A 72089-nucleotide genomic window follows, 5' to 3' on the forward strand; every position below is an offset into this window, starting at 1 on the left:
ATAATCTCTTGTGAAGTGTCTCAAACGAGGCCTGCTGCTCGGGACCCCATGGAAAAGCAACACACTTCCGGGTCAGCCTGGTGAGAGGCACGACGATCTATGAGAAATCTCTGATAAACCTCCGATAGTAGCCGGCCAATCCCAGAAAACTCCTGATCTTAGTGGGAGATCTCGGAACCTCCCAACTCATAACCGCCTCAATCTTGGCCGGATCGACCAAAATCTCGTCCTGGTTGACGAGATGTCCCAAGAACTGGACCTCTCGCAACCAGAAATCACACTTGGAGAATTTGGCGTACAGCCTCTCCGATCTCAAAACCCCGAGAATCTCTCTTAGATGCTCCTCATGCTGCTCTCTAGATCTCGAATACACCAGTATATCGTCGATGAACATGATCACCGAACGATCCAACATCGGTCTGCACACCCTGTTCATGATATCCATGAACGTTGCCGGTGTATTGGTGAGCCCGAAAGGCATCACCATGAACTCGTAATGCCCATAACGAGTCCTGAACGCCGTCTTCTGGATGTCCTCATCACGCACTCTCATCTGATGGTATCCAGACCTCAGATCAATCTTGGAGAACCAAGACGCTCCCTGCAACTGATCGAACAAATCGTCGATCCTCGGTAATGGGTAACGGTTCTTGACCGTTAGCTTGTTCAACTCCCGGTAATCAATGCACATCCGGTGTGAACCATCCTTTTTCTTGACAAAAAGGATCGGCGCTCCCCAAGGGGAACTACTCGGTCTAATAAACCCCTTCCCCAGCAGCTCCTGAAGCTGCGAGGATAACTCCCGCATCTCGGGCGGCGCAAGCCGATAAGGCGCATTGGCGATAGGCGCTGCTCCCGGAATCTAATCGATGCAGAACTCCACCTGTCTTTCGGGAGGCACACCCGTCAACTCCTCGGGAAAAACATCCGGGAACTCGCGCACAATCGGAACATCATCAATCGAACTTGGCCTCCCAGCGACCACTCGTGTGTCCATCACATAGGCTACAAAGCTGTTGCAGCCCTGCTGTAAACTCTGTCTCGCTCTGGCAGCCGAACAGAACGCTGACCCACTTCGGGTACCCTCTCCGTACACCGTAAGTACTCCCCCACTGGGGTCTCGTATCGTCACCAAGTGTCGCTCACAGTCTATGACAGCCCCAAATCGGCTCAACCAATCCATGCCTACTATGACACATACGTCCCTCATCGCTATCGGGACCAGATCAATCGGAAACTCAACACCGAAGATTTCGAGTACACATCCCCGAATCACGTCCGTAGCATACACTGCTCGCTCGTCAGATATGGAAACTCGTAGAGGTCGACTCAACGCCTCCCGCGAGGCACTGATGTGCTGACTAAACGCTAGCGACACAAAAGACCGACCCGCACCCGAGTCAAATAACACCAAAGCAGGTACAGAACTCACAAGAAAAAGTACCTACGCATATCATAATATAAGCATAACATCTCAGGTTCAACATAAATAAATGAAAGAATACATACCAGCCATGACATCGGGCACTGCGCGGACCTCCTCCGCTATCAACTGGAATGCTCTCCCACGAGCCTTCGGTGCCTCGACCTTCGCTGGTCGACTCTCTATAGCTCGAACGGCAATAGGAGCAGATCCATGTGATGCTCCCTGGGCTAACCCTCGCAACTGCGGACACTCTGCCTTCTGGTGTCCGGTCTGGTTGTAGTGAAAACAGACTGCAAACCCCTTGGGGCAATCCTTGGCCATGTGCCCCTCCTTTCCACATTTGTAGCAAGAACCTGCTCTACAAACCCCCTCATGACCCTTGCCGCACTTGGCACAAGTGCGGCCCTTCTGGTTCCCTGATCTCGAATCGGCGGGCTTGGCCCGCTTGGCTGCCGGCTGCGATTGTGCCGGTCACCGATCCCTCCCTTGAGACTCCGCCTCCTCCCTGGCCTGAGTCTCGAGCTCAATCTCCCTCTTCCGGGCATTCGCCTGAAGCGCGGAAAATGTCCGGTACGACGAGTTCGCCACGAACTCACGGATGTCTCTCCTCAAAATATTCAAATACCGGCTCATGCGTGCCTGCTCGGAAGACACGTGCTCAGAGCAGAACATCGCCCTCTCATGAAACATCCTGGTGATCACTGTAACAGACTCGGTACCCTGCTTGAGGGTCAAGAACTCCTGGGCCAAACGTTCCCTTTCCACCGGGGGAACGTACTTATCACGAAACATAGCGGTGAACCTCTCCCAGGTCATCGCGGAAAACTCTGCAGGTGTGTAGTGCGCTGTCACAAACTTCCACCAGTCCTTCGCTCCCAAGCGAAGCTGGTTCAGCGCGAACCGAACTCTCAGATGCTCCAGACAAGAACATGTATAGAAGCATCCCTCAATGTCAGAAATCCATCTCATCGCAACGATCGGGTCCTATGTCCCATCAAACTTTGTTGGCTTCGTGTTGCTGAACTCTCGGTACAGCAACGAGTCACCCCCCTACGGCCTGGCAGCAGCAATGGCTGCGGTGGCCGCAGCAACAGCTGCATCAGTAAGAGCGGTGTACCGCTCATCAAAAGTCTCGATCAATGTGGTCTTGATAGACCCGAACATCTCTGGTATCTCAGCTCGAATGGCCGCAGCCACCTCCTCATGAATCAACCTACATATCTCCTCATCACTGGTACCACTGGTACCACTGCCTCCTGGGTGATGGCGCGTCCCAACCATGATGTCTCTGAAATACAACACAAAAGAAATCAGAGGCTCGCTCGAGTATACTCGCACTCGATGCCCAACCCTACTTGCTCTTTAGTACCCTAAGGATTCTTACTTGGACTGCTCACCGATCTGGTGGTTCCAGTAGTACGGGCCCTTATACTACCTTCCACCACGCATCGGTATTCACCCCAAGTCCTCCTCCTAGGATCCCAGATCACAAGTACTTTATATCTCTCTAAACTCAGGCTACTCTCCAGTAGACCGCTCATAAGCTCCTCGCTGCTACCTACTTACTCTCGAAGTATCTCATAGTAGCAATAACTCCTAGGCTAAGGCATCACAAATCAGGCCCACTCTAGTCCTAACCATGAAAACCTAGCTTACTCTAGCATGCATAACATATCACATAATATCTCATAACACATAATGTAAGGGTATTTTGGGAAATCACCGTTCGGGCGCTGGCTGATCGTACATACTGCTCTGCTCTGCTCTATTCAAAATCCTTTTACTCTTTTAGAAAAATTTTGTTTTAATTCGAAAAATTCCTCAAATCCTCAGTTTGAGTTCAAATGTGCCCGAAGGCGCATCCGAATCCCTCAAACCAAGGCTCTGATACCAACTTGTAACACCCAAATTTTTCAAACAATTTTTCACATTTTAAAAACATAATTTCATTCACAATATTATAAAAATCTCATTGTATCACATAACACTCAAGAAAACATATCCCAAGATCACAAGTAAAAAAAAACTCCTCATGTGTGTACTGATCATGTCGGCGCCTTCCCGCGATCCTCACTGGTACCTGAAACACATAACACAACACTGTAAGCATAAATGCTTAGTGAGTTCCCCAAAATACCACATGTAACACATATTAGCCACTCGAGGCTATAACTCTGTGGACCCTCCGGTCCTAATTCTATGGACCCTCTGGTCCTAACTCTGTGAACCTTCCGGTTCTAACTCTGTAACTCTGGAATACACACAACATATATCACATAGAAATAATGCAGTGCAACACATCACATACATAACATACAAGATACTCTATCACATAGCTCTATTACCACTCAAGGTAAAGTATAGTGAGAAGACTCACCTCGAGTGACTCGGTAAATCTCGAGCTCTGAATAACTGCGCTAGCCTTCGCCTAATCACATAAATAATTACTCTAATTAATACAACTTCTAAAGGCTAGGTCAACCCCTCTCTATAAGTTCTCTAAGAAGGGCAAAAGACCAATCTGCCCCTCTAATGGCTCATAAGTCCACCCACTGACTAAACCCTAAAAGTCAACGGTCAACATTGACCGGACTCGCCGAGTGCACTAGAGTGACTCGGCGAGTACATGCCTGTACTCTTCGTCCCTGGTCCTCCCTGGACTCGTTGGTCAACCCGGTGCTCCATGGGTCCTCACAGGTCGCGAGTCGCGGGGCAACCCGACTCAACTCGTCGAGTCCCTTATGGACTTGGCGAGTTCCTCCCATGAAAACCCTCAAAAGATCTCTTGAGGTCAAATCTGCTTCACCAAAGAGTAGATCCATCCTTTTAACACTCAAAAGTCACGTAAAGGTGCAACCTTTACGTGCATGCAACCCATATCAAGCCTCAAATGGAGAAATAACACTAGAAATGGCAACCTAGTCTCCAATCCTCCATGAATCAGCATAAAGCAGAGTGGGAAAGGTTCTCTAGACCTCTATGGGTCCAGATCTGATGTCATAATCCCAAAGTGGACCTCATACTCTCTAGATCTTCCATAAAATGAGGGTAAAACCCTAAAAGCAAGAAATCCATCAATATAACACGAAATGGGAAAGGTTTATACCTCCAAAGATGATACCACGAGATGATTAGCTCAGATCCAGTCCCCTTCACGTTCTAGATGTGTGCTCCTATCTTCCTTCAAGACAAACCACACAAAAAGATGAAGAAATAGCCTCCTTTTGCTCTCAACTCTCTTACTGCTCTCTCTAGGGTTCCTCTGGGTGCATTGGCCGCAAATGGAGGCCATAAAGGCCTTTAAATAGGGCTCAGGGCCCGAGGATTAGGGTTTCACTTTGCAGCGCGGACTCGCCGAGTCCACACATGGACTCACTGAGTCCATTCATTTAGTACAATCAACAATATCGCTCCTACTCGACGAGTTTAAGCGTCTACTCGCCGAGTCCCTCGCTAATACTCAATAAAAATACATAAAATAAGATACCTGGGAATCCGGATGTTACAAATTCACTCTTTGATTAATTGGAAAAACTAACTCAAAACCAATTTTTTTACAATTTGTTCTCATAATAATAAACTCAATTATAGATAGGTACATATAGCCTAACATACCAACTTGTATTAGACTAGGAAACTTATGACTAACTTGCCATAAACTAGATTGCTTGGTCTCCAAATCAAAATCGACTTAGGATTCCAACAATCACCCCCGAATCTCCAAGTGCTTCTAGAGAATTCTTCAACCCCGATCCGTATTTAAAATACGGGCTCGTCGTTGTCGTCATATTCCGAAAAATCACCTTCTTGTAATTTTTGGAGTCGTTGCGGACATTCAGAGGCAAAATGACCCGATTTGTCACACCGAAAACAAAGCACCTTAGATCGGTATTTTTCCCCATATTTCCAATTTTTGTCACAACAACATTTACATTTTTTGCAATTGGTGGAATTGGGTTGAGTTCTATCAGAATTAGACTTGTGGTGATTGGGCTTACCCCTTTGTGATACCCGATTACAAGATTTTGGCCCACCTGACCCGTCAGACCCATTAAGCCCATTCGCATTATTAGACTCGTTACGACCCTTCCCATGCGATCCCTTCTGATACTTCTGATTCGTACTTCCACCATGGTTAACGAACAGAACCTTCGTTTGATCCTTCTCGCCGATTTCCTCCTCCCTAATCCGCTCTTCGTACGCCTTCAATCGCCCAACCACATCCTCGAATTCAATAGTTTTTAATTCTAAAACATGTTCCAACGAAGGCACTATGTGAATGAACTTCGCACTCGGTAATGATTTTAGAAACTTCTTCACAAGCTTCGTCTCTTCAATTACTTATCCTAGGGCTGCCGATTTTGAGGCTAATCCATATAATTTTCCCGCAAAATCGCCAATCGATTCAGAGTCAGACATCTTCAATTGGTCGAATTCTTCCATCAAGGTTTGTAACCTAGCTTCCTTCACGTGGTCAGCACCCACGTGATTGGCTTTGATTGCGTCTCAGAGGAGTTTAGCTGATTCAACATCTCCAAGTTGCATAATTAACGATTTCGGTATTGCTTGGTACATCAATCCTATTGCAAGGTAATCTTTCTCTTCATTATTTTCTATTCCAGGATCAATTACAGTCCAGGCCTTATGAATTCTGAGAACTACGTTCATTCTTAGGGCCCAGACGGTATAGTTGGTTCATGATAGCATGGGACAAACAGCTGTGGTGGATCTGACTTCCTTCACTTTCACCGGAGGAGGCCCTGCACCATCTTCTACGTCTACGTCTGACATATTGACCTAGCTCGTCAATAGGTAAACAACTCGATCTCATAACTTCTTAAATCAAGCTTTGATACCAATTAAAGTTTAGAAAACAAGAATGCAAAAAAAAAAAAAAAACCAAAATTCACTCTTTGATTAAATGGAAAAACTAACTCAAAATCAATGTTTTACAATTTGTTCTCATAATCACAAACTCAATTATAGATAGGTATATATAGCCTAACATACCAACTTGTATTAGACTAGGTAACTTATGAGTTATGACCAACTTGCCATAAACTACATTGCTTGGTCTCCAAGTCCTCATCGACTTAGGATTCCAACATGCCACCTATATTTACTTAACTTGTAAAAATGGGAAAATCGAAAAAAAAAAATTCAAGTTTGCGGTATAAACGAACCTAAATTCCTATTTTGGGCAAACTGACATTTTCTGCAAAACTTGTTTTTTTATGACATTATCGCAAATTAAAAATAATTATTATCTATGTGGATTCCATGTGGAAAAGTCTATGACATATCCTTTTTTAGCCGGTAAACCGAGAGTTTAATGACTATATACGACCAAAAAATAAAAGTAACTTACGCGAACGGTCCATGTGTTTTAAGTTACCGAACGAAAGTTATTATATGTTAACCCGACTCATATACAGGAAATGTACATAAAATTAATCATAAAAACATAAAAAGAAAATACGTCTAAAGGTAGACAAACTGGAATATAATACGTTTTTTTAAGTTAACGAATGAAAGTTAGTATATGTGGCCCGAATCATATGTAGCAAACATACATAAAAATAAACACGAAAACGTAAAAAAATTACGTCGAAAACGTAGACAAACTCGAATTTAGACTGGCATATGCATTAAAAAAAATAACTTACAAACGTTCTAAATTCATGTCGAAACGTAGACCACCTTGAATTTATGCCAACACATATATAAAAATAAGCACATAAAAATTTAGTTTTTTTAGGTTAACGAACGAAAGTTATTAATGAAAATCGAATTATATATATATATATATATATATATATATATATATATATATATATATATATATATATACACACACACACTAAGGGGGATTAACATGAAAGTTTAGAGAATGGAGTGGTGAAAATAACATTTTACAAAGTTCAAAGTGATATTTTAAAAACTAAAATGGTAGAAAAGCTACAAACTCATTGACAAAAATATATATACAAAATTATATAAATGTTTCCAATGGTTTAACTATAGTCACAAACTTAGTCTCTGCTGTCTGAAAGGTCAAATTACCCTCATACTAACAACCAAAAAATAACGGTGTGAGCAAAAAGGACAATTTATGCAAATTTGGAAAACCAGAGAGACCATGTTCGTAAGAACACGAATTAACTAAAATTAAAACACTAAGGTCGTAGGGTATAGATGTCACGTGATTGGTTCTTCGCAGGGTGGTTGCGATCGTGCACACCATCGCCAGTGCCATGGGCGTTGTGTTTCGTGCTAATGAGCACGTACTACAATGACGAATCACAATTAAGAGAGAATTGAGGGGGGGGGGTGTTTCCCAAATTAACAAAAACTTTTTCATGACATTGTTATCTTTATTATGTAAACTAAATGATATACACATATTCCAACTTGAAGAATTGAATTTTTAAAGGAAAATAATGTAGTTAATTTGGTATACGTAAATCTTATTTATATATAAAAGATTCCTAATGATATTTTCACTAAACTGTAGAGAAAATAGTTATTAAGGAAATGTAAGTTGTGATTATATTTAGTACAAAATACCTATTCATCTTTATTAACAACTATAGTCGTTGTGATTATATTTTACAAGTTAAAAAATAATTGTGGAACCTTTGTTGAAGTTTTAAAATATAAAAGGTGAGATACAAATTAGTGAAACCATCTAAATCCTTAGAGGTAATAACGGATGATCTAAACCATACTAGATATGGTTTACTTTCTAATCGGTGGAAATTATCTTCCTTTATTCTTTTCAGATTGTGCCTTAATCACTATTACCTATATCTTTAATACAAACACCAATTAATGAGTGGATAAAACACTTTATAAGATTTAGTATGGAAATGCTTCATCCTTATCTTACTTAATTTTTGAGGATTTGAAGCCTATGTCAGACTAAAGCTTCTAAACCCAAAATCTATTCAATACATATTTGCAGAATATTCAAAAAGGTTTCTTTGATTATTAATAAAGACCCATTAAAAATAAGTTCTCTTATTCCTTTGAAAGTTGAGTTTTCAGAAAGCAAGATTCTATTGACTAAGCAAGCAAGGGGAATGTGGAACTTGAAATAGCTCAAGATTCATATCCTGATGTAGCAATGATTGACACTAGTTTCAATAAGGAATTATTGGACATGAATAATAGCTATTCATAAACACAAATGTTCACATATATAGTAGAGACCATATATAACATGAGAACTATGGAATCTCTTATTGATGAGTTATTCTTGATGATTTCTGGAAAATCCATCTACTACTAAAATGCTATATCAGATCATGAACTTGATTTGACTTAAATTCAAAAACACTGAGATGTAATCCATGTCTAATAATCAAGTATGTGCTCTATAGCAAGACTCGAAGGAGTAAGTAATTATTTTTGAAAGAATACAAACATGGAGATCTATACACATTTAGCAAGTTTTTATATAAAAGGTTTTAATCGTATTCATGTCAATGACTATGATCAAAATTTTTTCAAGTATATATGATTAGATCAACAAGGATATTGTTTACCATAACTACATATTGTGATTATTAGATATGACAAATGGATTTCAAGAAAAACCACTTTTTCTTAATATAAACCTACTTGGAGTTGTCTTTATAGCTTAGTATGGAGGTTTTCTTAATACAAGTTATGCTAACAAAAGATGTATGCCTTAAGATCCATTTGTGGATATAAAGAAAACATATCATGGTTAGAATCGTCATTTTAATATGAAAACACACAATATGCTTTTATATTGAAATGAAGATAACATATGTGTTTACTAAAGAACTAGTGGACGCATAAAGATATTCCTAATTTTGTATGAATGAGACATAGTTAATCATGTAAAACTAAATGTTGACTATGCAAGGCTATTTTGCCTTGTGTAACATTTATAATTTTCAGGTATTCGCTATTAACCCTTGGGTTGTGTTTTGTTTGCAAGAATAGTCCCCAATGGCATTTTTGTTATTTTCTGGATGCAGCTTACTAGGTTGGGCGTACACCTTGGTACGCTTAGCGTACTCGGTTCCATGCTAGTATGCTGGTACGCTTTTGGACCCTATTTAAGCACCTTAATAGCCTTATGCACCCTCTTATCTTCAGCCCCTTCCTCATTTCCAAACCATAAGGAGTGTGAGTGCTTTGTAAAGCTTGAACAGCCCATTTTGGTGTCATTTTGGTTTCATTTTGGAGCCTTGGTGTAGAAGTAAAGACCTTAAGGTTGTGGTGTTTCACTCGAGACTTTGGATCTAACATTTACTCTTCACTGTGCATCTTGTGGAGTTAAAAGGCTTCAATCTTGGTGCATGTTTCTTATGGATCTAGTTGTAGCTCAAAATTGTCACCTTTTTGTCCCAAACTTGGTCTTTGTGAGTAGGTGATACTCCAAGACGTTTTGAGTTGTCCTTTTAGAGGTTTTAGTGTTTGTTAAGTCATAAAAATGGGTTCTTGGTCATTAGTTTCTACCATGCAATAGCCAGTTTTTATTAATGGGTAATGAATTTAGGGTTTTTGGAGCTAAGGTCTTCATAGTCATGCTAGACCATAAAGTTGGAAACTTTATGGTTAAGGACATCTTTTTGAGCCTAGATCTAGATTTTGGATGTAAGTGCTTAAAGATTAAGCACCTAATAGCTTAAGAAGAGAGCAGTCGCGTACGCTGGGCATACCAAGGGGTATGATGTGCATACGTGGCCAGCTCCTGGACTCCGGTTAACCATACAGCACGCCCCACATACGTTAGGGGTACGCCCCACATACTCACTGAGTCAACTCGGTTGGCTTAGTTGACTTTGACTTAGACTTTTTATAGGGATTGACCTAGGGGTATTTTAGGTATTTTAACCTATATCTTGAGAATGTGTCCATGAATTTATTAAGATGATTGGTACATTTGATCTCGAAGTGGCGTGCTATTCAGTTTGCTTATCTATTTTTGAGGTGAGTTTTCTCACTATATCCATGAGTCAAAGGCACCAATGCCGACCCATTACTTATTATGTGGAATGCTAGTTGTCTTTGTGATGTTTGCATAATAGACCAGGATCTAGCCCCTGGCAATTGTATGAAAGACCAGGATCTAGCCCCTGACACTTGTATGTAAAACCGGGATCTGACCCTCGATATCGCACGAAAAGACCATGGGGATAACCATGGCTCTTATATGTAAGTGTTGGGTTTTGAGCATTCTAACACTCCTATGGTGTACATGCAACCCTAAATACCTTGGATCTATGTTTTCTCTATTATACATGCAAATATCAATTTTCCAAGGTACTGTTCTAACTAGCATAATATAAAGTACACATAATATAAATTCTAGTAGAATTACATACCTCTTGTTTGGTGTTTGATTCCATGTAGCTCGAGAGCCTAGTGCCCCAAATGTGACACCTCAAATGGTTCACACAACACCATGAACATTTGGAATAACTTGAGAGAATATGCACACTTCATAAAATCAGTTTTCCCTTACTTGTTCCTCTAGTGGCCGATTTTGCACAAAATAAGATGCTTATATAGTTGTTACAATTAGGGTAAACCCTAATTGTCATGGTTTTCCATTTCCTTGGATCCATGGGTTCAAATACACCATGGAGCATCCATGGAGCATCCTAATGGGTTTTAGCCCAACTTGATAATCCATGGAGCATTAGCCCACTATATAAGTATGGATGATTTACACAATCAACCCATATATTTAATTAGTCTTCTTTTGATCACTTAATTAATTCTAGATTAATTCTTGATCAATACTAATTAAATAATCTTTATTAATATATTAGAACTTATAATATATTAATAAGCCTTAAGTGTTATTTCTCTCATTTTAGTCTATCCAAATGCATGATGCCATGCAACCCAAATGGACCATGTCGGGTCGGGTAAAATATATACCAATTATAGTTATGGACTTAGACACTAATCCAACAGTCTCCCACTTGGATAAGTTGTCACACCCCAAAACTGGAACGGCGGAAACGTTCAGGGGTGGAGGACGTCATGTAAAGTATCATAACAATGCAAAGTAGTAAACAAGCAACAACATCATCCATTGCATTAAAAGTAAAGTTTTAATACATGAGTGTTCTTTCATAGTAATAAGACACCAAAATATGTAATCAAAATAAAAGACGAGTCTTGTCTGTGCTCCGTCTTCTCAAAACCTGGTCATCATACCTGTCTACTGGTGACCTGAGAATACAAGTTATTTTGAAAGTGTAGATCAGCATTAAGCTGGTGAATTCATAAGTATTATGGTGTCAATAATTAGGAAAACTGATATGAAAGGCATGCAATTGATGATGAAACATTTTATATAAGTGTGAAAACCCTAGAAAATCCCATATTTCCTACTAGTATAAAAGGTAGTCTTCTGGCAAGACCCGAATGATTTGAAGTTTGCATTTCTGTGTAAATGAAAGTTTTTCCCATGTGACTATTATTATAAATATATAGTCTACCTCATCGTTTATGTGAATGTGTCACAAAATATAAGTAAAAGGGAAATTATATAATCATTTAAGTATTATCCTTTGGTACTAGGATAAACACGACATGGAAGATGCCGAATAGTATTAACCGTAGACATCCGTCGATGTGCATTTTCCCTCTGTAGCTAACAGCTGGGTGTAGAATGGTTAGTCCCATACATATATAATAGTATCTACATATATAATATGTAAATGTATCTCATCATATAGTATCTATGTAAAAGTATCCATGTAATAGTATCTCTTCATATTGATGTATTAGTATCTCTTCATATTGATGTATTAGTATAGACTCATGAATGAACTGACTCTGGTGTAATTCCTTGTAGTAGGAATAATGTTTTGTATCCCCTAAACTATACCTATAATAGTTTACTGGAATGTAAGTTGAGTGTCCATGTAGGTTTATACACCCTTGCTACCCAAGAGTGTTGGAACTGAATGAAGAATGAAAGCTCTCATATCAATACATATATACTTGAAACATAAGTGTATAGATATGGTTTTAACAATAAGTTGAAAAAGGTTTTGTAAAACATTTAAGTGTTTTAAACAATAATAATGATGACTTGATGTCATCTTATAAAACATTTCAAAAGTAATTCATTTGATAACAAAGTATAATAGGACTGAAAACCATTGTGTTTATCATATTTTGAAGTATGTGAAATCAGTTGATTGAAAACACAGTTATAAATCACGTGTGATTGATTCTATAACATGCTGTTTTCTACTTGTATTTCCCCCCTATTAAATCATTTAAAATCATTTAAAAGGTTGATTAAGGGGTATGAACTCACATGTAGTGGGTGGTTTGGATGATCGGATGATGTAGGATGCTAAGTGTCAAGTGAAGACTTAAACACACACAATGATCCTAGTTAACATATAATAACACATATATGTATCCAATTAGTCATGAAACAACTAATTAATCATGTTTAAGACATCCTAAGACATGTAAAACACCTTATTTAAGTGCTATAAGTCATAAGGATTGCATCTAAGTGTTGTAGGACATTGCTACTGAGTTTAGGGTTCAAGGGAACCCTTCTTTGGAGTTTACGGTTTTGTGACCATAACTCATTGAGTTTATGGTCGTAAACCCATGAGTTAATGGCCGTAAACTCATGTTTCTTTGACCATTTGTTGTTTTGAAGCTCTACAAGCCCATAGAAGCATTTACACTTGAAGTATAAGCCTATGGAAGTGATTAGGGCACCATTTCACTCCTAAATGGAGTTTACGGTCCTTAGACCATTTCCCTTTGGGTTTACGGCCGTAAACCCCTATGGTTTTGGTCTTTTGATTGTTTTGAGTCCTAAGCACAATGAAGAAAGGATATATGCAAGTTTCCAAGGCTTAGAAGGGGCTAGGGCACACTTTGGCACCCTTTTTAGGGTTTACGGTCCAAGGTGTTCTTGGACCGTAAACACCTTTGATCCTTGTTTCTTTGGTGATTTATTGATGTTTAGAAGTGTACCAAGCCTTATACTACTCTAGGATAGAAGTACTTACTAGTTAGAAGCTTGAAAAGGTGCTAAAAGTCCAAGAACACTAGTGTGTGTTCTTGGTGTTCTTGGTGAAACTTGAAGATCTAACCTTTTGGAATGATTTCACGGATGGAAGTGTGTTAGATCACTAGATTAAGTAATATATCAACTTATTAAGGCTAGAAACACTTACAAGTTGAAGATCTAGAAGGAAAACTCGGATGCTACTTGAGAGGATTTGAGTTTTGTTCTTGAAAAGTGAAAAAGTGAATAAAATGGCTAAGTGCCATATATATACTCTTGGGGTTTACGGCCGTAAACACCAAGTTTAGGCCGTAAACTCCAAACTTTTGAAGTTTTGGGACTTTATTGTTGCACAATAAACCCTAATGCATCCTCTCTCATGTTATCTCCTGAAGTACTAATCTATAAACCCTCAAACTTATTCCTAAAAACTTAAAAGTTAGCAGAAACAGTTTTGACTTCTATTGAAGTGAATGGTTGTACATAATAGAAATTTCGGGTTGCACATCATCCCCCCCCCCCCTAGAAGGAATTTCGTCCCGAAATTAGAGTTTAAGAAAATAAGTAGTTACAAATAACTAATTGAAAAGAAGAGGATATTTCTGTTTCATCTGATCCTCTCGCTCCCAAGTGAATTCAGGTCCTCGCTTGGCGTTCCAGCGAACCTTCACTATCGGGATACGACTTTGCTTCGTTTGCTTGACCACCCGGTCCATGATCTCTACTGGTTCTTCCACGAAGTTGAGGCTCTCGTTGATCTCGATCTCGTCGAGTGGGATTACAAAAGTCTCGTCGGACAGACACTTTTTTAAGTTCGAGACGTGGAAAGTAGAATGTACGTTACTGAGCGCGCGCGTTAAGTTAAGTTTGTAAGCTACAGGGCCGATTCTTGCGAGAATCTCAAAAGGCCCTATGTACCTTGGATTTAGCTTTCCACGCTTTCCGAAGCATATCAAGCCCTTCCAGGGTGAGACCTTCAATAGAACACGGTCGCCCACCTGGAATTCCAACGGTTTCCTTCGTTTATCAGCGTAGCTTTTCTGTCGGTCTCTAGAAGCTTTCAATCATTCACGAATCTAAACGATCTTCTCTGTCGTTTCCTGAATGATCTCCGGACCCGTGAGAGTGCTTTCAGGAACTCGTCCTTTAGCTAACTGGGTATCACCCACCTCAGCCCAGCATAGAGGGGATCTGCACTTTCAGCCATAGAGGGCTTCAAATGGAGCAGCCTTTATGCTCGTGTGATAAATGTTGCTGTATGATAATTCGACAAGGGGTAAATGGGTATCCCATGCCTTCCCAAAGTCGATCACACAGGCTCTCAGCATATCTTCCAAGGTTTGGATAGTTCTCTCACTTTGTCCGTCGGTCTGTGGATGGTAGGCTGTACTCATGTCCAGCCTAGTTCCTAGGGAACTTTGTAGCGACTGCCAGAACCTCGAAGTGAATCTACTATCTATGTCTGAGATAATGGATATGGGAACACCGTGCAGTCGTAAAATCTCCCGAATGTAGGTTCTCGTAAGTTTCTCCATCTTGTCGGTTTCTTTGATAGGCAGGAAGTGTGCAGACTTGGTCAATCTGTCGACGATGACCCATATGGTATCAAGTCCACCCGTTGTCTTGGGCAACTTGGTTATGAAGTCCATAGTGATCCGCTCCCACTTCCATTCAGGAATCTCAGGCTGTTGCAGTAGACGTGAGGGTTTCTGGTATTCGACCTTGACCTTGGCGCAAGTAAGGCATTTACTTACGAAGGTAGCAATATCTGCTTTCATGTTAGGCCACCAGTATAGCTTTTTCAGATCCAGATACATCTTATCTGAACCTGGGTGGACGGAATAACGAGTGTTGTGTGCCTCGGTCATGACCAAGTCTCTGAAGCCACCGCGTTTCGGTGTCCAGATCCGATCCATGAGGTATAAGGCTCCGCCACCCTTGACTTCCAAATTCTTATCCATCCCTCTTAGGGTTTCACTCGCCACATTTTCAGGTTTTAAAGCGTCGAGTTGAGCCTCCTTAATTTGCGTGGACAAGTGTGAATGGATAGTTAGAGTCAAAGATTTGACTCTACGACCAGAATATTCTCTCCGACTTAGGGCGTCAGCTACTACGTTGGCTTTACCCGGATGATAACGAATTTCGCATTCGTAATCACTGAGTAGCTCGACCCACCGTCGTTGTCTCATGTTGAGCTCCTTCTGGTCGAATATATGTTGTAGGCTCTTGTGGTCTGTAAAGATCGTGCTTTTTGTACCATACAGGTAATGTCTCTAGATCTTCAGAGCAAACACGACTGCTCCTAGCTCAAGATCGTGTGTGGTGTAGTTAACCTCGTGTGTCTTCAGCTGTCTCGAGGCATAGGTGATGACCTTACCTCGTTGCATTAGAACACAGCCGAGTCCCTGATTTGAAGCATCGCAATAGACAACGAAGTCTTCTATCCCTTCGGGGAGGGATAGTATTGGTGCGGTGCACAAGGCTCGTTTGAGCGTTTGGAATGCTCTCTCCTGTTTCTCTTTCTAGTCAAAGGCCACGCCTTTATGGGTTAGTGTTGTAAGAGGTTTCGCAATGCGGGAGAAGTTCTGAATGAACCTGCGATAGTAGCCAACGAGACCTAGAAATTGACGAATTTCCGTAGGTGTCTTCGGTGCTGACCAGTTCTCAATGGCCTTGATTTTGGAAGGGTCCACATGTATTCCCTCTTCACTAACTACGTGGCCCAAGAATTCGACTCTCCGAATCCAAAATTCGCACTTAGAGAACTTCGCATAGAGCTTCTCCGATCGTAATATTTCTAAGACTCTTCGAAGGTGTTGACTATATTCCTCCTTACTTCGAGAGTAGATGAGTATGTCATCAATGAAGACGATGACGAACTGATCCAAATAAGGACGACACACCCTATTCATTAAATCCATGAATACTGCGGGCGCGTTAGTTAATCCAAACGGCATCACTACAAACTCGTAGTGTCCATAACGAGTTCGGAAGGCTGTCTTGGGAACATCCTCCTCTAACACTCGTAGTTGGTGGTATCCGGATCATAGATCTATCTTCGAGAAGTAGTTGGCTCCTTGAAGTTGATCAAATAAATCATCAATGCGGGGTAAGGGATAACGATTTTTAATGGTAAGCTTGTTGAGTTTTCTGTAGTCGATGTACATATGAAACGATCTGTCTTTCTTCTTGACGAACAAGACCGGTGCTCCCCATGGTGAGAAGCTTGGTCTAATGAATCCCTTCTTGAGAAGTTCGTTAAGCTGACTGGAAAGTTCCTGCATCTCCGCTGGTGCCAGACGATATGGGGATTTGGCTACTGGTGTAGCCCCTGCCACTAAGTCAATTCTGAACTCGACTTGGCGTTGTGGTGGTAATCCCGGTAGTTCTTCTGGAAAGATGTCGGGAAAGTCGCGTACTTCTGGGATGTTCTGATTGTCTTTCACTTTTTGACTCGTATCGACGATGTGTGTGAGGAATGCATGATATTCCTTTCGTAAGCATTTATGGGCTTGGATACACGAAATGATGCGAAGGCTCGTACTAGGTTTGTCGCCGTAGATAACTAGGGTTTCGCTGTTAGGGAGGTTAAGACGAACTGCTTTTTCAAAGCACATGATGTCGGTGCGAAGAAGACTCAACCAATCCATGCCGATAATAACGTCGAAACTTTTAATTGGGACTGGCATGAGGTCTATCTTGAAAGTATGGCCATCTAAAGTCAGAGTACGACCTACGTATATGCAGTTAGTACTTTCCGTTTTCCCGTTTGCCATTTCTACAGTGAATGATTTATCTAGTGCACGTGGTTTTTGTTTAAGCAGGTGTGCAAATTTCTGGCTTACGAAACTTTTCTCCGCTCCATTATCGAAAAGTATGCAAGCATATGAGTTATCGAGGAGAAATGTACCAGTAACTATTGTAGGATCAGCTACGGCTTCCTCCTGGCCTATGGCTAGAACTCTTCCTACTCCGCCAGCTATCCCCGCCTTAGGGCAGTTCCTCTTGTAGTGTCCTACCTCGCCACAACCGTAGCAAGCTTGGCCTACACCGGTGTTAGGGACTTGGGCGGTCGGCCTGGCTGGAGTCTTGCAGAAACGGGCAGTGTGCCCCTTTCTGTTGCAGTTATTGCACTGCATTTCCCGGCAAGGTCTGTTGTGATGGAAAGTGAATTTGTTGCACCTCGGAAGATTACCGGCATAAGGTTTCGCTGGCAAGGGATTGGCAGGGACAACAAGGGTTACCGTGGCAGCATTGATTGCCACTAGTTGTTGTCTCTTCGAGGATTCTTGCGAAGCCCCGCTTTTCCTCTTGTTCCACCCCTTTTTCTTGTTGTTGTTGTTTCCCTTTTGTTGCTCGGGTGTAGGAATCGTTGGGTTTTGGTGGTTTCCGTGATCTATGAGAGATTGTGCCAGCTCTTTAGCGCTGTCAAAAGTAAGAGGCCTGGATGCTAACACACTTGACTGGATCTGGGGCGACAGTCCCCAGATATATCTCTCTATTCTCTTGCTCTTAATAGCAACCATATCAGGGCAAAGAATTGCCAGATCACAGAATCTATGAGTATAGGTTGATATGTCGGAACCAACCATTTCAAGACCCCAGAGTTCCTGCTCGAGTTTTTGAATTTCCCCTCGAGGACAGTACTCTCCCATCAGCATGGCTTTCAAGTTTTCCCAGCTGATCGAATTTGCCACTATTAGAGTCAGAGACTTAACGTGGCCATTCCACCAAGTTAAAGCCCTGTCAGAAAAAGTACAAGTAGCAAACTTGACCTTGTTGCCCTCTGGGCAGGCGCATATTTCAAAGACTGCTTCTGTCTTTTCAATCCACTGCCTTAAGATCATAACCCCACCAGTTCCATTGAAATTTCGGGGTTTGGCATTCGTAAAATCCTTGTAGGTACATTCTCGGGGATGCGCATGGCTCTCGCCATGGTTGGAAGGAGGTGCACCTGTTCCCGATCCACTAGGGACAGGAGTATTGATGTGTGACATGGCAGCCGCTACGGCCACCGTGACAGCCGCTTGGAACATAGCAGCGTCAAACTGAGTAGGTGGTGGAGGTGGTGGTGGTATCGGTGTTTCATTAATATTGTTACGCCTTGTACTTTTGCGAGGCGGCATTTTTCAACTATAAGTTGAAAAGATAAAGGCAATGATAAGAATTTAATAGTATAAAAAATGAACGTGTCTCATGAACTAAATCGCCATAGTTCAACAACGGATGATAGTAATTGGATAATAACTCCCATTAGATTAGGTACCTGTCAATATTACTAGAATTACAGATGTAACAAGTTCAGGAAAGATGGCCAACAGAAGGTGGCCTTACATCAACCAAGATGGGAAAAATTTTGACAGGACTACGATCTAATCAAGACCTAACATGTCTAATATTTACAAAGAAAGGGAATTAGACAGTTTTACATAACTAGGTTATATCCAAAAGAGAAGTCGATGAGATTTTATCGGCGACGAGAACTACTAGAGTGAGTTCTCGATTCCGACAGAAGGCGTTCTATGTCCCTCACACGCCTGCCAGATCTTACTTGCTGAGCTCGAAGTTCCCTGACTTCATCTTGGGTTCCAGCAAGTTCTCTCTACAGAGCTGCATTGTGGACCAGAGTCCTTTCATGAGCAGACTCTAGTTGGCGAATGCGGACTGTGTTAACGCCAGAGTTGGTGTCAATCTCCACGACTTGGTCGATAGCAGCTCGACCCTGCTCAGTGTTCCGGGAAATCCTACGAACCATGATGGGTAGGACCGTGTCAGCTAAACCTCCCTCAGTGAGGTTGTAGAAGCTTCTGTCTCCATTGTAGGGGATGGGTTGACCCTGTTCCTGACTCCATCTATTCAAGTTTGTGGCCCACTGGGGTGTGGGTCCTTGAAATGCTGGACGAGGGTTCAAGTTTGGGTTTTGAGCAGGTTGGGGTAGGTTGTTGACTTCAGGCTCCGAGTCAGAACTATCAGAAAAGCCTTCAGCATGGTGATCATCCAAAGGGATTGGGTGATCATTTTCTGGATCTTCTTCGAGCCATCCAGCATTGCCGTGGTTAGGGTAGTACGGGTCGCCGTGGGGATGGAATCCAGCCATGATATCTACGCGAGAAAAGAGGTATAAGAAATATTTAATAGACGAACTAACTAAGATAATTATAAGATGATCTTTATCAGTTACTCCAGTACTTGTTTAGTGCATACTAGTTATATGTATTCAGGACAGGATAGATCTTCGAATAAGTGACCCTAACCCTAAGCCCCCAACCAAACAAGGACAGGACATAAAGCAAAGATTCACAGATTCTAAGTCTATCACATCCTAGATACATATAATTTTAGTGTATCCACTAAACAACTATTGGCATACAAATAAAGATCTATTTAGTTTTCAGATATGTAATTACAGTAACACCAAATACCCCTATGGTATTTCATTATGGTGATGTTGGTAAGTTTTTAGACTTGTTGCCATATCACAACCATTCTTGGGCATGTGCTAATCACTTCTCGGACCAGCATAGTTGATCAGGCTATGTCACTCCCAGGACTGACCATACATCCCCGCGCTTACTTGTGATATTCAACAATCGTAATACTTTTGTTCTTGTCATTGCGACATTGATTTTAGTATGAATGCAGACACGTATACTTAATTAAATATTTTATTATCTAAACGTATATACTCTTGGTCAGAGTATTTTAATCCCAATGTATTTATAGTTAGTATATCTTTTATGGGTTGATATACTCAATTCGCTATAAACAAAGCTCTGATACCAATCTGTCACACCCCAAAACCGGAACGACGGAAACGTTCAGGGGTGGAGGACGTCATGTAAAGTATCATAACAGTGCAAAGTAGTAAACAAGCAACAACATCATCCATTGCATTAAAAGTAAAGTTTTAATACATGAGTGTTCTTTCATAGTAATAAGACACCAAAATATGTAATTAAAATAAAAGACGAGTCTTGTCTGCGCTCCGTCTTCTCAAAACCTGGTCATCGTACCTGTCTACTGGTGACCTGAGAATACAAGTTATTTTGAAAGTGTAGATCAGCATAAAGCTGGTGATTTCATAAGTATTATGGTGTCATTAATTTGGAAAGCTGATATGAAAGGCATGCAATTGATGATGAAACATTTGATATAAGTGTGAAAACCCTAGAAAATCCTATATTTCCTACTAGTATAAAAGGTAGTCTTCTACCAAGACCCGAATGCTTTGAAGTTTGCATTTCTGTGTAAATGAAATTTTTTCCCATGTGACTATTATTATAAATATATAGTCTACCTCATCGTTTATGTGAATGTGTCACAAAATACAAGTAAAAGGGAAATTATATAATCATTTAAGTATTATCCTTTGGTACTAGGATAAACACGACATGGAAGATGCCGAATAGTATTAACCGTAGACATCCGTCGATGTGCATTTTCCCTCTGTAGCTAACAGCTTGGTGTAGAATGGTTAGTCCCATACATATATAATAGTATCTACATATATAATATGTAAATGTATCTCATCACATAGTATCTATGTAAAAGTATCCATGTAATAGTATCTCTTCATATTGATGTATTAGTATCTCTTCATATTGATGTATTAGTATCTCTTCATATTGATGTATTAGTATCTCTTCATATTGATGTATTAGTATCTCTTCATATTGATGTATTAGTATAGACTCATGAATGAACTGACTCTGGTGTAATTCCTTGTAGTAGGAATAATGTTTTGTATCCCCTAAACTATACCTATAATAGTTTACTGGAATGTAAGTTGAGTGTCCATGTAGGTTTATACACCCTTGCTACCCAAGAGTGTTGGAACTGAATGAAGAATGAAAGCTCTCATATCAATACATATATACTTGAAACATAAGTGTATAGATATGGTTTTAACAATAAGTTGAAAAAGGTTTTGTAAAACATTTAAGAGTTTTAAACAATAATAATGATGACCTGATGTCATCTTATAAAAAATTTCAAAAGTAATTCATTTGATAACAAAGTATAACAGGACTGAAAACCATTGTGTTTATCACATTTTGAAGTATGTGAAATCAGTTGATTGAAAACACAGTTATAAATCACGTGTGATTGATTCTATAACATGCTGTTTTCTACTTGTATTCCCCCCCTATTAAAGCATTTAAAATCATTTAAAAGGTTGATTAAGGGGTATGAACTCACCTGTAGTGGGTGGTTTGGATGATCGGATGATGTAGGATGCTAAGTGTCAAGTGAAGACTTGAACACACACAATGATCCTAGTTAACATATAATAACACATATATGTATCCAATTAGTCCTGAAACAACTAATTAATCATGTTTAAGACATCCTAAGACATGTAAAACACCTTATTTAAGTGCTATAAGTCATAAGGATTGCATCTAAGTGTTGTAGTACATTGCCACTGAGTTTAGGGTTCAAGGGAACCCTTCTTTGGAGTTTACGGTTTTGTGACACATATATGTATCGGTTGAAGAGGCGAAGAAAGAACCAGAGTGGGTCAAAGCCATGAATACAGAGATCAATTCAATCAACAAGAACAATACTTGGTCTCTCGTAAACAAACCTATGGGGGTGAAGCCCATTGGACTCAAATGGGTGTTTAAGCTGAAGAAAAATGCAGATGGCACCATAAACAAACACAAGGCGAGGTTGGTTGCTAAAGGGTACGTACAACAACCTGGTATTGACTTTCAAGAAGTGTTTGCTCCAGTAGCTCGCATCGAAACCATACGGTTTCTCATTGCCTTAGCCGCTACCAATGGATGGGAGCTTCACCACTTGGATGTCAAGACGGCTTTCTTACATGGAGAGTTGAGAGAAACCGTCTATGTGTATCAACCGGAAGGCTACATAAGGAAAGGCGACGAGCACAAGGTGTACCGTCTTTCAAAAGCACTATATGGTCTTAGACAAGCACCGAGAGCATGGAATACAAAACTTGATGGGATTTTGAAAGGAATGAAATTTCACAAGTGCATGAAAGAACCATCGGTGTATAGGAAGAACGAAGGATCCAACTTACTAATTTTAGCAATCTATGTTGATGATTTGTTTGTCACAGGTACAAATTTGAGCATGATCAAAAGGTTCAAATTTGAAATGTCAAAAAACTTCGAGATGTCTGATCTTGGAAGATTAACTTACTACCTGGGCATTGAAGTCAAACAAGAAGAATCAGGGATTACTATAAACCAAGAAGCGTATGCTAGACGCATTCTAAAAGAAGCCGGTTTACACGATTGCAATCCGACCCACATTCCCATGGATCCAGGAACCAAAATGTCGAAGGCCGAAGATGAACCCGAAATGAACCCGACACAATACCAAAAGTTGGTAGGATGCCTTAGATATCTCTTGCAGACAAGACCCGATATGGCATATGCGGTTGGTGTTGTTAGTCGATACATGCAAGATCCAAGAGAATCACATGGTGTTGCAATCAAACACATCCTAAGGTACTTACGTGGAACAACGTCACATGGAATCAAGTACGAGAGGATGGGGCAAAACCGGATCATTGGTTACAGCGATAGTAGTCACAATGTCGACCCGGACGACGGAAGAAGCACAACCGGTCACATTTTCTACTATAGGTTGTCTCCAATAACATGGTGTTCTCAAAAGCAAGATACTGTTGCTTTATCATCTTGCGAGGTGGAGTTCATGGCTGCAACTGCGGCTGCATGTCAAGCAATATGGCTTCAAGATTTTCTAGGCGAAATCATGAACAAAGCACAAGAGAAGGTGGTCCTAAGAGTTGATAACAAGTCAGCTATCGAACTCACGAAGAATCCTGTTTTTCACGGAAGAAGCAAACACATTCACACGAGGTTTCACTTCATTCGTAAGTGTGTTGAAAAGGAACAAGTGGAGGTGAAATACATTCCAGGTGAAGAACAAAAGGCAGACATTCTCACAAAACCATTGGCTCGAACCAAGTTCAAGACAATGCGGGACTTGATCGGGATTGAAAAACATCTCTAGAAGGACTTAGAGATTCGGGGGTGATTGTTGGAATCTTACATTCCTTAATACCCTACCAATGTTTTCCACTCCAACAAAGTAAACTTGATTCCTGGAACAAAGTAAGGGACACCAACAAGTGGTTGGGTCTCATGTGTATTAATTATAGGATTAAAATGATTCTATCAATCCTATATATTCAGTGTATTACCAAGAGGGTTAGACACACCAAAAACACAGCAACATACATAGACATATACACATATATATGTAATTGGTTTTGAGTTATATTTCCAATCAATCAAAGAGTTATTTTGATATATATATTTGTCTGTGTCTTTACAATTGCAATATTAGACTTATTCCTTTGGTATTGGGAGGTTTTGTTGCTTGTAATGCATTGTCTCGAAGAAACCATGATCACCAAACTGATTCTAGACCATGGGACAAAGAAAGAGATGGGTTTGTTTTGAGCGAAGGTGCTGGTGTTTTGGTAACTTTAACTTTACCACCCATGTTTGATGAGTTGTTCCTTTCAAACTACCCATCTCTTTTTGCTTATGTCGATGTTGATCTGCTTTGTTTCCAGGTGATGGAAAGTCTAGACCAAGCAATGAAACGGGGTGCACTAATACTTGCTGAATACTTGGGAGGTGCAGTAAATTGTGATGCTTATCATATAACTAATCTGCTATCTGATGGATTCTCCGTTTCATCTTGCATTCAAAGCAGCCTTGTACGTAGATGCTGGTGTATCGGCAGAGGAGGTAGTTCAACTTTTTGTCATTTTTTTTAGAGAAACTCATACTTTATATTTTCGAACCAAATCTTGTAGGTAAATTACATTAATGCACATGCAACTTCAACCGTGATTGGGGATCTAGCTGAGATAAATGCTCTCAAGAAGGTTTTTAAGAATACTGAAGGGATCAAAATGAACGCAACCAAGGTGAACAAGCTAATTGTCTGCTTTGGCTGTTCAGTATCAACAACATATTGACATTATCTTCTTGTTTTTGTGTTCATTCTATGATTGGACACAGTATGGGAGCATCTGGAGGTTTGGAAGCCATTGCTACAATCAAAGCGATTCAAACAGGATGGTTGCATCCCACCATTAATCAATTTGTATGTGCTTGTTCATTACATTAAATTTTCTTTTCCTTTCATAGTTCCACTATGATGATCTTCAATTCCTCATTGAAACTGTAGAACCCAGAACCTAGAGTTGAATTCGACACAGTTGCAAATCAAAAGCAACAACATGAAATCAACGTTGGTGAGTTTGTTTCCTTTTCTCCATGGTTCAATTGCGATTTTAATTTAGTTCACTTATTCAAACTCTTTTTGGATGCAGCCATCTCAAATTCATTTGGTTTTGGTGGACAAAACTCAGTAATAGCATTTTCTTAATTCAAGCCTTGATATGATCATATTGAATGTTCACCCGATCTTTAGAGAAACTATAATATTCCCTTCCAAACATTTGATCAAATTGTAAAATGGGACAATGCTTTTGTTGGCACAGGTCCTTAACAAAACACACACAACACACACTAGTCACGTATATATGTATGTGAAATCAACAGAAATATAGAGGATTAAAAAGCACAATAATATATATATATATATATATATATATATATATATATATATATATATATATATATATATATATATATATATATATATATATATAGCTTCTTAATGCCCACGTGAATTCACAGATTCACATGAAACAAACCATGCTACTTTCTTCCTAAAGACCCGTACAACTCCTTGGAATCAGTCAAAGCAAATACCAATTCAACTAATAACTATTATCTATAACATAAAACATAAAACAATAATAATTATTAAATCTAAAGTTTCAACCTTGCAAGTGAGTCATGACTAATCAACCAATTAACCCAACAATCACCCCCTTAAACGGTTTGTTCATACCGTTCACCCACAACAACGCTGAATCCTTGTCTTCTAGAACCATCCCGACTTCTCCCGGACACCCGACCTCCACCTCGGTCACATCCAAAGCCCTCCGTACAATCCCGACTTTTCCCGGACACCCGACCTTCACCTCGGTCACGTCCAAAGTCCTCCATACCCGGCTGTTGTTTGTCACCACACAAAATCCGTTTTCACCTAACACTTCTGTGAAACGAGAGCCTTCTTCCACCGATCAAGAAAACAAAGCAACCCGCTTTTCCCGTCTTCTTTCACCTGCAAAAACGAAACAAACCCAAAGCCACCTGCTTGACAGATCTTTTCTGTTCGTTTTCTCATGCATCTCCGGTAACTCTCTCCATTTTCCAGTGACATACCCACAACCTACCGCCGGAATCACCACCTTGTCGGACACCACCAAAACTAAAGACAGCCGGCAAAGAAACCCACCACCTGAAACACCTTCTCCGCCATTAACCATTGACAAACACCAGCACCTTCACAACCTTTGTTGTCTCGAACCTCCTTGTGCGATAAGACCTTCAGTTTTCTGCTCCCCGCAGGAAAACATCACTACCAAACAGACCATGTTTCTGAGCAATCCAAAACCAGTTGTCAACCAGCTGCTTCTGCTGGTGCCGCAGCCCTGCAGCCAAAAGCTACTCCCTCCTTCGAAACTCGACTCTCAAACCGGCATTGTTCCTCTTCACGAGCCCTAGGCTCTGATACCATTTGTTGGCACAGGTCCTTAACAAAACACACACAACACACACTAGTCAGGTATATATGTATGTGAAATCATCAGAAATATAGAGGATTAAAAAGCACAATATTATTCATATCAATATATGCTATATATATAGCTTCTTAATGCCCAAGTGAATTCACAGATTCACATGAAACAAACCATGCTACTTTCTTCCTAAAGACCCGTACAACTCCTTGGAATCACGTCGATTTACCAATTCAACTAATAACTATTATCTATAACATACAACATAAAACAATAATAATTATTAAATCTAAAGTTTCAACCTTGCAAGTGAGTCATGACTAACGAACCGATTAACCCAACCACTTTATTACCAAATATAAGTTTCATGCGAATATGTTACATTGTTTTTTGTTGAACCCGACGTTAAGAACTCACTAATTAATAAATAGCAAGTGAAAAAGTACTATGGAAATTTGAAAATGACAAAATTCGTACACATGATTAAATGTATACTAGGTATTAACCCGTGTTCTCCATGGGGCTGCGTAAAATAATTTGATGTTTTTTTTTCTAAATCATAAAAACGTTGTTCAAACAAGTTCTTCAAGCATGGGCGCAATCAAAGCTTTGGATTTGGAAAATCCAAATTGTGATTCAAAATTCATCTCCACTCCAAAAAAATAGAAAAAGTATGAAGAAAATGATAGACAAAATGGAATCATACCATTTACGGGGCTCATGTTCGACATCTTCTTAAGAGCTGATTTTGAATAGTCTTCCATATATTCTTTCTCTTTCTCCAAAATCTCAACTTGTAAGGTGGAATCACCCAACTCTTATCTTGAACTATATGAATGGTTTCTTTGGCAAATGTACTTGTTTTGTTTGAATATGATTATATGACACACCTATATTTTTAAGAATAAAATTATATCAGGAGGTGTTGAAACTTCTTAGTTGCAAGAGATTTAAAGATGAATCACGCATGTGCCCTCATAATTTACATAGCAAAAAGAAATGTATTTGAATTTCAATGATTATGAAGTTGAATTTTTTCTTTTGCCCAAACTGATAAGTTATTGTTATTCAATTACCATGTTTATTATTATTTTTGAATTTGAATTTAAATTAATTAAGTTAATTAACATACTTATTTACAGAAAGGCTATATAAAAGTCTTGAATGTCAAATGGGAAGGAAAAAATTAGATAGAATTATAAGAAAATGACACGTGACAAAGGCTCTAAAATTCTATCATTTGACACAAAATACACTTTCTTATTAAGATAGAGATACGTTTTTTAATAGTTAGATTATAAATGAAATTTAGAAATACCATAACGATAAAAAGCGCCACCCATGATGAATTTAATATAAAAAATTAGGTAGAATGAAATGTCTAACTGAATTACAACGCATCCAATCAAAAACATCTACCTATAGTAAATATTTTTTGAATATGCTTATTTACACTACCAGAACAACACCAATTTTCCCATTAAAAAATTCGAGAAAAATATATGTATGTAACAAAACTCATAATTTTTTATTCTTAGAGAGTTTCTTCAAGCCCCGTTTTTTGCACAAGAGAATAAACGGGGTGTGTGGGATTATGGTACGGATAAAGCTCGAGGTACAAATGTTGGGGTATAAAGTCATGTCTAACATGGAGCACTTAGGATCCATATGGAGCACTTATGCACTTGGAGTAGGAGTCGAGCATTAGGAAGGAGAATTGAGCATCAATTATCAGTCATGCTTCATGATGCGCCACTTTGGAAATTTGATATGCCACCAAGTGAACTGATATGTCACCAAGTGAGAGGATATGTCAGGAAGTGACAGGATATGTCACCAAGCGACAAAATAAGCAAAAGTGATAGGAGATACAACCAAGTGATAGGATATGTCACGAAGTGACAGGAGATGCCACCAAGTGACAGGATATGCCACAAGGTGACGTGATATGTCACCAAGTGATAAGATATGCCAAACTGATAGGATATTTCACTAAGTGATAGGATATTTCACTAAGTGGTAGGATATGACACTCAATGACACCTTATGTGCCAGTGGAATATTGATGGTACCAATACAATGCCTCTGAAGGATGGAGGCTCTAGAAGTGTATGTATGACATTCCATGATTGGTTGGATATTAGGGTATCCCCTTAGTGAGAACTCAAAGTAAGATATAATTTTAAGTGCTTGTAATAGTTCCAGAAAGTTAATAAATTCCCCTCTCTCTCTTTCTCTCTCTCTCTCTCACTCTCTCTCTCTCTCTATATATATATATATATATATATATATATATATATATATATATATAGATATATAGATATATATATATATATATATATATATATATATATATATATATATATATATATATATATATATATATATATATATATATATATATATATATATATATATATCTTGGACGTAGGTCTTTTGATTTATGTTTTTTAGACGTTTTAATTATGTGAGTTTACCGAAGTTTGTTTTGATATTTTTCGGAAGTGATTAACTTGTTTTATTGTTAACCCTAACAAACTGGTATCAAAGGTACGTCTGAAGACGGGAGAGTTAAGATTGACAAGTTAAATGGAAAAGATATCGGTTTCTGGAAGATGTAAATTAAAGACTACCTCTACCAAAAGAATTTACTTGAACCTTTGTCAGAAGATAAGTCATTCCTTATGAAGTAGGAGTATTAGGAGTTGTTGGATCAACAAGCATTTGGTGTAGTGAGTTTATCATTGGCAAAGAACGTCGTTTAAAACATTGTCAATGAGAAGACTGTTGGATTAGGTGTCTAAGCTCATAACTATAATTGGTATGTATTTGACCCAAGAGTAGCATGGTCCATTTCGGGTTGCCTTCATCAGGACAATTTGATAGAATGGATTTTGAGAAAGTGGTTATTTGTGATTTATTAATATATTATAATCATAATATATTAATTGGGAAATAATATTATTTAATTAGTATTGGTCAAGAATTAATTTGGAATTAATTTAGTGATCAAAAGAGACTAATTAAATGTGCAGGATCTAATTATGTAAATCAGTGATATTTATAGTGGGGTTTAATGATCCATGTTAATTTGAAATGGACTAAACCTTTGTGAGACTCCATGACGAGTTAGTCCATAAGGCTAATGAGTTAATGGATTAAAAGCCCAAGTGAATTAAGGTTTACAAGTTTAAACCCTAAAGATTCCAAACTATAAATAGGGTCCCTAAGCTTGCAAAATCGGATATAGTACTCCAAGGTTAATGCCTAGCCGATTTTGAGCTCCCAACCTCTCTCTCGTCATCTTCCATTTGTTCATGGTGTTTGTGACTTTTTTGAGGCACAACACTTGGGGTGATAAGTTCTCTTAAGGCCAAAGTTATACTAGCTACATCAAAAGGTATTATTCTAACTTGTTTTATGATTCATATATCAAATTTTGTATGTTGGTTTAGGCTTCATGCTTTAGAAACCAATATTGCATGTATAATTAGAGAAAACTTAGATCCAAAGCATTAGGGTTGTATGTGCACCATAGGAATGTTAGAGTACATAAAACCCAACTGTGGTATCAGAGACATGGGTGTTTTCTATTATATAGATGCATAGATTAATTGTTCGAAGTTGAAAAAGTTGAAAATTTGCATTCTGAAAGAAGGACTCAACGAGTCCATACATGAACTCGACGAGTCCATGTTCATCAGTGATGAACTCGACGAGTCCATTATCTGACTCTACGAGTTGGATCACCTGTTTGCAGTTTTTCGGGTTTTTTTTGCCAGAATTAGATTAGGATCATTACCACAAACTGTTTTATATCATCAAATCTATTTTTTCTGATATGGTAGTGATTATACTCATCCAATTAAAAGATAAATTGTCAAATTTTAAAATAATTACTAGATTATATGATAAACTAATTATTTGTGTAATTTGATTTGAAATTATCTTACTACAAGAGTTGTATTATGATCAAATTATTAAAAGATAAAATGGTTATTTTATAAGTTTAAAATTTGATCCAAATGTTTTAAGGAGTTACAAAACTTGTCATGAAGATTTGGAACCCAAGAAGTTTTTTAAAGAGTTACAAAACATGTCATCAAGTTATGCAATCCAAAAGTTTTCAAGAGTTACAAACTTGCCCTCGAGTTTTGGAATTTGAAAAGATTTTTTTTTATGAAACATTGAATTCTAAAACTCTTGGGTTCATAACTTAAAAAATTAATTAAATGGTTTTAATTTTGAATTTAGTATTTGGAACCTTGATGTTTTGTTGAATAGTTCAAATTAACTCTTATGGACTTTATTAATAGTTAATTAAATGTTTAATTAAAAGAGTATTATTAAATCCATAATTATATGATTTAAGTTTAATTAAATTAAGAGTATAATTTATTAATAGATTAAACCATCAAGTATTTTAAAAGTTTAAAATACACCCTTATACTATATAAAATTAAAAGTTTAATATATTATATATGTATAATTAAAAAGTCAGTCTTACCGTTAGTAGGCCTCATTCACGAAGCCAATCTATAAAGGGAGTATAAGGAAACTGCCTATAAAATGACAGTTTAATGGGTGTCCACTCTCACCCACCGCTTCCTTGATTGATGGAGGGTTGTTAGCCGAACGGGTAGGATAGGACACAATCTTCCATTAAAAGTGTAATGAAAATACTAAGTAACTAATCACTTATAAATTCCCAATGTTAGTTACTTAGGAAAAATGTGAATTTGATGCTAACCCATGAAATTGCACATTGCACCTTATTAGTCGTTAGTGGAGCGTGTATGGTTAACTGGCACACTAATATAGGACTAATGAAGGATGGTAATGGGTAGATCGTAGTTTGCCATAGATCAATGGAGCGTGTGTGGTTAACCGGCACATTGATTAGGTGATAAATATCTTTGAGAGTACCAAGCTAATTTGCATTGTTATTCACACCTTGTTTATGATCCTCGGTATCCCAATCACAAACTTGAAGGGCATAATCAAGATTAAACATGCTATTGAAAAGTTCAATGAATCTCAAAAGAATCTAGGAATTTCAATTCAGTTAAAACCTAATATTCATTTTCTTTTTTCATGGTGGAATTTGGTAAATCGTCATTTACCTAACTTCAAATATTTTACAATTGGATTACGTCTTCCCTGTTCCGAATTGCAGACTATTGTGTTGGGTCCTAGCCTTAATATTTCATTTGGGTGTTATATTAAGGGCTTAAATCAACTTTCTTGAATTTCTCCCTTTTAGATGTCTAGTTCTGACAACTATGGTCTTCCCAAATCTTATGGAAAAAGCTTTCCTTATAAAGATGATATTCCACGAGATGATCGAGGTGAAAGATTAATCCCTTCTTCGTGCTGTAGTGGAACTTCTTTTCCTCCACCTCCTCCAATTATTCTCCCTGACCCACATGTTCATAGACTTGAAAAGTTCAAGGTCACTCAAGCCCTATTGGCAAGAAAACATGAAGATGGAATGTATATTCTCACGTCTTGGACATGAAACTGCATATTGACAAGATAGGAATGTTGGGTGTCGTGTTCCTAAGGAATCTGGTTGTTGACTTGGTTCTTCATTCACTTCCTAAGTCATATAGTGAGTTTGTTAAAGATATCTATGTAACAGATCATGGTGTGACCCTTATCGATCTAACTGAAGGGTTTTGAGCATTTTAACACTCCTAAGGTGTACATGCAACCCTAGAAACCTTGGATCTATGTTTTACTAAGATACATGCAAATTTGATTTCCAAGGTTCATAACCTATCTAGCATAGCATGGGGATCTTCTAAACATAAATTCTAGAAGTAGAACATACCTTTTGTTGTTTGGATTCCTTGAGAACCTTGTAAGCCTAGCACCTCAAGTGTGATGCCTCAAATGTCTCACACAACACCACAATACTTGGAATAACCTTGAGAGAAGTTCACTTATACTCCAAAATTCGGCTATCCCTCTTACTTGCTTGTAGTAGTGCCAATTTTGCTAGACAATGACTCTTTATATAGTTGTGACACAAGTAGGGTTACACCATGTAAACCCTAATTTTCATGGCTTTCCATATTCCATGATCCATGGGTTTGTAACCTCCATGGACTATCCATGGAGCACCTTATGTGTTTTAGCCCAATCCATACAAACCATGACTCATTAGCCCACTATACAAGAATAGATGATTTACACAATCAACCCCATATATTTAATTAGTATCCTTTTGATCACTTAATTAATTCCAAATTAATTCTTTGATCAATACTAATTAAATAATATTATTAATATATTAGAACTTATAATATATTAATAAACCTTAAGTGTCATTTCTCTCATTTTGGTCTATCCAAGTATTGCAATGTCATGCAACCCAAATGGACCATGCCAACCGGGTCAAGTACATACCAGAAATAGTTATGGACTTAGACACCTTATCCAACAGTCTCCCACTTGGATAAGTCTAATAACTATAACTGCAATTATGACTTCAGGAACTGATCAGCAATCGTAGCTCTTTCATGGTCTCGCGGAACTGAGATGATGATGATACGCAATTTAAGATAAGTGATCATATAATCCTCTGTTCTAGATATCAGCCGGACAAATACATGGAACAATGTCTTACTTATTGTCTAGCAGTTTGTTTCTCGATTTCCGATTTGTTTGACATAGAACTTAGTTGAACACATCAATTTAGTTCTGACCGGGCCCAGTACATAAGTCAACACAAAATCATTGAGGGGCCCAGATATCGCTTCTAATCCAAGAAGGAACAGATAAACTTCGACTCATATGCTTGTTCTACTACTTGTTGAATTATACATAAAGGCACGTTTTATAACATCGAGTTACCGATGCGTTTTCATACAATCAATGTATAACCAACTCATAGGCAACAACTTATATCTCTAGGTTTGAAGACTTATATGATATTACCGTCTCACGATCACTCGAGATAAATTCCATGAAGTGATGCAAGTGAGTGTGGGTTGAATCCAATACTCAGAACTTATGAGCACTCATGAGTGTTGTAGCAACACTTTGCTATGTCCGACATCTTAGATATATACAACCAACTTCATGACAGTTTTGATTCATATCTACTTCCAATATAGGACCGACTGTGGAGAATTTGAATAATATGATATACCATAACATAATTATTCTGGAAGTCAAAACATGCAAAATAAATTGATAGTAAACGATTTGACAAAAGATAGCAACACTTTACTCATAAATAAACAACAACTTTTATTCATCATCAAATTTCAATTACACTTTACACATTTCAAAATTATCTAACTACTAAAACTAATATCATCCTTCAGCCCTATGCGCCTTGCATGATGGAGATGCGTAACCCTACACAGTCCCTTCGTGAGAGGATCTGCTGGGTTCTCATCCGATGATACCCTCTTTGCCATGAGGAGTCCTTCTATTCAATGTCTGATGAAATGGTATTTTCTGTCGATGTGTCTGGATCTCCCATGATCCCTTGGCTCCTTGGCTAAGGCAACTGCACTTTCACTATCACAGAAAATCTATATAGGCTCCTTTATAGTTGGTACAACCCCAAGGTCTCCAATGAAGTTCTTTAGCCATATAGCCTCCTTTTCCGCCTCGCTTGCCGCTATATACTCTGATTCTCAAGTTGAATCAGTCACTGTCTCCTGCTTGGAACTTTTCCAAGAAATTGCTCCTCCCTTTTGGGTAAAGACCCAACCTGACTGAGAGCGGAAATTATCCCTATCAGTCTGAAAGATAGCACCACTATACCCTACTACTCTCAAGTCATCAGTCCCACCGAGAATAAGGACCCAGTCCTTAGTCCTCTGCATGTACTTGAGAATATTTCATAGTTATTAAATGCAACAATGGCTAACATAACCCTAATAGACTTAATCTTTGCTACTGGTGAAAAGCTCTCATCATAATCAACTCCCGGAGTTTGAGAAAATCCCTTTGCAACCAGTCACGCCTTATAAGTGTGCACATTACCATCCATGTCGGTCTTCTTCTTGAAGATCTATTTACACCCGACTGTCTTACGACCTGGTACATTGTCAACCAAGTTCCAAACTTGATTGTCATACATGGACTGTATCTCGCTGTTCATAGCCTCTTTCCATTTAGCAGCCTCACGGCCTGCCATGGCTTCCGTGTAGTTGTTAGGTTCATCCAGACTTACCAGTGTGCTATCACTGATAAGTGTATCACCTTCCGCAGTAATATGGAAACCATAGTAATGCTCAGGTGCATTTCTAACTCTCGTGGAACGCCTCAGAGGTACATACTCATCTGTCAGATCAATAGGAGTTTCCTCCTTAGGTTGATTCCTAGGGTTTGAGGTTCCTTCACCACTTGAGGCTTGAATTTCTTCAAGGTCAATTATCCTCACACTGTTTCCTTGGCTTATGAACTCTCTCTTGTTGGGTTTTGTGCATTCTAACACTCCTAAGGTGTTCATGCAACCCTACAAACCTTGGATCTATGTTTGACTAAAATACATGCAAAATAATATTTCCAAGGTTCATAACCTATCTACCATGGCATGGGGTACTTTTAAACATAAAAGATACTAGAAGAGTTGCATACCTTTAGTAGTGAGTTGATTCCTTAGGAGTTTGAGAGTCTAGCACCAATAATGTGAATGCCTCAAATGGAAATCACAAAACACCAAAAACTTGGAAAACTTTATGAGAGAGTATAATAGCTCTAGGAATCGGCCACTCTTATGCACACACACATAGTGTCATTTCAAGCACCACAAGCCTGTTTATATAGTGGAGATGATTAGGGTTATGAACCATGTAAACCCTAATAACCCATGTCTTTTCCTTTTCCAAGGATCCATAGGTTAAAAGCTCCATAGATCATACATGGACTCCCATGCAAGCTTAGCCCATTAATGAGTATTAGCCCACACTATATAAATATAATATCCCATATTTAATTAGTCACCTATTGATCACTAAATTAATTCATAATTAATTTAAGATCAATACTAATTAAATAATATGATTTCATATATTAATATATTATAACTTATAATATATTAATAAGTCATAAACATACTATTCTCATAATATTATCCATATAAATAGTTCGGTTGAAGTGCAACCAAAATGGACCATGCCGGGTCGGGTCAAGTATATACCAAATAAGTTATGGACTTAGAAATCTTATCCAACATCTCTCTCTCTCTCTCTCTCTCGAGAGAGAGAGAGAGACTCATCTCCTTGCTACAAAGACCACATTATCACTGGGTCTGTAGAAGAGGTAACCAAAGGATCTCCGTGGATAGCCGATGAAAATACACCTCACTTCGAGGTTCGAGCTTATCGTGAGTCTCGCGCCTCACGAAGCCTCACAACCCCAAATCTTGATGTGGTCACAATTGGGAACTTTTCCAGTCCACATCTCGTGAGGTGTTTTGTCAACCTTTTTGGTAGGGACTAGATTAAGGATATGGGCGGCGGTCGCTAAGGCACACCCCCAAAATGAGATTGGTAACGAAGCTCGACTCATCATGGAACGAACCATATCCAACAAGGTTCGATTGCGCCTCTCAGCCACACCATTCAACTGCTGTGTCCTGGGAGGTGTCAATTGTGAGACAATCCCACATTCCTTAAGATAGTCAAGGAACTATGTGCTAAGATACTCACCACCACGATCGGATCGAAGCATCTTAATGTCCTTGCCCAATTGATTCTCCACTTCCTGTTTAAACTCGTTGAACTTTTCAAAGGTTTCTGACTTATGCTTGATTAAGTAGACATGTCCATATCTACTAAAATCATCAGTAAAAGTCACATAGAAGCGGTTAGCATCCCTTTTGGTGGTTCTGAAGGTTCCACACACATCAGTGTGTACAAGATCCAACAAATCTTCACCCCTATCACAAGTACCAGTGAAGGGTGACTTTGTCATTTTCCCAACTAAAAAAGATTTACAACTATTATCTGATTTTAGGTCAAACGACTCCAAGACTCCATCCTTTTAGAGTTGGCATATGCGTTTCTTTCTTACATGTCCAAGACGACAATGCCATAATGATGCTTCATCCAAGCTAGCGGACGAATCGTTACATAACACATTATTTCCTAGGTTATCTACAAACGACACAGTTTCATACACACCATCACAAGGTAATGCTTTAAAATAAAGAACATTATTAAAGAAAGCATTAATACCACCACATTCATTATCAAACGAAAAGGTAAAACCTTGTTTGTACAAAGCATGAAAGGAAATAATATTTCTTACCATTTCAGGCGAGTAACAACATTTATTCAAATCTAATGTTAACCCACTACTTAGCAACAAAGAATAAACTCCAATCTTGGTGACATGTGTAACTTTCCTATTTCCCATGATCAAGTTTATCTTCCCATGCTCCACATTCTCACTTCTTCTTAGTCCCTGCAAATCACAACAAATGTGAATACCACAACCTGTATCTAGGACCCCAGAATTTGAATAGGGTGAGTTATTAGACAATATATTGTAAATACCTGCATGGTTGGGTTTCACTTTCCCATCCTTAATATCTAGCAATTACTTTGGGCAGTTTCGCTTCCAGTGCAACTTTTCATGGCAATAGAAGCATTCAGCCTCTTTAGGGTTAGTAGAAGGAGTGACGAAACCTTTTTTGCTTCCACTTGAAGAGGAGCCATCAATAGACTTTCCCTTACTAACCTTCGAAGGGCTCTTCCTCTTCTTTCCTTTTCCTTGCCCGATTGCCAAGACAGGGGCCGCGGTAGGAGTAGGAGTAGTGACAACCGACTTACCTTTAAGACCACTTTTTGCGGTCTTCAAAAGTCCTTGAAGCTTGCTGAGTGTGACTTCCTCCTTGTTCATGTGGTATGTCATCCGTAATTGATCATAACACGAATGTAAGGAGTGTAGAATGATATCAATTGCCAACTCCTCTGGGAAATTCACATTCAGTTTCAACAAACGGTCCACATACCTTTGCATTTTCTACATGTGGCCAGTGATGGGTTCTCCATCCTTCATCCAGGTTGTTATCATGGAGGAGATGATTTCATACCGCTCTTGACGAGCACTCTGATGGTAGTGGTCCATCAAGTCTTGGTGCATCTCAAAAGGGTAGTAGTCCTCATAGGACTTTTGGAGCTCGGCTGTCATTGTGGCCAACATGATACACGCCACTTTGGTAGCATTTCTCTCATGTGCCTGGTATTCAGCGATCTCCTCAGGAGTAGCAGTCGACTCAAGTTCCTTAAGCTCCTTGTCGAGGACATATTCCTTGTCCTCATAACGAGTGACCATCCTGATGTTCCGGATCCAATCCATAAAGTTGGATCCATCAAAGATGACTCTCCCACAAAGGTTCATGAGAGAGAAGGAGCCAGTAGGGTTTGAGCTAGAAGCAGCATTGTTGGAAGACATCTGAAAAGAAGAAAGACAAGTTTAGATTAGATATAAAGATAATCCTTAATAAGACACCCAAATGAATATTAAGGCTAGGACCCAACACAATATTTTATAACTTAGAAGAGGGATGTTGTAATCCAAGCTATAAAATATTTGAAGGTAGGTGAATGACGATTCACTAATTTCCACCATGAAAAACGAAATAGATTATTAGGTTTTAATTGGTTTTGAAACTCCTAGATTCTTTGAGATTCATTGAACTTTTCAATGGCATGTTTCAATCTCGAGTGTGCCCTTCAAGTTTTGTGATTGGGATGTCGAGGATCACAAAACAAGTTGTGAAGTAACCATGCAAATTACTTGGTGCTCTTAATGTTTATCACTCAATCGATGTGCCGGTTAACCACACGCGCTCTACCGACCTATGACAAACCTTAAGCCACCCTTTTCCTACCTTGTTAAGTCCAGGTCAGCGTGCCGGTTAACCACACACGCTCCACTAACGACTTTGATGAAGTGATGAATCGAGAATGTATCAGAGAATTGATTAAATGAACAAAAAGAGTAAATATAATCTAGTTTCAGCTCGTATTATGCTTTCAGTTCTTACAAAGAGAAAGTAGACAAGTAGTTCTCAAAAACTTATCTAACTCTAAGTAAAGTCCCTATTTATAGGAAACGAGAAAGCATACAAAAAATTACAAGGACTAAAACACTAAGCTTCGATACAAAATCCCTTGTAAAATAATATCACAGACTTCAACGTATTACAACAAGACTTCGACCCTTACAATCTCCCGCTTTGTAATAATGTTGAACTTCTCAATTCGTGAGAATCTGTGCAGCAAAAAGCATCACCCTTCGAATCTCTGTATACCATGACAAAATTTTCTTCAACTCCTTTTTGTCTCCTTGATTATTCTTTGAACAATTATTCATACGAACAATAAATATCGTATACTGGGAGGTAGTGTATCTCTCCACTTCGCGTGTCTGGAACAAAAATCTTTTAGTCTTTCCATTTTTATCCTTTCCTGCGAAGACCAATCCAAACGGCTTGAAGCATATTTCCCCATCTGCATACTTCTTTAATTCAGCTTGAGCCTTCAGTAGTTCCATAGCAACCTTAACTTCCTTCCCCGCAGCAGTTTCCAACTCCACATCTGTCAAAGCCAAACATTCATAGTAATTGTCTGTGAATATTTTGATGTGTGCAAGACCAAGCCTAAAAACTTCTTGATCAGTCTCTTGAAGATGTGATGCATTCTTGTCTTTCAAAAGCAATGCAACTTCAATGAGATCATACAAGTTCATCAGTGGAAAGTCAGCAATAGAGAAATCACAAACTTGATTGTTCGCCCTTACTACATGATAACGAAGATTATGTAACGTATCTTCAAACAGTACATCCTTCGTTATGCTGAGAACCTTCTTGGTTTTCACCAAAGACCATATCTCCTCTGGCGCTTTTCCAAGAACAGCATGAAACCTAAGTTTCATGTTGGTGTAATCATCATCATTATCAAACTTCTCTGTAATCTTGTACTGAGCCATCATGAACATCATTTCATTCACAGGGAAATCAAGTTGGCTCATATCAGTGTTAGTGACAACATAGCTTTGCTTGGTCTTTTTCTCGAAAGCATACATATGATTGTAAGCAACTTTTGCTTCAATAGTTTCGTAACTGTAATGCTTGCTTGGATCTCCCTTATTCATTTCAGGTGGATCATTCGCACGAAGTCTAAGAATGTTTTGAATCAACCTTTGTTTTTCCATTTCTGCTTCCACTTCATCTTTCCTCTCTTCTTTCGACTTTTCCACCATAATTGTTTTACCTTTGTCTTTATTATTAGGATTATTAACAACTTCCTTTGGTTTAGAACTACTTCCCTCTCCAGCAGAAGAATCAATCACTATGCCTTTTGTAATTGGTTTTGAGATTGGCTTTGAAGTAACCACCGTTGAACTTATTGGCCTAGCTGTTGAAACAATTGGCTTTGTTGTTGGAATTTTTGTTAAGAAAACTTTTCCAACAATCTTGACTTTTTCATGCGAAACTCCATCACCAACCTTTCCTTCTCCCCCTTGCACCCCTGTGCAACAGGCGGGCATATGTTGGTAAAAGACTTGAAATTCTTGACAATGGGGCCAATTGTTTATGAAGAACAACTTCAAACTGAATAAACTTCTGGGACAAAAACTCTGGAGTTATTAATGGAGAGGAACTTGACTTCGTGATTAAAGACTTCAAATCATTCAACTGAGTAGCGATCTTAGTTAAAATGTTCGATTCTTGAGTAGACAACTGAGTAAGATTAGTACTCATTGCTTCGTATTATTTCAGGAACTTGGTGACCACATCAGCAATAACATCAACTTGCTGATTAAGAGAAGCATAATCACGTTGCACCACTTCAATTTCTTGGGCCATATCTTCTCGAAGCTCTTGAAGTTTGAGATTAACATCTTCGCGTACCTTTTTCACATCTTGAACGAACAACACATGTCGTTCTTTGGCCACACGTTTCAAGTCTTTCACTTCTCCCTCAAAGTTCAACGATTGAGACTTAACTCGCAATTCATTATTTTTATCATTCTGATCTACCTTCTCCATTATTCGTGACTCAGATGCTTGAATCAATCCAGAGCATTTGGTAACCATCCTGGCTTCAAGATCTTTGAGCATTCCATCAATTTCCATACTTGACACCGAATTACTTCCCCCCATATAAGCTTGAGATTGAATAATGGAATTCAACTTCTTGTTAAGAATCTTGAACTGCTTCATAGACATTAACATGTGATCTGGAAAATTTTCTTCCTCATCATCAAATTCAAGTTCCTCAAAAGTTCCTCCAAAACCTCCTTCGTCAGTATCAGTTTCAAATTCATCAACAGTTTTGGGTGTATCAGTGGATTGGAATGGAAAGAGTGTAGTAAAGGGTTGATTTTAAACGTGGTCGAAGGTTGGTGAAGGGTTTGTAGTGGAAACAGGTGTAATAAACGGTGGTAATGAAACAAAGGAACTGGTAATAGGTTCAGGATTACCTTGAGAAGATGGAGGAACACTCACCACAACATGTGCATCCGTATTAGATACGTTTGCAACAATAGGAGTAATGGGAACCTCCTCAAAAATTGGTTTGGTGATTACAACTTCAAGTGGAACTATTGATATTGGCATTGAAACGGTTTCGATGATAAGGGATTGTGAACCCTTTTAGGAATTCGAACCCAAAGGAGATTTTGGAACAATCTATTCTTCTGAGGACTCATCTTGAACCACCAACTTTCGCTTCTTCCTCTTCTTGTTGATATGCTTTGCCACATCCTCTACTCGTCGCTTCTTGGAAGATGGGGAAACAGGTGCAAGTATTTCACGAAATTTCACTCCTTGGGAGTTAAGTTGTGGTTTACGAACATTTGGAGACTGATGTTTTGACGAAGTTCGTTTCTGATATGTGAAATTCCTTAATCTTTTAAAGACATCTGATTTCGAAGGGATGAATTCCTGCGAAGATTCAGGAACTACTTTCTCCTTAGGCTTCTCTGTTTCACTTGCAAACTTCTTAGGAGACTTAGTTTTTGATTGTTTCTTTGGACTTTCGTGAACAACAGTCTCTTCAGGAACCGTCTTTGTCTTTTTTGAGTTCTTAGATGACCCTTCATCACTAGTGTTCAGCAAGACTCCAGTTTCGATAGAAGGACTAATATGCTGCAAATATGCCACTAACATAGAATTTGTGGGATCAACCTTCTTTAACATCCCATCAGGAATTCGAGCAACATTTGGGAATTCGTCTGAATCATCGATAACATTCTTTGGAAAGTGATACTTTGCAAATTCTGCCTTAGCCTCATCAGCAGGAACAGGAATACCTTTTTTCTCATACACATACTACAGAATTAAACTCCAGTAACGTGCACACGAAATTCCTTTCACCACATTTGTGTTTTCCAAGCTCCTGAAAAACTCCTTCCAAATCTGAGTAGCATAATCAACTTTGAGATTGTAGTACAACCTTGCTACCATTGTAGAATCTTCCATTCTCCCCTTATCAATCCCTACACTTCGCCTAGTTAAGCAACGAAGGTATATCCCAAACAGAAAATTCCAAATGCAAGGAAGACCAGATTTCTTGAAATCACTGATCTTAACGAGTGGTGGTTGATGACCCATCTCGTTAAACATGAACATCACTTGATAAACATTAGGTGTAAAGAATGGAGCGGAATTGGGAATTACCAAGATTTGAGTAAACAACTTCTTCGAAAGACGAATTCTCTTTTCATATACCAGATTGAATGTGATAAGATCAGTGGCTTTGTTGTAAGAAGTAGTAGAACCAGCCATTGACAACCATGATAATGGAACTGCAAAAGCATTAAACATTGTAGTTGCGAGACGAGAATGTTTAAGAGCAACAATCAGCATCTTGAGCTCTTCTGTATACTGTGACACATCTCCTTCAACCTGATAGTTAGTACTTTGGATGTTCATCAATGGTTGAGAAATAACTTCTTCAGTAGTGGAATTTGGATCAACTGCCATTGATTAGGGTTTAGAAAAACTTCTTGAAGAACAGAGAAAATTAGGGCTTTTTGAATCTTCTGAAAATTTGAACGCGTAATTGTAAAGGAGATTAGAATTCCCTTTTATATGTAACCCCTATTGAATGCCAAACATCTTCTGGAAAGAGAAAGCCACGACTGTCCTAGCAAATCGCACCACTAGCCGTTAAACGCGACATGTCAGATAAAGTTCCTTGAAACTCGGGCCACTTTGCCAAACCATCACATCAGACTTTTCGTGAGTACCAAGTAGATAAGATCGAAAACCTTCGGCATGGAGGTAAGGCTCTTTCGTCTTTGAGATTAGAGACAAAGTCATTTGCTAGACTTTCAAAATCATCAGCCTGAGTTGGTAATACTCAGAACCTCAAGGATTTCGTGAGTGAAGTGTGTCAAGAAAATAAGATAAGAACCAAACTAATGAAAAATTTGGATCTGTGATGTCAAAAAATAAAATTTCGACACAAAGGCAGTTAAACCCCGGGCAAAGGTTGCTTCGTTAATTAACAAGAGAGATAATCAACAGCTTGTGTATGTTTCCGTGAATTACAATCGAATACGTGTTGTGAAGTATCGAAGGGCTTCATTTTCAAGGCTTCATGAGTGGCTTAAATATTCCGTTACATGTCAACCTAAACATAAGGTGAGTAATTGTAACCGAAATTACTTGTTTGACCAGTGTAGTCAGTGACAAGTATGTTTTGGATTAAAGTGTAAGTGACTTCAAATTGCAAATGAAACTCACCCGGAAATCATATTCAAGAAAAAATTTGAGCTGGATCCTGTTGGGTAACAAATATCGTGGGTTTCGACTATTTGATCAAGATCACTCAAAAGAATTGAATATGATTTGGAGTTTCGAAATTTGGAACTGAAACAAATGTTTCGTGAAAATCTAGAACAAAGTTCCCCATCAATGTTGGGTTTTGAGCATTCTAACACTCCTATGGTGTACATGGAACCCTATAAACGTTGGATCTATGTTTTCTCTATTATACATGCAAATATTAACTATTCCAAGGTTTCATCCTAACTAGCATATTATGAAGCACCTATACTACAAAGTTCTAGTTAGATGACATACCTTTTGATGTAGCTTGATGTCTTCAAGCTTTAAGAGCTTAGCCCCAATAGTGTGGAAGCCTCAAATGGAATCACAAATCACCAAAACACCTTGGAAGAACTTGAGAGAATATGTATGCACACTAAAATCGGCCCACTCTTATTTTCACACACTTGTGCCAATTTTGTGAGCCAAGGACCCCTTTATATATTATGGAGGATTAGGGTTACATCCATGTAAACCCTAATACCCATGACCTTTCATTTACATAGGATCCATGGGTTAAAAGCTCCATGGACCATCCATGAAAGCTTAGCCCAACCTAAATGAACTTGGCCCATTCCATATATATAAGAGTCCATATTTAATTAGTTCTTTTTGATCACTTAATTAATTCTAAATTAATTCTTGATCAATACTAATTAAATAATATGATTCCATATTAATATATTAGAACTTATAATATATTAATATAAATCATAAATATACTATTCTCAAAAGACTATCCATATAATTTGTGCCGGTGAAGTGCAACCCAAATGGACCATGTCGCATCGGGTCAAGTACATACCAAATATAGTTATGGACTTAGACATTAATCCAACAGTCTCCCACTTGGATAAGTCTAAAACTATTATTGAGTATGACTTCAAAACCTAACTGGCAATCGTAGCTCTTAAAGCCGCTGTCGAACTCTGACCTTGTCAATGACTTGTCAATTAGATAAGGGATCATATATTCCTCCATTATAGATATCATGTGGACTGAGACATGGATTATAATCATTCTCTCTGTCCATTTGTTGTTTCCTGATTTTCGATTTATGATGACTGACTGATTGAACAAATCAAATCAGTCCTGGCTTGGCCAAACACTCACATGTGTCATCGCTAAATCATCGAGGGGCCCACAGATATCGCTTTTATCCCGAAGGTAAAAGGAATGGATAAACTTCGACTCATATGGCTTGTTCTACTACTTGTTGAATCATACACAAAGGCACGTTTTATAACATCGAGTTACCCAATGCGTTTTCGTGCAATCAATGTATAACCAACTCATAGTAACAACTTATATCTCTAGGTTTGAAGAATATAAGATATTATCGTCTCATGATCACTCGTGATAAAATCCATAAAGTGATTCAAATGAGCGCGGGTTGAATCCAATACTCAGAAGTTATGAGCACTCATGAGTGTTGTAGCACCACTTTGTCCATCAACTTGGACCTCTACAAACCAACCCATGACAGTCTTGATTCATATCTACTTCCAACATATGACCGACTGTGGATGGTTTGAATAACTTAATCATTCAGGAAGAGCGACTTAGTTATTCTGGAAGTCAAAAAATGCAAAGTGAAACATGACGAGCGGTCGTTGTCGCGTCAAAAATAAACCTTATTTCCACTAATCTAGCGAGTGATAAGTAAGGGTCGGATCCAGAGGAGCTTATGGTTAATAGTTTAGTTACTATTTTGATTTAACGATAAAGAAATAATGATTAATTTGAGATTTATAAATATGATGACAAACAAAAATATATGATTTTAATTCAATTAAAAACAATGATCGCTTCCGGTTTCAGAATTAATAATTATATGAATTAGAAATGAGTGTTATTAATTTTTCATAGTCGATTTAATTAAAGTCTAAGTCCAAAATAGAAAATAAGTGTAACCGCACCCTCCGTCCTACACACCGCTATTGGATGATTTGGCACGGTGGGGAGATCACTTAAAATTATTTTAAACTTGGAATAATTAATTGATAAATGAATAAAATAAGTGTAACGATTTTATAATGTTAAAAACATAAACAAAATCCACAAATAATATTCAACAAATTCAAATGTTCACACCCAAAAATAATACAATAAGTAAGAATTAAAACCTACTCCCGGTTGCGATCACGAGAGGATTTAGCCGCGCATTGTAGACTTATACAAACTCATATTTGTATTCTTGAATTCTTGATGTCTTGATCTTGAATCTTGAAAAGTCTTGAATCTTTGATGGCTTGAATTCTTTGAAAAAGATAGGAATTTGGAAGACTAAAATGCTTCCAAAAAAATATAGAAATTTCCTAAAGAAGGTGGTGGTATGAAAGTAGGTTGGTATAAGAGGTATATGAGGTGTGTAAGAATGTAAGAGGGTGTGTTGAAATGGTAATTTTGAGGTGGTATTTATAGTGAATTTTTGGAAAATTAAATACCAAAAAGAATGAAATAAAGTTAGGAATATTAAGCTTTTAGATTGGATCTAAGATCCAATCTAAATCTCATGAAAAAGAATTCAAAAGAATTAAAAAGATGGAATTATTTGGTTTTGTTGGGAAGAATTTGGGTTTAAAATAGGAAAAGTGGTGAAAAAGTGGTTAAAATTGGTTGGAAAGTGTTTAAAAGATAGGAAAACCCGTAGGTTCAGCACATGGCACAAGTACTTGGAGCTGGCATCAAAACGACGTCGTTTAGGGCTATTTTTCGCTGATCCAGATCGGGTCGAAATCCGGGTCGACACGCGGGTCGACACGCGGATCTTTCGTGAGAGGAAACGAATCGGATCTTCGGGTCGGATCGGGTCGAAGTCGGATGCGGATCGGATCAGGTGATGTCACGGATGACGTCACAGACTAAAAAAAGCGCGGATCCAACCCGGGTCGGATCTCTGGGTCGGGTCGGTAACATCGGATCTTTTGTGAGGGAATTTGGACGCGGGGCGGACGGGTCGGATTCGGTTCGGGTTTTCCGGATCTGGGTCGCGAGAATTGAAACCTGGGCTCCGGGTTTGGGCTTCTGCTCCGGGTTTGGGCTCCGATTTTTGTCTTTTCTATTTTTTTTTTTTTTTCAATTTTAATTTAATTAATATAAATTATTTAGAAATTAAATAATTAATTCCCAATAATTTATTTTAATTAAACCTCATTAATTAATTTAAATTCTTTTTATTTTTATTAAAAAAAACATGATTTTTATATATTATTTTTAATTTGATTTTATTAAAAATACATTTAATTAAATTAAATTATTTAGAAAATAATAAAATTATTATTTCCTAAATAAATCGTTTTAATTAAATTATAATTATTTTAAAAATACAATTTTTCATTTTTTTATTTTGTTTTCTCGTCTTTCCAAACCCAAACATCTTCAATTCTTTTGTTTTCAATCTTGATTTCTCTTCGTGTAATTCCTTGAACTTCTTTTTGCATCTTTTTGTACCATTTTCATCATATTTACCACCTACAAACATAATTCAAATACATGTCAAAGTAGCACCATTCTTAGATAAAATCGGTTATTTTACATAAATTATAGTATATTAAGCGTGATGTAAAATATACCGATCAAACCTCCCCAACTTATCTCTTTCTCGTCCCGAGAAAGATCCAAATGTAATTGATTAGTGTGCTAGAAAACTTCTTTGATGCTTTTGAAAACTAAAGATATGAATTATAAACTAGTTTTCACATGGAACCATAACAGAATTAAATAGCACCAATGAATACCACCTGATCAAGATATAGCAACAAATGAGGTCACATTTCTTTCTTTGAAGTGGAGACGTGTTTCAAGGTCGATTTAAAGATATCGCTTTACCATAGGCTTGATCTACCTCTACTTAGTGACTACTTAAATAGCAATCAAAAGGACTTTCATGTTGTAATGTTCGGCTAAGGGTAGGGTAGGGATGTTTTTGGATTGGTGACTTGGGTCTTTTAGACTTTAAGAGCACAACAAAGATAATTATTATAACTCGATAAATACAATACAACTATATACAAACATTAATAACATCTACAACTTATCTAAAATGACTCAAAACGTTTAGATAAGACAAAAATCTTTTTGGATTATGTTCAATTTAAAAAAAATCATGACATTATTTGAATATGTCATTTCAAATTAAACTTTTATTATTAACAAAAATACAAAAGTTATTCAAACTAAAATGCTTGGTTCTGGTTTTTTTTTTTTTTTTTTTTTTTTAACAGCAAAACCCCAAAGTGTATATTATATATATGGACTCAACTTGAAACAAAAATTGCAAACGTTTACAAACATATAAAATATTTCTAACTAACCTTCACTAACGCTATACTTTTATTTTTAATATTTTTTTTTTTTTTGAACACAACAGATATATATCAAAATATGGAAGCTCAAACTTTAGATTTGTTTCTAAACTTTGATTTTCTAAAAATAACAAATAACACAAAAAAAAAAAAAAAATTTCACATCATACAACTTTAAACTTAGGCTTAGATTTTCTAAAAATGTCGAAAATTTGTGTAAAATGTTTCGAACAACGTTAATTTCTTGATATCTAACCTTAAGTTTATAAAACTATAAATACTTACACAAACAAAAAGAGAACATTCAAATAAAGGGGTAGCTGTCTTTTTTTTTTTTTTTTTTTTTTTAATTTTTATATATATTAAACCAATTTTTTAGAACCAAGCAAGAGAAATTTTATGAAATTTCACAATTTATTTGACTCGCTAAAATATGAACAATATATATAACAAATACATACACGGAAATGATAAAACTTTGCTTATAAAGTCGAAAGACATGGTAGGAAAGTGTTTGGGATATGGCTTAAATCTGCTTAAGAAACGAACAGGCTAAGGCTCAAAGTGGTTAACAACAGAGATTTTAAATACAAATGGGTAGGCTTAAGGTTTAATTGGCTAAAAATAAAAATAAATGAATTGCCTTTATCATTTTGATATTCAGTATTCTTAAAATAGAGTTAAAACAAGTTCTAGAAAGCTGATCTACTGCATGAAATGTATCAGTCTGTTATGGTCCACTTTCTCACTGTTATGCATCCTATTGTTTGTTTCTATATCCATACAAGTAATACTAATTGGTGCTTCAAAATGTTTTTTTTTTTTATTTTATTTTTTTTTTTTTTTTTATGTTTCCTGCTATAATTTGGTAAAAGCACACTAACATACTAACACAATTACATTCTTTCCTTTTGGGATAATTTCTTATTTATATAAAAAAAAAATCACACAAAACAAACAAAAAATCGAGATCACCTGATAGTTCTTGGTAGAGGAGGCTTTTATATCTTCAAAAATAGGAGAAAAATGTTGAATTTTTTTCTTGTTGGGCTCCATCAAAACCAAAAATTGCAGCATATTTGGTTTGTCACCTTTTTCTCATTTAAGTATACCTCCCCAACTTTAAACTTTGCTTCGTCCTCGATGTAAAACACAAAAGAAAACCATAAAACAATAAAATGAAATAAACCACAAACACACCAAATAAAATAAATCCATCATTTTCGCTGAGGATCGCGATTGCACTTGGCATGTGCAACAAGCCTTTTAAACCCTTAGGTTACCCTAGTGGACGAGTGAAGTCTCGTGAGGGTTTGCAGTGAACATACCCACAAAGTTCTCGGGTTGCCTCCCGAAGTAGCGCTAAGTTTAACGTCTTCAGCCAGACGTGTTACCTCGAAGCAAAAACTAGATGACGTAAGTGGGTTGTTCTTGTAAAAAGTCAACCCGTTCTACTTGTACCTCATGTCGTGTGGCGGATGAAATATAGGGCTTGAGACGATGCCCGTTTACTTTGAATGACTCACCGCCTTTTTCATCTTTGATCTCAATCGCTCCGTGAGGTGTGACATCAACTACTTCATATGGTCCTGACCATTTGCTTTTCAATTTCCCGGGAAAAAGCTTTAACCGTGAATTAAATAGCCACACTTTTTGTCCTTTTTCAAAAGTTTTGATCTTTAATTTTGCATCGTGGAATGCTTTCATCTTGGACTTATATGTGACAGCATTATTGTATGCCTCATCCCGGAGTTCTTCCAGTTCACTCAATTGTAGTTTTCGTTCTTTTCCTGCTTGATCATACTCCAAATTTACTTCTTTGATGGCCCACAATGCTCGATGTGCTAACTCAACCGGTAAGTGACATCCTTTTCCATAAACAAGTCTATAAGGGGTTGTGCCAATCGGTGTTTTGAAAGCAGTCCGATAGGCCCAAAGCGCATCGTCTAGTCGAAGTGACTAGTCTTTGCGGTCAGGTCTAACGGTTTTTTGTAAAATTTCTTTGATCTGTCGATTAGACACTTCCACTTGACCACTTGTTTGAGGGTGGTAAGGTGTGGCAATTCTATGATTCACACCATATTGTTTGAGTACTTTGCCAAATTTAAAGTTTTTAAAATGTGACCCCCCATCACTGATGATCACACGAGGGATACCATGTCTCACAAAAATATTTTTCTTGACAAACTTACAAACAACATGGTGATCATTTGTTTTGGTGGCCTCGGCTTCAATCCACTTTGAGACATAATCGACAGCCACCAAAATATAAATATTGCCGAAAGAAGTTGGAAAAGGACCCATAAAGTCAATTCCCCACACATCAAATATTTCAACAACCAAGATGGGGTTTAATGTCATTTGGTCTCTTTTTGAGATCCCCCCAACTTGTTCGCATTTCAAACAGGATTTAACAAACACATGCGCATCACGAAAAATTGTTGGCCAGAAGAAACCCGTGTCTAGAACTCTGTGACCCGTCTTTTGAGCACTGAAATGTCCTCCACATGCGTATGAGTGACACTGAGCCAATAAATCTTGAATTTCATGGTCAGGGACACATCTCCGAATTATTTGATCTGGTCCAATCTTGAATAAGTCTGGATTGTCCCAAATAAACCGTTTTGCTTGTGCCATGAAATGTTTCATCTTTTGCTTTGTCCAATACTCTGGTATTTTTCCTGTAGCCAAATAATTCACAATATTAGCAAACCAAGGTAATCCATTGATGTTCAATAATTGTTCATCGGGAAAGGTATCCCGAATTTCCTCCTTGAAAGTGCTTGATACATCAATGGGGAGTCTGGACAAGTGATCAGCTACTACATTATCACTTCCTTTCTTATCCTGAATTTCTAAGTTAAATTCTTGTAGTAGCAATATCCATCTAATAAGCCTCGGTTTTGAATCTTTCTTTTGCATGAGATGACGCAAAGCACTATGGTCCGTAAAAACAACAACTTTTGACCCCCAAACATATGAGCGAAATTTGTCTAAAGCAAAGACAACTGCTAACAACTCTTTTTCCGTTGTTGTGTAATTCAATTGTATATCGGAAAAAGTTTTGCTAGCATAAGAGATTACAACGGGCTTTTTATTCACCCGTTGCCCCAATACAACACCAACCGCATAATCACTTGCGTCACACATGATTTCAAAAGGTTGTGACCAATCAGGTGATCGCAATATTGGTGCTTGGGAAAGTTGTCCCTTTAGATTTTGAAAGGATTTCATACACGATTCATCAAAAGAAAATGGTGCGTCTTTAGAGAGCAAATTGCATAAAGGTTTTGAAATCGCACTAAAATTTTTGATGAATCGTCTATAAAAACCTGCATGTCCAAGAAAAGATCTCACGCCTTTGACATTTGTGGGAGGTGGTAGTAAGGAAATGAGTTGTACTTTGGCATGGTCAACTTCAAATCCTCTTTCAGAAACAACATGCCCAAGTACAACTCCTTCTTTAACCATGAAATGACTTTTCTCCCAACTTAAAACCAAGTTTGTCTCTGTGCAACGTTTCAAAACTTTTACCAATTGTTGGAGACATGTGTCAAATGTTGATCCAAAAATAGAGAAATCATCCATAAAAATTTCCAAGGACTCCCCGACCATGTCTGAAAAAATACTAGTCATTAATCTTTGAAAAGTGGCAGGGGCATTACATAATCCGAATGGCATTCGTCGGAATGCGAAAGTACCATAGGGACATGTAAAAGTAGTCTTGGCTTGGTCTTCAGGATGTATAGGTATTTGATTGTATCCAGAATACCCATCCAGAAAACAATAAAACTTTTGACCTGATAATTTCTCTATTATTTGGTCAATGAAAGGTAAAGGAAAATGGTCTTTTAAAGTGGCAGTATTTAATTTGCGATAATCAATACAAACCCGCCACCCGGTTACCGGCCGAGTGGTTATCTTTTCACCACTTGAAGTTTCTACGATCGTGATGCCAGCTTTCTTTGGAACGGTTTGCGTTGGGCTAACCCATACATTGTCAGAGATTGGGTAGATGATTCCGGCATCTAACCACTTTAACACTTCTTTTTTCACGACTTCCCTCATATTAGGGTTCGATCTTCTTTGCGTCTCTCTTGATGGTTTTGTCGACGGTTCGGTAATGATTCTATGCATGCAAACTGCTGGGCTTATTCCCTTAAGATCGGCAATTGTCCATCCAACTGCGGCTTTGTATGTGTTAAGCACCTTCAGTAATGCTTGTTCTTGTTCCTCTGTCAAATCTGATGCAATGATCACCGGAAGCGTTTGATTTTCTCCTAAAAAGGCATATTTCAAATGCTTTGGTAACAACTTCAATTCCAATGCTGGTGGTTCTTCCAATGATGGCTTTATCTTTAAATCAATTGAATCTGGGAGATCATCAAAATTATTTGACCAAGTTGACGTGCGACCATGGATAGCATTCAGAAACTCTTTTTGATCTTCAATTGATTTAGATCTGTCACTGTCACAAAAAACATCCTCCAAATCATTGGTTATGTCCATGAGCATATTTGCGGTATGCTCGTGAACACAATCCCCGATGGTGTCTATCATAAAGCAATCATTATGATCTGGAGAGTTAGCGTTCGGTTCAAAGGCTTGTAGTGTCAACTTGCGGTTGCCAAAAGTCACGTCAATTGCACCATCTCGACAACTAATTTGAGCATTTATAGTTGCTAAAAAGGGACGACCGAGAATGACATTTTGTTGTTTGTCCTTGAAGTGTTTTTTAGAGTCCATAACTATGAAGTCAACTGGGTAATAAAAATATTCCACCTTGACTATGACATCAGGCAACATCCCCCGTGGTAATTTAAGTGACAAATCGGCCATGGACACAGTAATGTTAGTTGGTTGCAATGGGCCAAGGTCATATTTATCATATAAACTACCAGGAAGGACATTGATACTTGCTCCAAGATCAAGAAGTGCCTTTTTGATTTTTATGTTTCCAATTTCAATTGTAAATAAAGGTGCTCCAGGATCTTTTAATTTGGGTGGAAGTATTCCTGTCAAAGCGGCACTAACATGTGCTGTACCGTTTGATTTTGTTGGAATTCGGTGACGTCTCTTTTGAGTACATAAATCTTTGAGGAATTTAGCATAAGCCGGAATTTGCTTAATGGCATCGATAAGTGGGATGTTAATTTTGACTTGTCGAAAAGTTTCCCAAATATCATCATTTTTTTAAAAACTTGTTTTTCTGGGTAATTCAAAGCTGTTGGGTAAGGGGTGGTATTTGTCTCCACATGTCCTTCCCCAACTTTAGACTGTTCCGACTCATGCAATTTTCCTTTCAATTTATGTTCTCGTTCAATTGGTGTTTTAAGAGTCTTTTCACTTTCATTATCAGAAGATACATAATCCTCCACTAAAACCTCATCAGGATTTTTTAACGAGTTTGGTGTAGGCTTATGCACTTGATTATCATATGATTTACCACTACGCAGAATAGTTAATTTCATTTTGCTTGAGACTTTCCTTCATCATGTTCATCAATTGTTCCATTTGCTTATCATGGTACGGTTCACTTGTCTTTCCATGATTTGCTTGAGAAGAAACCGGCCCATGATGTTGATTTTGACTGGATTGGCCCGAATTGTTGTTGCTGACCTTGTTGCCTTGCCAGTTTGGGTTGAAGTTGTTGTTGTTGTTCCGCCAATTTGAACTTGAATTGTTGTTGTTCCTCCATCGGTCATTGTTGCTTTGGTTGTTGAATTGATTGTGTTGTTGTTGTGGTCTATAGAAATTTCGCCTTTCTTCATTTAAATCAGCCTGATCACCGGAAGAACAAAAGACTTCTTCAACTTTATCATTGTTTTGAGCGAACATGTTCCCTTTTCTGCAGTCTTTAGCCTTGTGTGGTCCTTCACATAAACTGCAAACAGTTTGAACATTAGATTGAGGGTTTTGTTTGAGTTGACTGATTTCAGTTGTCAGTTTCCGCATTTGGGAAAGGACTTCAGTCAGCACTTCATCGGTTTGATGTACACTCTCAAATTTAAGTTGTTTGTTTTTGTTGCCACGATATTGGACCGAATGAGCGGGACTGCCATTCATTGCCATTTCATCTATGAGTTCATAAGTTTCTTCTGGTGTTTTGTTCCTTATGGAACCTCCGGCAGCTGCATGGAGTGATTGTTGTGTATGAATGTCCAAACTATTGAAGAATGTTTGAACCTGCCTCCACATAGGTAGCTCATGATGTGGGCATCTTTGGAGTAGCTCTCGGTATCTTTCCCATGCTTCGTATAGCGATTCGCCATCTTCAGCTTGAAATGAAAGGATTTCATTGATCATCATGTTTGCCTTTGATGGTGGAAAGTACTTGGTTAGGAATTTGTCAGCCAAATCTTCCCAAGTGGTGATGGATTCAGCGGGTAATGTTGAGAACCACCTCTTGGCACGGCCTCGTAAAGAGAAAGGAAAGAGGCGTAGTCGGATTGCATCTTCAGTTACTCCATCCATCTTGAACATGTCACAAATGTCCAAGAAACTAGTGATGTGTGTATTGGGGTCACTATCGGGTGAGCCATCGAATTGCGCACTATTTTGCACCATTTGGATCACATGCATCTTGATCTCAAAAGTTGTAGCTCCTACTTCAGGTCGTTTAATGCATGATTTGGTCCCGTCAAGTGAGGGTCGTGCAAAATCTCCCATGGTTTTTCGGTCTGTCATCTTGTCGTCGGCTTTGTTGGCTTCTTCAAAAATTAAGGCGCGGTGAGTAACACGATTTCTTTTTGCCGCTCTTTCGATTTCTGAGTTAAAAAGCAATGGAGAGGATCGTCTCGAATAACGAGTATGCATGCACAACAAAAAAAAAAAAAATACAAACGCGTAACAGGAATTTAACAATTATAAATAAAGACTAAAAAAATCAAATAAACAAATTTTTTTTTTTTTATATTTTTTTATATAAATTTTCGAAATTATACTTAAAAATCAAAAAAAAAAAATGTGAAATTTTTTTTTTAATTGTATATATATATTCGAAAATTATACTAAAAATGAAAAAAAAAATATATATCAAATAAACAACTAGAAAGAAAATGTGAAATTTTTATCAAATTTTTTTTTTTAAATTTTTTTTTAATTTATTTTAAAATAAAAATCAAAATAAATAACTAAATATTAAGCGCAATAACTCCCCGGCAACGGCGCCAAAATTTGACGAGCGGTCGTTGTCGCGTCAAAAATAAACCTTATTTCCACTAATCTAGCGAGTGATAAGTAAGGGTCGGATCCAGATGAGCTTATGGTTAATAGTTTAGTTACTATTTTGATTTAACGATAAAGAAATAATGATTAATTTGAGATTTATAAATATGATGACAAACAAAAATATATGATTTTAATTCAATTAAAAACAATGATCGCTTCCGGTTTCAGAATTAATAATTATATGAATTAGAAATGAGTGTTATTAATTTTTCATAGTCGATTTAATTAAAGTCTAAGTCCAAAATAGAAAATAAGTGTAACCGCACCATCCGTCCTACACACCGCTATTGGATGATTTGGCACGGTGGGGAGATCACTGAAAATTATTTTAAACTTGGAATAATTAATTGATAAATGAATAAAATAAGTGTAACGATTTTATAATGTTAAAAACATAAACAAAATCCACAAATAATATTCAACAAATTCAAATGTTCACACCCAAAAATAATACAATAAGTAAGAATTAAAACCTACTCCCGGTTGCGATCACGAGAGGATTTAGCCGCGCATTGTAGACTTATACAAACTCATATGTGTATTCTTGAATTCTTGATGTCTTGATCTTGAATCTTGAAAAGTCTTGAATCTTTGATGGCTTGAATTCTTTGAAAAAGATAGGAATTTGGAAGACTAAAATGCTTCCAAAAAAATATAGAAATTTCCTAAAGAAGGTGGTGGTATGAAAGTAGGTTGGTATAAGAGGTATATGAGGTGTGTAAGAATGTAAGAGGGTGTGTTGAAATGGTGATTTTGAGGTGGTATTTATAGTGAATTTTTGGAAAATTAAATACCAAAAAGAATGAAATAAAGCTAGGAATATTAAGCTTTTAGATTGGATCTAAGATCCAATCTAAATCTCATGAAAAAGAATTCAAAAGAATTAAAAAGATGGAATTATTTGGTTTTGTTGGGAAGAATTTGGGTTTAAAATAGGAAAAGTGGTGAAAAACTGGTTAAAATTGGTTGGAAAGTGTTTAAAAGATAGGAAAACCCGTAGGTTCAGCACATGGCACAAGTACTTGGAGCTGGCATCAAAACGACGTCGTTTAGGGCTATTTTTCGCGGATCCAGATCGGGTCGGAATCCGGGTCGACACGCGGGTCGACACGCGGATCTTTCGTGAGAGGAAACGAATCGGATCTTCGGGTCGGATCGGGTCGAAGTCGGATGCGGATCGGATCAGGTGACGTCACGGATGACGTCACAGACTAAAAAAAGCGCGGATCCAACCCGGGTCGGATCTCTGGGTCGGGTCGGTAACATCGGATCTTCTGTGAGGGAATTTGGACGCGGGGCAGACGGGTCGGATTCGGTTCGGGTTTTCCGGATCTGGGTCGCGAGAATTGAAACCTGGGCTCCGGGTTTGGGCTTCTGCTCCGGGTTTGGGCTCCGATTTTTGTCTTTTCTATTTTTTTTTTCTATTTTTTTTTTTTCAATTTAAATTAAATTAAATTAATTTAATTAATATAAATTATTTAGAAATTAAATAATTAATTCCCAATAATTTATTTTAATTAAACCTCATTAATTAATTTAAATTCTTTTTATTTTTATTAAAAAAAACATGATTTTTATATATTATTTTTAATTTGATTTTATTAAAAATACATTTAATTAAATTAAATTATTTAGAAAATAATAAAATTATTATTTCCTAAATAAATCGTTTTAATTAAATTATAATTATTTTAAAAATACAATTTTTCATTTTTTTATTTTGTTTTCTCGTCTTTCCAAACCCGAACATCTTCAATTCTTTTGTTTTCAATCTTGATTTCTCTTCGTGTAATTCCTTGAACTTTTTTTTGCATCTTTTTGTACCATTTTCATCATATTTACCACCTACAAACATAATTCAAATACATGTCAAAGTAGCACCATTCTTAGATAAAATCGGTTATTTTACATAAATTATAGTATATTAAGCGTGATGTAAAATATACCGATCAAAACACAAGAATAAATGAATCAAATATGGTACCAAACCCTATGAATATAAATAAACACTTTTATTTATCACCATACTGATTACTCATTATTCATTGTTTCGGTTTTATCAACTTTATACTTGAATTAAAAACACTAGTTGTCCCATGCTCCAAGCATGTACATTATGTTTTTCTTAAACAATAGCTTTGCCATACACCAAGTATGCACTCTATGTTTGTCTATGATCCTTACTTTGTGAAATAAACCAATTGAACATAATTTCAATGATTCTAATTTCACACTCCCAAATCCTTATCGAAAAATGTGAGAATTTCAAATTCCTATCATTTATCGAAATCTGTTTAGATTTTAAACTTATATGCACTGACCCTCCTGTAATGAATATGTACAAAGTCACAAAGACTTGTCAACAGTCATTATAAGGTATTCCAATGGAGATCAACTCCATGGAAACTAAGTCTCATATTCAAAGTACATTGCTTTGGACAAGCTTCTTGTAGTAAGTTTTCTAATCTTACACAGATAACTTCCACCTATGGAGATAACTCCATATTCACATTTTGACTATCACTTCTGAATAAGAGATGCCTCTTTTCAGAATATGTCAATATGGTCCTTCCAAAATTAGCACTATACTTCCAACTGTCCCTGAGCAACCAATCTTTGGTAAACCTTAGATTGTCCTCGACAATTGCTTAATCATTTTAGTCATATCCAATTCTAGACTTTTTCCCTTCTTAATGCCTCTGGGCATTTGGAAAAATTTAGAAATGACAAATATTATAGCACATGCAATCGATCCTGTACCCAAAGCAAATGGTACACGATTCATGATGTCTCACATAAAGACATGATTCTAGACCAGTCTTTTGCTACAATATTTTTATTTGCCATGTTTTCAAAATTTGACTATGAAGAGGGATGACGTAATCATAATCGAATTTTGAGAACGCAATATATAGAATTTCCTTAAGTTGAACCAATCCAACATGAAATTCATATATATATATATATATATTCTTGACTAAAGATGATTAAGGTCTCAATCTAAGCTTTTAGAACTGAAATGAAGTATATCCTCTCCCTTAATTATAGCAAAACAACTTTTTCAATCCCTGCAGCCTCACGAATTGAAACTTTTGTTTTCTATAATTAACATTGCTAACTTGCAACACTAACAATAATTATCATGCTCCCACTAACATGATGATTATTAGCATAACACTTATGCTCCCACTAGCTTTGACATGTACTCATAAATCAGTTGGACTTCTAGAAATCAATACTTTATTGACTTTCTTACCAAAGTTCAGATTTCTGATACGAGATGCTTTGATAAAACTTTATCAAAATCATACACCTTTCCTTAGATAGCATGCATGTGTGTCTAAACAATTTCAGAACTATGAAAAGGGATGCTGTAATCATAGTCTCAATTGTTTAGACCTTTTGCCATCTGCTTCAAATCTACTTGGTGGAAGTGTTTCCTCACCATCATATTCATGAATTGGAGAGAAACCTTATGACCCTTAGATTTTATGGTGTATGTGTTCTTATCCATGTGAATCGTCAAAACCATAGTCACAAGACAAGGATAATGACAAATCCAAACTCATATGGACTGAACTTATGCAATCTTAACTTCTTGCCACCTGGCAGTACAGGGCCTGCCATTGCTTCCAAGTTGTTATGCAACCAATTGAGAACTTTCAGAACTCCTATACAAATCCAACTTTAACTGGAATGGGCACAGAATATGTCAACACGATAGGTTATAAACCTCAAGTCGTGTGCTAGTGAAGAACCTTAGGTTTTAATCTTGATTAGTTCTTGAAATCCGTTTTAGGATCTTTAAGACTCCCACTATCCTCTTGACATATAAGACTATCTTGCCAAATATTCAAGAGATAGTGCAGATTCTTTATCAAGACAAACACTTCACACAATTGGCCTTAGTTGGTCTTTGTTTTATCCAAAACATCACAACTTACCAATTTCAAATGTACAAGAGTAGGACACTTTTACTCTTACATTTGACAAGTGTTTTAAACCTTTCTTTAAGATATGTCACTCAAGTTACAATCTTGGAGTATGACTCTAAGAATTGTTTTGGAACGAAGTATGACTAATCTTCCTGATCTAACCATTTCAACAATTCATGACTCCTCTTCTTAGTCATAAGAATGCACTAAGATGACCTTTAGAGGACTAATTGTGATATGATTTCTAAATCATTAAGATGATCACAAACATGATACTAAAGTACTCTCCCATCTTTTCAGATTTGAGAAACTTTTATCTTTCTGCCTAATTTGATTCTTCCCATTCGTTCTGCCATACATTGAGACTTTTCCAATGTTTCAGAATTATACTTAAACTTGTAAGTATAACCATATTTACTAAACTTTAGTAAATCAAATAGTCTTAACGAGCTTTGTGGTGGACATGACCAGTGCACAAGAATGTGTACTCGATCCCTTTAGTCATTCACTTGACTCACACATCCATGTGAACAAGTAATTAGTCTTGATTTTCCAATGCTTGAAAGTTCTTATTCATCATACTATTCAACTTGCATGATTCCAAGTTTCGGTCCAATTGAAACTTGGGTGATGAGGAACTTTCCTGATTTGGTAAATTTAGACACTACCACAAATGAAAGAATCAAATCCATTTTCCAATATTGCTGTCAGTGGAATCATATAAGCAACAATTTTCCACAAATGCCACTGTATGGATACTTCAAATAAATAAAATTAAACAATTTTCTTTTATTTTAAAACTTTGCGGAAAAACTTATCCTTACAATCCACATGGAAAATTGTTGTTATCTATTCCTTAGCAATATATCATAACTTCTTAAGCAACTGTTCAAAATTCTGATGCGATCGAAATCCACCTTCGCGATCAGAATCAGCATATACTTCCTTTAACATTTCTCTCTATTTTTTGATTCTTAAAACATCAACATGTGACCCAGTCACATCATGTAATGAGGATCTCAGAATAGAACTTAACAGAGTTAGATAATGGGCTCTACCTGATGTAGAGTCAAACTTATTGACTTTAACATCCTTAGGTAAATTTGGCAGCTTTGCAATCAACGCCCCTTCCTTTGGCAAAATAAACATATGGACCCTTTGGTAATGGGACTATCTCAGACTTAGCCTTTCTCTTTACCATTTGGTCAACCGGGTTGACTATGGCCAATCCCTTTCCATTGGGAAGAGAATGCTTTTTCTGGATTTCCAGTCTCACCATTGTCACTGTCCATAAAGTTTTTGGGAAGTTGATATTCTAATCAAATTTGCTTTACTATCGTTCCAAATCATTGCTGATTCAGCAGCACCAAGCAAATAGATATGATCATTAAGGTTCATGTCATAGTCTGTTTCATAGTAGTCCCAAAGGAACTCACTATGTGACTTAGAAAGTGATTGAACATCCAACTTTCTTAAGACTTTGACACCCAACTCTCCCGGCTTGTCAATATGTGACTTCATCTCTAAGATGTGATCACACATAGACCTTGCTTGCCATTAGGGATTGAGTGACCTTGAACTTGTGGGTTAGAGAGAATAATTGGAGGAGGTGGAGGAAGAGAAGTATGACTTCCATGAGCCAAACTCGGGAAGTCATATTCATTAGGCAAGCTTGGTTTGGGAAGATCATTGTTGTCTAAACCAGACATCAACAATGGGAGAAATTCACATAAAGTTGATTTAAGTCCTTAATATAACACCCAATATGATATATTAAGGCTAGGACCCAACAAACTATTTTATAACTTGGAAGAGGGATGCCGTAATCCAAGCTATAAAATATTTGAAGGTAGGTGAATGACGATTCACCAATTTCCACCAAGATAAACGAAATGTATTATTAGGTTTTAATTGGTTTTGAAACTCCAAGATTCTTTTGAGATTCATTGAACTTTTCAATGGCATGTTTCAATCTCGAGTGTGCCCTTCAGGTTTTGTGACTGGGATGCCGAGGATCACAAAACAAGGTGTGAAGTAACCATGCAAATATACTTGGTACCCTTAATATTTACCCCTCAATCGATGTGCCGGTTAACCACATACGCTCCAACGATACTATAATAAACATTAAGTTACCCTTTGCCTACCTTGTTAAGTCCAGGTTAGTGTGCCGGTTAACCACACACGCTCCACTAACAGCTTAAACAAAGTGCAAAGTGTAATTTCATGGATTAGCACCTTATTCACATTTTCCTAAGTAACTAAGATTGGGAATTTATAAGTGTTTAGTTACTTAGTATTTATCATTATACTTATAATGAAGGGATAATTATAGTCCTTGTCCTACCTGTTCGGCTAACGACCCTCCACCGGTCAAGGAAGCGGTGAGTGAGAGTGGACACCCATTAAACTGCCATTTTATAGGCAGTAACCTTATACCCCCTTATAGACCGGCTTCGTGAATGAGGCCTACTAATGGTAAGACGACTTGCTCTTATACATACAATATATTAAACTTTTAATATTATAATAGTATAAGGGTGTATTTTAGACATTTAAAATACTTGGTAGTTTAATCTATTAATTAAACTAGACTTTTAATTTAATTCAACTCAAACCATATATTTATGGATTAATAATACTCTTTTAATTAAACGCTTTAATTAACTATTAATAAAGTCCATAAGAGTTAATTTGAACTATTCAACAAAACATCATAATTCAAATTATTAAACTCAAAATTAAAACCATTTAATTAATTATTTAAGTTATGAACCCAAGAGTTTTAGAATTCAATTCTTTTTTTCATAAAATTTTTTTCTCAAATTCCAAAACTTGATGGCAAGTTTTGTAATTCTTGAAAACCTTTGGATTCCATAACTTATGGAATTAATGGTGTTTTATGATGAAACTTTCCATGTTCCATAACTTAAGAACAAGTTATGGAATTCTTTAAAACATTAACACCAAATTTTGTAACTCCATAAAAACTTTGAATCAAATTTTTTTTTTTTAAAAAAAAGTTTCATATCCATAACTTATGGAAGTTTCAAAAACCCTTAAGATCACAACTTAAAAAAAAAAAAACTTTTGAGCTCCAAAATTTTATGACAAAATATGTAACTCCTTAAAACATTTAGATCAAACTTTTAAAAATAATAAAATAATCATATCATTTTATCTTTGACTAAATTTGACCTAATTCAACTCATATAACAAATGATTCAAATTTTACAAATAATTCGTTTTTCACAAAACAAGTAATTATCTTAAAATTTGACAAACGTCATGTTTTTTTTCCTTTTTTTTTCAACTTGAAAATAAAACATTTGCATCAATATAACATAAAACAACCCATAACTCTGATACCACTGTTGGGTTTTGAGCATTCTAACACTCCTATGGTGTACATGCAACCCTATAAACCTTGGATCTATGTTTTCTCTATTATACATGCAAATATTAACTATTCCAAGGTTTCATCCTAACTAGCATATTATGAAGCACCTATACTACAAAGTTCTAGTTAGATGACAAACCTTTTGATGTAGCTTGATGTCTTCAAGCTTTAAGAGCTTAGCCCCAATAGTGTGGAAGCCTCAAATGGAATCACAAATCACCAAAACACCTTGGAAGAACTTGAGAGAATATGTATGCACACTAAAATCGGCCCACTCTTATTTTCACACACTTGTGTCAATTTTGTGAGCCAAGGACCCCTTTATATATTATGGAGGATTAGGGTTACATCCATGTAAATCCTAATACCCATGACCTTTCATTTACATAGGATCCATGGGTTAAAAGCTCCATGGACCATCCATGAAAGCTTAGCCCAACCTAAATGAACTTGGCCCATTCCATATATATAAGAGTTCATATTTAATTAGTTCTTTTTGATCACTTAACTTATAATATATTAATATAATTCATAAATATACTATTCTCAAAAGACTATCCATATAAAATGTGCCGGTGAAGTGCAACCCAAATGGACCATGCCGGGTCGGGTCAACTACATACCAAATATAGTTATGGACTTAGACATTAATCCAACATTCTCAAGCTTACACACCTTATTAGGGTTCTCTGTACTGACAAAACCCTCTAGCTGATTCATGTAAACATCCTCAGCCAACTTTCCATTAAGGAAAGCGGTTTTGACATCCATTTGCCATTTTTCATAGTCATGAAATGCAACAATGGCTAACATAACATTAATAGACTTAATCTTTTCTACTGGTGAAAAGGTATCATCATAATCAACTCCAGGAGTTTGAGAATAGCCCTTTACAACCAATCGCGCCTTATAAGTGTGTACATTACCATCCATGTCGGTCTTCTTCTTGAAGATCCATTTGCACCCGACTGTCTTACGACCTGATACATTGTCAACCAAGTTCCAAACTTGATTGTCATACATGGACTGTATCTCGCTGTCCATAGCCTCTTTCCATTTAGTAGCCACAGAGCCTGCCATGGCTTCCGTGTAGCTGTTAGGTTCATCCAGACCAACCAGTGTACTATCACTGATAAGTGTATCACCTTCTGTAGTAATATGGAAGCCATAGTAATGCTCAGGTTTATTCCTAACTCTCGTGGAATGCCTCAAAGGTATGGGCTCATATATCGGATCAATAGGAGTTTCCTCCTCAGGTTGGTCGCTAGTGTTTGAGGTTCCTTCACCGCTTGACTCTTGAAGCTCTTCAAGGTCAATTTGCTTCCCACTGTCTCATTGTCTTATAAATTCTCTCCTACGAAAGACTCATCTCCTTGCCACAAAGACCACGTTCTCACTGGCTCTGTAGAAGAGGTAACCAAAGGATTTCAATGGGTAGCCGATGAAAATACATCTCTCACTTCGAGGTTTGAGCTTGTCGTGAGACTCGCGCCTCACGAAAGCCTCGCAACCCTAAATCTTGATGTGGTCCAAGTTGGGAACTTTCCCAGTCCACATCTCATGAGGTGTTTTGGCAACCTTCTTTGTAGGGACTAGATTGAGGATATGGGCGGCAGTTTCTAAGGCATACCCCTAGAATGAGATTGGTAACGAAGCTCGACTCATCATGGAACGAACCATGTCCAACAAGGTTCGATTGCGCCTCTCAGCTACACCGGTCAGCTGTGGTGTCCTAGGAGGTGTCAATTGTGACACAATTCCACATTCCTTAAGATAGTCAAGAAACTCGATACTAAGATACTCTCCTCCCCGATCGGATCGGAGCATCTTGATGTTCCTGTCCAGTTGATTCTCCACTTCCTGCTTAAACTCTTTGAATTTCTCAAAGGTGTCTGACTTATGCTTGATTAAATAGATATATCCATATCAGTGTGTATGAGGTCCAACAAACCCTCACCCCTATCACAAGTACCAGTGAAGGGTGACTTTGTCATTTTTCCTAGTAAACAAGACTCGCAACTATCATCCGACTTTAGGTCAAATGATTCCAAAACTCCAGCCTTTTGGAGTTGGCCTATGCGCTTCTTGTTGACATGTCCAAGACGACATTGCCACAAGGATGCTTTGTCTAATATATTTGAAGAATCAATACACAACACATTATTTCCTATATTATCTACAACATTCACTACCTCATATACACCATCATAAGGTAATGCTTTAAAGTAAAATACATCATTGTAATAAACATTAATAGCACCATTATTATTATCAAATGAAAAGGAAAACCCTTGTTTGTACAAGCCATGAAAGGAAATAATATTTCTCGCCATTTCAGACGATTAACAACATTTATTCAAATCTAACATTAACCCATTATTAATCAATAAAGAATAAACTCCTATCTTGGTAACAGGTGATGCTTTCCTATTCCCCATGATTAAGTTATCTTCCTGTGCTCCACTTTCTCACTTCTTCTTAGGCCTTGCAAATCAGTACAAATGTGAATACCACAACCTGTATCAAGCACCCAAGAGTTATTTATTAATGATTTATTAGACAATATAGTGTAAGTACCTGCATGGGTGGGTTTAACTTTCCCATCCTTTACATCCTGCAAGTATTTAGGGCAGCTTCGCTTCCAGTGCCCCTTTTCCTGGCAGTAGAAAAATTGTGCTTCCTTTGGGTTTGAAGAAGGAGGAATGGAACCTTTCTTGGTTCCACTTGAAGAGGAGCCATCAAGAGACTTTCCCTTGTTACCCTTCGAAGGGGTCTTTCTCTTCTTCCCCTTTCCCTGCCCAATTGACAAGACAGGAGCAGTAGTAGGAGTAGGAGTAACAGCAGATTTAAGGCCACTTTTAGCGGTCCTTAAAAGTCATTGAAGTTTACTTAGTGTGACTTCCTCCTTGTTCATATGATAAGTCATACGAAACTGATCATAACTTGGAGGTAAGGAATGGAGAATGATGTCAATCTCCATGTCCTCAGGAAAGTCCACATTAAGCTTCAATAACCGGTCCACGAACCTTTATATTTTCTGTAAGTGACCGATGAGGGATACTCCCTCTTTCATCCTAGTTATTATCATGGAGGAAATGATTTCATACCTCTCCTGATGAGCATTCTGATGGTACCTATCCATCAGATCCTGGTGCATCTCAAAAGGGTAGAAATCTTCATAGGATTTCTGGAGTTCTGCTGTCATTGTGGCCAACATGATGCAAGACACCTTAGTGGCATCTTTCTCATGGGTAGTGTACTCAGCAATCTCATTAGGAGTAGCAGTTGACTCATAGATAACCTTTAGCTCCTTATCAAGGACATACTCTTTGCCTCATAGCGAGTAATCATTCTGATGTTCCTAATCCATTCATTGAAATTTGAACCATCAAAAATGATTTTCCCACACAAGTTCATTAGGGAAAAGGAGCCTGTAGGGTTTCCGCCAGTAGCAGTGTTAGAAGACATCTAAAAAGAAAGAAAGACAAGTTTTATTAGATAAAGAGTCCTTAATAAGTCACCCAAATGAAGTATTAAGGCTAGGACCCAACAAACTATTTATAGTTGGAAGAGGGATGCCGTAATTCAAGCTATAAAATATTTGAAGGTAGGTAAATGACGATTTACCAATTTCCACCACGAACACGAAATAGATTATTAAGTTTTATTGGATTTGAAATTCCTAGATCTTTTGAGATACATTGAACTTTCAATGGCATGTTTGAATCTCGATTGTGCCCTCTCAAGTTTGTGACTGGGATGCCGAGGATCACAAACAAGGTGTGAATAACCATGCAAATTGACTTGGTACCCTTAACTTTTATCACCTAATCGATGTGCCGGTTAACCACACGCGCTCCACCGATCTATGATCAAATTAAGTTACCCTTTGTCACTCTTACTAGTCCTTGTTAGTGTGTCGGTTAACCACACGCGCTCCACTAACGACTTTGTAAGGTACAAAATGTAATTTCATGGGTTAGCACCTATTTCACATTTTCCTAAAGTAACTAAGATTGAGAATTATTAAAATGTAGTTACTTTATAATTTCATTATACTTTTAATGAAGATTTAAAGTCCTTGTCCTACCCGTTCGGCTAACGACCCTCCACCAGTCAAGGAAGCGGTGGGTTAGAGTGGACACCCATTAAGCTGCCATTTTATAGGCAACAACCTTATACCCCCCTTATAGACTGGCTTCGTGAATGAGGCCTACTAACGGTAAGACTGACTTATTCTGATACATATCTATATATTTAAACTTTTAATATAATAATAGTATAAGGGTTGAATTTTAAGCTTTTAAAATTCTAAGGTTCAATTTGGAAATTAAAGTATTAGGGTGTAAGACTTTACAAATTCCAAAACTTGAGGGCAAGTATTGAAACTATTCAAGACCTTTCATTTCATAACTTAAAGTTTAATGGTTCATTAAAATGAAGACTCTTCATTTTATGTAACCTCTTATTCTTTAATGACACTTTTAAAGAAGTGACTTTTGGTTATCCATAACTTGAGGACAAGTTATGGACTCCATGATTAGCCATTAAGATCAAGAATCATACTTACAAGGAAGTTACACATAATTCCTATATTCTTCTAAAACTCATAAGAATATGAACATTGATATCAAAATTTCAAAAATCATATTAACACATATAAAACATGAAATTTTGATATTAGCCATTGTAAATGGATTAGCATAAGCATTACACCATCTAAAACAAGTTTTAAAACACCAAAACAGTTTAGGGTAATGTTTCCAGTCCATTTCCAGCAGTAAAACTCGAAAATCTGCATTCAGGGGCTCCAACTCGTCGAGTGCAAGAACCTACTCAACGAGTAGGATGAGTTTCCTCATGGGCTCGTTGAGTCCCCCCATGGACTCGGCGAGTTCATGCTGCAGAGTCCATATTTTTGAGCTTTTTCAACAAGTTTGCATCAAATATCAAGAAAACAAGCCTAGGCTCTGATACCACTATTGGGTTTTGAGCAGTCTAACACTCCTATGGTGTACATGCAACCCTAGGAACCTTGGATCTATGTTTTCTCTAAATACATGCAAATTTGATTTTCCAAGGTTTACTTCCTATCTAGCATGTCATGGAGAACTTGTAATACAAAATTCAAGTAGAACAACATACCTTTTAGAAGCTTGGATTCCTTGATGACTTTGTGAGCCTAGCACCCCAAATGTGATGCCTCAAATGCTTCACACAACACTACAATTCTTGGAATAACCTTGAGAGAATTAAACTATACTCAAAAATCGGCTAGGCCTCTTACTTGCTTGTAGTAGTGCCAATTTTGCTTGCATAAGGAGTCTTTATATAGTTGTGACACAAGTAGGGTTACACCATGTAAACCCTAATTGTCATGGCTTTCCATATTCCATGATCCATGGGTTTGTAACCTCCATGGACTATCCATGGAGCACCTTCTGAGTTTTAACCCAATCCATACAAACCATGGATCATTATCCCACTATACAAGAATAGATTATTTACACAATCAACCCCATATATTTAATTAGTCTCTCTTTGATCACTTAATTAATTCAAGATTAATTCTTTAATCAATACTAAATAAATACTATTATTAATATACTAGTGCTTATAATATATTAATAAACCTTAAGTGTCCTTTCTCTCATTTTGGTCTATCCAAGTATTGCAATGCCATGCAACCCAAATGGACCATGCCGGGTCGGGTCAAGTACATACCAAATATAGTTATGGACTTAGACACTATATCCAACAACAAGTTGGTATCAGAGCCTTGGTTTGAGGGATTCGGACACACCTTCGGGGGTGTCTGGACTCAAATCGACGACTTGAAAGATTTTTACAAGAAAATAGTTTTTACACCTTCGGGGGTGTCTGTTATATGTGCTTATTGGATTATATCTTAGAGCTGATTAGTCAATAGTGTGATGGCCTGAATAGGATATGATTGGTATGGTTACTCAATGCTCGAATGCTGCTAGCTTCGTGCTTTTAGGAGTTCTAGTTATTTTTAGCTAACTAGTCAACGAATACGTTAAGTTACATATTGCGAGGACTACATAATTTCAGAAGGTTAGGTCTAACCCGATTTCGCAGCTCTTGTTTGAGTCTAACCGTTGTAGGGTAGGACCTCTCATTCGAAGAATTATCCGGTCTTAGTGATATGTAATGGTATTCGCGAGCTACTTAGGTAAAGGTAGCTGGAATTCCGTATGCAGCTGATGATAGAGGGTAGGTCGGAGAGTTACACTAGGGTAAGCCTAGGATGGGATTGGAAAAGAGAGCAGCAGTAGTAGAAGGGACTTGGTGAAGTCGAAGCAATCCTTGAGGAATGTACGGATAGATATGGAAGGTAGTATGGGCCCGTACTACTGAAAGCAGATGATCCGTACTCGAGTGAAGGAGGGCCGAGATGGAACCAGGAAACTTGTAAAGTGTATGAAACCTCCAGAGGTTTATGTATGATTATGAAGATTATGTGTTATGTTTCAGAATGGTGATGATCACACGTCATGAAGGGGGAGGTTCATGTGACATCCCCTAATTTCTCGGCCAGAAAAGAACGATTTAATTTATGCTTTTAAAACAAAGTCAGAGAAATCCTTTTAAAAGATGTTGCGGAATTGGTCCCCAAAACAAAACATGATAAAAGTTTATCAAAACCTTTCTTTAAGAAATATACAATTTCATTTCATATCAAAACCTCGGGATGTCATGTTCCGATACAGATCAAAAGCATAAACAAGACATTATAAGCCTTACAACAGTTATTTACAACTACTGGCCTATAATCCAAAAATCTCTCATTATCCTCCGACTATGCTCGGGGTCCACTACCTGTAATAATAAAAAGTTGAGTGGGTCAGGCTTGGGAGCTTGGTCAGCATATAGGGTTTTCAACCCACAATAATAATAACTTATTAAGTTCACCAATCAACAATAACCATGATTACCCATTCCCGTTGTCCTCACTTTACGTCCCTAAACACCTAACACAAGGGACCTAGCATAAGGAATATCATCAGGATGGACACTACTGCTAAGGGGACTCCTCAGCCATTCATGTCCTAAAGGAAACCATGAGGGGGATGGAGTACGCCAATGAACATATAGTTCACCAACACCTACAAGTTGCGAACCTGCTGGTGTTCCACTGGACTGTCTAGAAAGGTCCGTGGTCGTCGTCTAAACTCCTCTAGATGACTACAACAACAAAAACAACAACAACATCGAGGCCTTTCATCATTTTAACACCCATCGACTATTTCGTCTACCCATGTTTTACCCAACATATTTGTAGATAAAATATATATACAGTTTAAAACTTGTATAAAACATCTATTCAACAGCCACCTCAAATAAACAATTAATATATTTACACATAGCACATATTTTAAGGTAAATATTTCATATCTATGTGTAAGGTGAAAGTAACTACACACTCACATTATTTGATGATAATCGGGCAGCACCTCGTTTCCTAAAACGATCGATTCTAATAAAATCGGGAGTTTTATTCAGAAACCGGGCTCTGCGAGGGTTGGGCTTCAAAATCGAAAAGATAAATTTCTCGGGTTTCTCGAGCACTTCGGGACGTGTTTCAGGTGTTTGGTATGATACCGGGGCTTTGGGGGAAATTGGAATGAAAGAAATATTGAAAGAGGGGTTAAAAATGACAATTTTTCAAAATATACCCAGGAGGTCTCGCACCCTCCTATTTATAGCGCCGAGGCTTCTGATCGGACGACTGAGAGGCTTCCAGGTGGCAGCAGATCCGAAGAGGAGTCACATGGGTCGCACGTGCGACGGTCTCGCTGTTGACCTCTGATTGGACCGAAGTTTGGGTCCGAGGTTCGGATCCGAAGCAAGAGGAAAGGGAGACAGCTGGTGCGAAGGTCGGACACGCGGCAGGCGGTGCGAGGTTCGGACGAGGCTGCACACGCGTCACTCCTCGGATGCGCCACGGCTTCGGATGACTCAGCAGATTTCGGACACGTGGCACGCATGTAGCGAAGGTGACGTGGCCGAAGTCCACCTTGCAAAATTTCTCAGATTTGGCATTTTTTCTCGATTTTTGTGCCAAAATTTCTAAAATCCATAACATTCGCATACGGGCTCCGTTTTTGACGTTCTTTATATGAACACGTAGGTAAAATTACGCTCTACAACTTTCGTTTAGACTTCGTCGGCTAATTTTGATTTAATTTTTATATTATTATTTTTAACAGACCGGGACAGGAAATTCGTTAAAATTTCATAACTTCTTCGTACGACGTCCGTTTTCGTCTGTCTTTTTACCGTTGTACTACTATTGACGAGACCTTCGATTCTCGTTTAGGTTGTGTCGGCTAAAAATCACTCGATCTAAAATTCGAGTTTTTACGAAGTCAAATTTGGGCGTTCTTTTTATACACACTCTCGGTTTAACGAACACTACGACTTTCATTTAGATCACTAAGGCTAAAAAGCAGTTTATCAAAAACTCACTTTTTACGTCTTTCGGCATCGTGCCGGTTTTGCCGTGAAACTTCGATAGGTCATAACTTCTTTGTTATAACTCGGATTTCGGTATTCTTTATATATCTGTAATCTTTGTCACGACCACTACAACTTTCTTAATAGATATCGGCTTTATCTAATATTTATTTTCGACGCTCATTTTTATTCTTAATTAATTAAATCCTAGTAATTAAGTACAAAACACATAATTCACACAATATTCACATAATTCCTTTTCATTTCTTCAAAATGAGTTACAAAGGTTAACATAGACTATCACATCAATATTAATGCCTAGCTAGAAACACGAGCGTTACAGTTCAGGATTAGGATCCAGTTCAAGATCAGGCTCGGGGGCAGGTTTCGAGCTAGTGGACTAGGGACTACGTGAGTTCATCACGTCTGAGATCATGAGAGGTATCCTTGAGTCGACCCCGATGATTTTCGGGTCGATCAAGGAAGGGATCATTGAGCTGATGGAGGATCGACTCAGGGCATTCAGGAGCGATATCGCATTCAGTCAGTCAGGATCATGCACACGTTCCTTCAAGGACTTCAGGGGCAGTGGTACCCCAGATTTCGATGGGGCTAAGGACCCCATCATAGCCAAGAGATGGATTGCAGACATTGAGTCTGCACAGTTGACGAGCTTCTGCCCTGAGGGGTCGAAGGTGCGATATGTCGCACGTTGTTTGAGAGATAGGGCCAGGGATTGGTGGGAGTCGGTTGGTGACTCGTTGGGAGCCTCAACTGTTGAGGCTATGACTTGGTCGCACTTTGTGACCAGGTTCATGTCTGAGTTTGTGTCAGCCGTGGAGCTTCAGCAGTTGGCCAGGGATTTCCATGATATGAGGCAGACGACAGAGACGGTGGCGGAGATTACCGCCAAGTTCCGGGAGAGGGCATTGTTGGTGCCCCAGTATGCAGGAGATGAGGATATGTGGAGGACCCGCTATCACGACATGTTGAGAGCTGATATTCGGAGCATGTCGGCTTCTCAGCATGTCTGACCCTGAATTCCATGATTGCCAGGGAGAGGGAGAGAGAGATAGAATTGGAGCACATCAGGAAGAGGAAGGCGGAGGAAGGAGAGGTTACTGGGGCTTCGGGCAAGAAGCCCAAGGGATTCGACTCTAGGTCGAAGGGCGAGCAGGGCCAGGGCCGCTGCAGGAAATGCGGCAGACCACATGAGGGAGCGTGTAGGTTGGGAGCGTCTGCCTGCTACAAGTGTGACAAGACATGGCACTTCAGCAGGGAATGTACTACCCCTACGCCCACTTTCTAGACATCAGAGTTGTTGTGTTTCCACTGCAACCAGCGAGGCCATAAAAAGGCCAATTTCCCTCAGTTGACAGCAGCAACACAAGTGAAGGCGCCAGCTCCAGTGACCATGCGGATTACTGATGGCCGGCAGGGCAAGACAGAGGCTTCAGTGGTGAGGAGCCGAGCCTTCTAGTTGACTACCGAGGAGGCACGCCCCACACCCGAGTGGTGACGGGTATGATTTCTTCTCCCTAGCTTTTATTTTATGTTGCTTATGATATTGATGTGCCATATGATATGTCTTGTTTAGAATCGTTCCATGTGAACGGTATCCCAGTTCAGGTGTTGTTTGATTCGGGTGCTACCCGATCATTTGTCTCTCTTGCGCTTAGCAAGAGGTTCCCTGAGTCTTCAGGCATGTTGTATTGCCCTGTAGAGGTCGAGATTGCAGATGATCTTAGTGCGAGCGTCAGAGGTTTTCAGGGACTGTGTTTTGAGGTTGTTCAAGG

Source organism: Lactuca virosa, chromosome 1 (genome assembly GCF_052849685.1).
Source record: "Lactuca virosa cultivar CGN04683 chromosome 1, Lactuca_virosa_CGN04683_v6, whole genome shotgun sequence".
NCBI classification, from domain to species: domain Eukaryota; kingdom Viridiplantae; phylum Streptophyta; class Magnoliopsida; order Asterales; family Asteraceae; genus Lactuca; species Lactuca virosa.